The following is a 72,089-nucleotide window of genomic DNA, read 5'->3' on the forward strand; positions in this document are numbered from 1 at the left end:
ATCAAGGGAAGGTCATAAATTAGTGAAATTATCACAGCTTTTTTTGTTTGGAACAATGAGTCATTATTGCTTTGCATATCCACAAACACGACACATACTTGGATTTAATGTGATTAACTCAGCTGAGGCTCGGCATTTCTCTGCCATAAATCTCTATACTCTGCTCTCAGCGGGGGCTCCTTACCTCCAGCACTGCCAGCAAAAACCCAAATCCATGACTCCTGTTCATTTTGCTCCCCTCCTAATGAAACCAGGTAATAAGGGCGTGGCAAACGAGCTGACTGAGAGCTTGTATACAGCTCAGGACTACCAGAAACTCCAGGGGAGATGGGGCACCACTGTTCACCATGTACCTATGCCAGAGGCTGCTAATAGGCATTCTCTCCCTCTCCCTCTACTTGATTGGGACCAGATGTGTGTGTTACACTCTGGGAAATGGCTGAGATGAGAGACAGCGAGGCCGCCAGAGCCACAATAAATTCGTGGAACGGCTAATGAATAAAACAACAGCGGATTAAATGTGCCATAGCTAAAAATAATTTGATTAAGAATCTGATTCGGCGGCCAAATTGTTGGAGGCCATGCTGGAGACAGCTGTGTCTTTATTTGAGCTCTGGTGTGCGAGACCACATTTTCCCTCCTAACGAGCTTCGACGAGACTTCGATCGAGGTCTTTTTATGGGGATTTCTGGGCAAAGCTTGAGGCCTAATGAATCAGTTGTCATCACGTGTGATTGCCTGTTTAAAAAGTCCCAAACTTTCTGATTCTGTTTAGTCAGGTTCAGCCAGGGTCAATCCAAAGTCAAAACACACCCCTCTTCAGCCAATAACCTGCCTTCATCGACAAGTGTCTCCAGCTCTCTGCCATTTTCATTCATCACAGATCTCAGGGAGGCCAGCTTGATAACTTCCCCCCAGATGTGTGTAAGTGCACCGTAAGAACTAATTACAGTTAATGAAATTTACAAGAATATTTCATTCTTCATTAAAAATATTAAAAATGTCTGTGTGTATGGAGCTGGAGTCAGGATGTGGTTAGCCTAGCTTAGCATAAAGACTGCAACCAGAATGGAAAAGCTAGCTTGGCTTTCTCAAAGTGAAAAATGACATATTTTAATTTATGGTTTTAGAGAGAAGTTATGTACTGGAAATATTTAATCTGGCAATTGTACTTCAGTGCAGCATCTCCAGATACAGTGGAAACCACTTGATCACGGTTAAAGTGATATGGCGGCCCAGTCGCTGGAGGGAAATATCGGCATTGTACATTTCTGCAAACCATTCATGCAATTGTGCATTGCAAAGGTATCATATCAGCATTTCTGAAGTGATGTAATATTTGAGCTTAGTTTGTCATCGGATTGTGGAGGGGATGGTGAATAATGTGTCACTTAGGTGAGACGCCACTGTTCAAGACCACAAACAACAAAACTGGTTGATTTTCAGTGAGTCATTGCTAGGTTTCCAGATGCTTTTTAGTCACAAAATATAGGTATTTTTGGGAACCTGTTGCTGTGTTTCCCTGGGGATTGTGCCAAGAAAACCTGTTCTTTTTTACCGAGACATTGCTCTATTTCTAGTCAATATTGTTCCTCAAAAAGTGGCCATTTTACGTGATTTTTCTCCCTAGACCTGACCACAAGCTCACCACATATCCACAATATACAGGTATAACATGTCAGTAATTTGCAGTGATGCCAATATCTATTCTGGTAATTGGGTACTTTAACAATCAAAATGCATGGGACAGAACCATTCCTATACATATCCTGTTTAAATAATTAACTTGTAGTAATCAAGTAGTCCACTTACAATGTTCATTTTGGATCTTTTCATACATGAAAACACAAGTATTTTTTTAAAAAAAATTTAAACAAAGGTAACTTAACTACATGATAGGCTACTTTGCCCTGCGGTGCTTCTGACTGGCTACCTGAAGCAGATGCTGTGTGCACATTAAAACCATAATGGGAAATAAAAAGTCATTTTCTCTCAATGAAAAACACAGTGTGCCAAGATACTGCCCACATACTGCCAAGAACGTGCTGAGATGCAGCAGTGAAAATTCTTGTTTCCTTAGGCTACCATGTGTAGTCTACTCAAACAATGAGAAACAGTTATGGCTGTGAGTAATGGAGAGAGAAAATGAATGGGCATGGAGAAAGCACCTGTGGTTGACACTGCCCTCGTCATGTGGATTGATAATGCTAGGTCAGGTAAAGAAACAGCTGTACATTATTTTGAAACAGTCAGAAAATTCAGTATGTCAATTAAATGGTAATCTGCATGAGAAATAAAGAAAAAAAACCCAAAATCATTCGCTTCTAATGATCAATTTGATGTGGACAGATGTGATCACTGGTTTCCACTAGCCTACTGTTGAGCACATGTTTTGGTCTTGGTCTCTTTACAGGTAGTTCCAAACCTGACAACTGGAGTGACAGACTTCAGGGAACTCCACACAGTCACTCAGTCAAGAAATAGTAGCTTAAGGTGTCTTTAGCCTAGCTTAGCACAAACACTAGAAGTGAGGGTAGGGGGGCTGCTTGTCTTGCAAACCAGAAAGTATACCTACCAACAACTCCAAAATACCACTCAAGAATCAGCTAGGTTTCTTTATAGGTATGGAAGGATGCAAAATTCTCTAACCAACCACAGCTCTGCCAAGTGGTGGATCAGGGATGCCCTAAGCAAAATCATTTGTGACAGATAATATGATCTGATAATCTGTTTGGCTTTTTTTTTTTTTTTTTTTTTTTTTTTTAACTTAGTGACCCTGGAGTATAATTTATTTTATTATTTTGAGTAGTTATGTATATCATGTTGCCTATAATGGTCTAATGGTACCTATGGTACTTTTGCTTCTTCTTACATTTAAATAGTTCATCATTAGGACTATGATTGATGATTATAAGCTGTTTTGGTTCCCCTTTCAACACAATGCGTGTGCTTTTTTTTCCTACTGAACTTTTCCATTATCTTGTTAATTCAGAAAAGATTTCTCAAGAGAATGGGCTTTCATGGTTAGAGAACTGCTCCCCAAACCACAATTTTTCTTCAGCTACTTCTACACCTGTTATATCAACAGGTCCCCTAATCTTCATATTTCAGTGTCCCATATTTGGAGGACAGGATGTAAACAGTGATCTCTGCTGTGAAAATCAGTTGACTCATCCATTCATCATCAAAGTCATGCTACCTGACTTTGCTTCTCTGTGACAACAGTCAGAATTTGCATGACTACAAGACGCCGCTTGACATGGAATAGTTTGTTTTAAGGATTGGAAAAAGCAATTTTGATCAAGTAAGGCTGGTTCTACCTGCTTCCTGTCTTTATCCAAAGATAAGCTACACTGCTCTCTGTACAGGACAGAGACTAAATTGAAGTCCATCTTCTCATCTGACTCTCAATAAGAAACCCTTTTCCTACATTTCCTTCAAATACTTCCTTTTTTTCCACAAAAAACCCCCCACGAGAACAGAGGAACCCAAAGAGAGTTCACGTTTGCAGTTTGTTTAAGATCATGATGGATGAGGGGTCTGTGTGCCTTGGGCCGGCTCCGTATTTCCTCTTCTAGTACTTGCCTCATGTCCTTCTGTTCTCTCTGTGTCTTATCAAACTGCTTGTATTATTCACCTCAACACAAACTGACAGCCTGACTCCACTCCTGACTTTCACTCGTCGGCCCTGCTCGCTGCTGAGGCTCCAGCTGGGGCTCAGCTCCCGGGACGAGCCTGAACGTCTGGACATTACACTGTTGAAGGGCCTGTTGAAAAGTGCTGAAAGCCTGAACGCTGTCCAAAGAGCTCACCGGTGCATACAAAAGGGCCCGCACACCAAAAGCACTGCCAGGGGAAATAGAGCTGGGAGGCAGGTGAGACAGGGAGGCATTGTTTGGTCCTGGTTCTCCCCCTTACAGGTGAGACTCCTCAGAGTCTGCAGCACAGACCTCTGTTAAGATGAATCAGGGACACTCTCCAAGAACATTTAGAGGGATTGGCACGAGGTTGGCATGACATGGACTGTAAGCCAAGTCTGAAGGAAATGGTAATGGTGGTAGTGGAGCTCAGATGTTGCCATTATTCTGAAGTGTGATAGCCTTAAGCTTTGGAAGAATTAAGTGATGATATCTGTGGTTTTGTGTGTGTTTTAACCTCATCAGCACCGAGGATTGTTCAAGCTTGAATTAAAGGTTTGACTGTGATTTTAAAATTACCACTTCCTGGTAATACATCACTATTTTCCCTTTGGTTTTAAATTTAAAACTGTGTCCCTGGGATTCCCAGGATTTCTTGGCATGTTATTTTAGTGTTTAAGAATTGTTCTTGGATGTTTAGCTATATCATTCAGTCTTCTGCACTCAATGCAAGTCACACATTAAATACCCAAAACAGTTTGTCCTCTTGAATGACACATAGAAGAATTTTCTGATCTGACGCCTCTATCAGCAAGACATCATTTGTCTAGGCCTCTCAAAACTGTTACAATCAATTTTATGATGTGACTTGGTTGGGTTTAGAGAAAGATCATGGTTTGGGTTACAACAAGTACTTTGTAGGTTAGAGGACATGGCGACTTTAGCCGCATTTCCACCAAACACCATTCAGCTCCTCCTGTATGGCCTTTTCACAAACGATGCAGACTAACATCTGCATCTCACTGATTACGGGGTTTTCAGGGCTAAAAAGAACAGACTAGATTCTTTAGACCAGAGATGGGGTGTAGCGCTGCCAGAGTGCACAGGAATGATGCTCCACCACATTTAAGGTGTGTTCATTGATTCCCAATGTTGGCTCATGCATTGAGTAATGTGCAAGATAGCAATCCACCCTAAAAGTTGCTTGTAGCTGCTAGCAGTAGCTTTAAATGGCACAGTGAATTAAAAATATTTTTTTCTCAGTCTAAAGCAGCTAACTGTTACCAGTAAAGACAAAAAGGCTGCAAAACACCCTTTTACTTTGTAGTTATAGTTGACTGATGTATGTAAACTTGCCACCATATAGAACAGTGGAGTCCACTGTTGTCTGAGCAAGGGTGTCGACTACAGTGTTTTTTTGGCTCCACCTTTTAGTATCGTATCAGTGACGAGAGAATAGTTCTATTGGTCCCATCCACAACTTTTGACAGTTGAAACGCAACAATAACCGTTCTAATGTGTCACAAACTGAACTGAACTGGACTGCCTGGAGAACCTTAGTAATAACAGATGGTAATATATATATAACTCTGACCCTGAACTTTGGTGAAAATTCTTGGCAAACCTTCATCCAAACCTACTCAAATGTATTTCAAATGTATTCAAGATCCCAGTGTCTTCAAAGATACCAATATGTTAGCTAGAATTGACAATCATCTGTGACATTCTCAAGGAGAATGAAAAAAGCAGCTTAAAGGAACAAAATATCATTAAATTAAAATGGGAAAATCAAGAATCAAGACCTTAAAGACATCAAATCCTGACAAAAGGTTAGGAGGAAACAGAACCATTGAGAGGCCAAAGATAAAACAGATGACTGAATCAGAGTAGCACTTTATTTTTTAGAGAAAACAGGGAGGACAGGGAAATACTCAGTAAATTGAAAGACAGACGCTGCAGGTGAAAGGAGTGAAAGATAAAGGGAAACAGCGTGCATGATGTCAGGATGCTATTTAGCACTGCAAACTGGCTGCAGATGGTGGGACGAGAGGTCAGGGATGGAAATTAAAGACCAACTTCAGAGCAGCAGCTGAGGGGGAGAGGAGGTGCTCTGACCGGGACGAGGGTCAGCGTGGACCAAGCATACAGATTTTTTAAAACAGCAATTAGAAGTTCCTCCAGCTTCCAGCTCAGAGCCACGGCGACGGCCTGACCCCTAATCATCCTCAATTTCGTTCAGGCTCTGACTCTCTGATGCACGTCCCCTCGAATTGGCTGTTTATTTTTCACAGTGCTTCCTGTTTGATTGAGCACCACAGGCTGTGTGGCTCTTTATGGATAGTAGGGAGGGCAAAAGGTGATGCGCACACTTACTACACATGTTAAATCATCCACCACCACAAGCAGTCAATCTTCTTCTTGTATGTGGAAACTGCTGTCCTCATAATGGTAGTCAGCAGGGGTTATTAGTGACAGTATGGTTTATTTCATCCCATCAGATCAGCATTTTTATTTTGTTTCAGAGTAATTATGTATTTTTCATCAGTTTAGTCTTGCACATGGCTACAAATACTATGATACCAACGAGCTTCAGCCACTGTTGCCATGGAGAGGAAGACAGTCAGAGGCAGGCAAGAGCTATGGCAAGGGTATGTTTGTAACTCCAATTGATGCTTTACTCTGAAATGAGAACTTTGTAATTCTACATGGATGAATGAGACAGAGTGCCCACAGTATGCTCTTCCACACTGAGATTGTGGTGCTCTGAATAACAGAATATTCCAGCAGTGCTTCGAATTTCCAAACAGTGGAGTTTCTGGGTCACGATTTACAAATGCACCCTCTGTCATCACAGCTCACCCTTCGCTAACCCCTGAGCTCTTGTCACTTGCCAGCAATATCATTTTTGTTACAGTGTAGTCAGGTTACTTGTTAAGTAACTGAGCTAAACTGTAACAAAAGTTATATTGCTGGCAATTGAAAACATCATAGGCTACAAATAAAAAAATGCAAGCTGAGGTTGAATAGTTAAGTTATCATAGATGGTGATGTAGTTTGTCTGCTATGAATGGACATTAAAGACCAGTGGATTGTGTGGCAGCAACAACAGGTTTTTCTCCAAGAAGCGATAGGACACAGTGGGTTCACTGGGTGCACAAACATGAATCCCTGTAGGCTCTCTTTGTTCCTTTTGTGGCATCTTTTTTGTACATTCATTAAATGACAGAGTGCATACTTCTGACCGTCCTCGTCCTGGTGGTTGATAAATGATTTGGGCTTCAATTGGCGGTTGCCCTCTTTAGCTGTGCATCCCATAGGACAACAGGGGACTAATTGATGCAGTAATACTTAAAATGTAATGTGATCACAGCTGCATATTTATGGACTGTTTAAAAACTGTTTCAAATATGGCTCAGCCAGTCATAATTGAAGTGTGGAACTATCTGTTTTATAACTGCATGTGGGCATTTTATAATGGCAGTTTTACAATGCTAACAATGGTACAAAAAAAAGAAAAAAAGATTCCACCAGAAGACAAAAGCGGCTTCTCATTTTTAGTGGGCAGCAGCCCATTTTGTCAGCTGAAATGACAAGTGGCAGATTTATCAGCTAGCGAGCAAGCTGATTAACTTTAACTGTTTAGCTGGGTCATCAGGCAAACCCATGACTTCAGTGTCATGCTGAAAGACCAAAGATGCGGCTAAAGGTGTGTTCAGACAAAAAGATACATTATGTTTTGCCATTTGCATCTCATTTTTCACACATTTGACTGTTAAAACATTGTCATGCAATCAGAGTCACCCAAATCAGCAAATGTACCGACCAAAAAGCGTTAGCTGTAAGTGATCTAGCAGCAGAAATTTGTCTATGTCTGGGAGTGCTCCTGTCTGTGTGCTGACTGAACTCTGTATGTGTTTGTGAAATAGTAATAATAATTCATAAAGCACTGAAATAAGTGCCATTTTTTGCTCAAGTTGAAACACTTTGAATTTGTGTGGGTGCATCTTTGTATTACTTTGTGCCAGGAAAACTTATATCTAATAATGTCTTCCCATTGACTTTCTTCGCAGTTGTGCTGCCTCTAAAATTTGCCTTGTGATATGTCTGAACACACAGTAAAGCTGCATGTCCCACAAGACCTCAGTGTGGATGCTTACAAGAAAAGGATTTTAGGATGAGGACTAACCAATGTGTTTGGCAAAAGTAACTCTCTCTCTCTGTAACCACTTAAGCTGGAGTCTAAACTTCCCCAAATCCAACAGCACAGAGCTGCTAATGTTAGCCTGGATGCTAATGCTGTAGAATGCAGGACTGACTAAAACACAGTGGGTGTTCCAGTCCTTATTTAACATGTATCCCTACAAGACAACTATTGTTAGTTCTTTGTGTGTCTCTTGAAATAAGATAACATTGTAAGCGATTGGTAAGGGCTACCTTTGCAGTTCATATTGTAAAAAGAATAAAATGAACATTTCAAATGCAGTTTGAATGGTAAAAATCTGTTCAGTCACTGTGGAGATATCAGTGTCTAAACATTAAGAAAACTCTTGCCCACAAATTTGACCCAGGAAAACACGCATGGAACAGTTGACCTGGGGAAAAAATTTCTGACAAGAAAAAAACCCTTTTAATGGTCTCCTCAATCAGTCACATTAACAGGGTATTGAGGATTGAACACTTCTTATTAAAATGCACCTTTGGAGTCGTAGTTTACTTCTCTCCTTCAGTTTTTATGTCCACAGACTTTGACCTCTATCAAAGAACCAGATATTTTCTAACACAGTTGTTAAAGAATGTCCCAATTTGGACTCATTATAGTCTGTCTGTCCATCTGTCCGTCTGTCTATCCATCCATCCATCCATCCATCCATCCATCCATCCTTTACTGATGATTTAACCAGAGACACTTTGAAGACCCTAGATGCCAAAAGTAACAACTGGTATGCTTTAATTAGAGCCACAGTTTGAGCAATTAAATTGCATAACAGGTATTGAGGTTCTTGTTTGAATGCTTTACATAGGGTGCGTTTTGAAATACTCACTCCGAGTGCTGGAGCGAACTCTGGCACAAACCACAGTGTTCGTAAGTTTAGAGCGCTGTTGGAATGTATCGTTCAGTTATCCAGAACACCGCACTCTTGGAGTGGCAGAGCACACTCTGGGCACTCTGTCTGGGGAGAAGGAGCAGCGGAGTGAATGTGTGATTAACTTAACTGTTCATTAATTCATATAGAAATAGAACACTGTATTTCTTTAGAAAAACAGCCCTCTCACTGTAGTGTTGAGAATTGGATAAGATTTACGAACACATCCATGATAAATCATCCTGTGTCCCGCCCAAAAACTACTTTTTGTTTAATTATTTGTGTATGAATTAGCCGCAGATTGATGTCCACTTGTTGAGTAAAAGAAAGGAAGAACTTTCTCTGGTTCCTCGAAGACACATCTCGACACACGTGGACAACAGATCTGACAAGTTGAACTTGTGAACTGAGCACAGTCATCAGGGTAACCTCCTTCTTTCCTATCAGTTCCTCCTATTCCTACAGGGGATTTATACACTTCCCCCACCTCTAACCCTGATGTGCCTCCGCAGGTCACCTCAGTAATGAGCCATGTGGTCCCCTCTGGCGCTCACTAATCAGGGATCCAAGGCTGTCCCATCCTCGGCCCGACGCTCTGGCAACAAAACACACTCTGAACCCAAAGTGGTTGTCTCTCTGCCATCTGGCCTCCATGCCTGGCCCTGTCTCCACTCTGCCGGCGATTTATGCCCTCCTGAGGTGTTTCGCCTTTTAACTCGCACATAATTGGCCCCCAGATGCAAAAAAGATGTGGGGGCCAGTTTTTATTAGTTGCCAAGCAGAGGTCATTGTTTTTGCATTGCTCTGACTCCTCAGCACTGCCAAGGTTAAAAAGACATGCTTTATGTCTGTACCTTGACTAGCAATTACTGAAAGAAATAAGGAGTCCATACAAAGTCAGACATAACTGAAGGTAATGATGGAATATAGAGCTGAAAGAAGGCAGTGTTTGATGGTGTATGCTGTATGACAGTGGTAAAGGAAGCAATAAAAAACAAATCATATGGACTCAGAACTTCCCTACAAAAGTCCTGAAATACCTTACGTCCTGTTTCCTAGCCAGAGACCCTTCCTCCACCTCCACCTCCACCTCCACCACTAACTCACCAGATATGATATGCCTGCTGTCAATTTGTTTGAGTTAATATGCCATATTCACAAGAAAAGCACATGACATGATGGGAATAAGAAACTTTACTGCTTCCTGAGTAGCTGAAAAAGTCTGAGAAGAAGTCAGGTGACATTTTAAAGTGTAATCCCACTGAGTGATAAATGGTGGAACCTGTTCGAAGGCCATGTTAAAACTGACAATAGCACTGCATGTTTTCATGCAGTCCCCTAAATTAGTTCAATACGACCACTGCAAGAGAACAGCAGCTTTTTTCTTAAGGAGACAGAAAGAAGTCACATTAAACTCACTGAAAAAATAATAAATTGTTCACCTCTGTTATAAACCAGTAAATCGGTAAATCAGAGTGCAGTGTGTAAATTTGCATGGCAAGGCACATCTCATTAAGTGTTAAATGTGGAAAAAAAGCTATTTTAATATTCCAATTTTGCAGCCTTTGTAGAAATGTGAGGTTTTAACACTTCACTTTAAAAGGAGGAATTTGCCTGTTGAAATGATTAATTGGTTAATTCTAGTTCATTTTAAAACATGTATTACAATGACTGTCCTTTTCACAAATATGGAAAAAATTAGAGTAGCCACACTCTGAAATAGGGTGTGACTAGCCCTCCAACGTGCTGTACAACCACTTAAATTTTATGCTACTTTCACCCAAGGCAGTTTTTTAATTAACCTTTGACCCCTGTGACATAGGGGCAGTTCATAGACTGTGTATGCAGTCACTCAACAACGAGATAGTAGATGAGAAATTAGTAGCAGTTAGTTAGAAAATGAAATTAACAACCGAATAATTTGGATTATTTTTTATATCAATCAATATCTTTAGGAAATTAACAGAAGCCTAAATTTACTGCACTTAACCACTAATTTGAGGTATTTGTACTTTCTTTGAGTATTTCTATTTTGCTCAACTTTTAAATTCTTCTCCACTACATCTTAGAGGGAAATACTGTAGTTTTTACTCCACTGTATTTATCTGACTGCTTTAGTCACATTATACAGACTAAGATTTTTGCACAAAAAAAACATATGAGATGGACAAGTCCAGCTGACACGAATAGTCAATTGACAAAAAGTTAACTGGCAACTATTTTGATGGTTAAAGTAATTTTTCATTTAAAAATATTTCATGGTTCCAGCTTCACACTTGTGAGGAATTGCTGCTTTCACTTTGGATGTTGTTATAGTAGCTCTGTTACATGATTTGGTGTGATACTAGGTTGAATAATATTGAGGTTTGGACTTCTGGATGAAAACAAACATTGTGAAGGTGTCACTTTGGGTTTTCACTATTTTCACAAACCAAACAATCAGTCAATTAATTTAAGAAAATAATGTTAATCTCTACTGACATAATAAGTAGGTAATAGTTAACATGAGCTCCACCTCAACCAACTACAATAAAATACTGCTTTGACATTACTGCTTGAGTGTTAATAATATAATATGGGCCTATAATATAACAGTCACAGGGGACATTTTCCTGATACTGATACTGAGACTATATTTTTCCTGATTATACGTAGACTTATTTTTACAGTCTATGACTTAGACCTACATACTTTCACTTGAGTAACATTTTAAATGCAGGAGTTATACTTGTAATAGAGTAGTTTTACAGCGTGATATTACTCCTTTTAATGAAGTACTGGGATACTTCGGAATGCCTTCCCCACCACTGCCAGTGCAGCCGAAATTGGAACAGACATGTCAATTCATTTTAATTCAAGCAAACTTTCAAAGGGGATTTATGAAGCTGGCATGTAGCAAACCATAAATATGCCTTTTACATTATTATTTACAAAGTCATATATACGTACAAAAACGGATATAAAAAGTCTAAAACAAAATAATGTTTGGAAAACATATATCTTTGGTTATCAGAGAATCAAACTATGTATTCCCTCTTTCAATTTCACGTTAGTGTTTATTTTTTATATTCAGGCGATATCTGTAACTTCAACTCCTCGGGTCTTTCTTCGGGTCCTTGACGTGGCATCAATAAACAAAGATGGCGGTGGCGTTTATAGCTTCCTTGAGTTTCTCTGTATATTTGGAAGTTTAGAATGATTATCTCAAGTCAATAAGCAGACTATTTGCTGTGCATGATTCTTGCTGTGTTGTTTGGGGTATTTCATATGTAAAGCTGCACAATGAGCGGCTGGGCCGGTTTTTCTGACGAGGAGTTACGGAAGATGCAGCAGAAAGGTAACAATCCTTGTTGCTAATGTTAACCGGACAAGTTAGCATCTGACTCTGCTTCAGCTTCCCAAGTGGTTGACATGTTTCCAATTAACTCTACATTTAGCCTGAATTAAATTTTTGTGAAAACCGTTAGCAGTAATCATGACTACATGTATTTTCAGACTCAACATTTCCCGCAGCGGCAACCCGCGGGCGGAAATCTGGTCCAGCCAACCGGAGTCGGCAGCAGTTGCAGCGGGAGAAGGCCCTTCAGCTGGCCGCTCAGAAAAACGCAGGAGCCGGGTCTCCTTGCCTTCCACCGGAGCAACAACTCACCAAACCGCCGCCGCCGAAGGAAGAGCCTCAGCCCACAGCTCCAACAGCAGCTCCGGCTGTCAAACAGGAGGTGCAGCAGACACCTAGCGAGATGAAGCCGCCTCCAGAGGAGGAGACCCCGGCCGTCAAAGAGCTGGAGAAACAAGAGGTGGCACTGTTAGTATGTTTTTGATATTATTCTCACTGTTAAGGTTTTGTTTGCTGTTTGAAAAAGTATTTATTCTAGCTGTTCTGTTGTTTCCCCGTTCATTTTTTTACTTGCATATTCAGGCAGTGATGGAAAAAGTGTTCAGATCCTTTACCTCAGTAAAAGTATATTACCAGACAGTAAGTACCAGAAAGTACTGCATTCAATACCTTATTTAAGGAAAAGTAGTATCTTATTATCATGTACCCATCATACCTGATGTTTTTGGATTATTATTACTGCTGCATAAATGTGTTTGTTTCATTTTACTGCTGCAGATGTTTAAGGTGGTGCTCATTTGAACTCCTTTATATACTGTTCGGGAATCGAATCTACAGAAATACATTATATTCTAGAAGATCATCACATGTTTGTAGTTTGGCTGTCCTGTAAGAACCACATTTCTCTGAAAAGTTGACTTTTCATGGTGTCAGAAAAACCGTCCTGTTTTCAGCTTTGAGGATGGATTTTCCAGCTGATCCAAGAAGGTTAGAGAAAATTAGCTAAAGGTCCAGTGTGTAGGATGTAGTGGTGTCCATCGGCAGAAGTGGTATATAATAGTCATAACCATGTTTTCATTAGTTTGTGATCACCTGAAAATAAGAATCATTGTGTTTTCATTACCTAAGAAGAGCTGTTTGTATCTACATGCAAAGCGGGTCCTCTTCCATGGAGTCTGCCATGTTGTTCTACAGTAGCCCAGAACAGACAAACCAAACACTGGCTCTAGACAAAAGCCATTCACGTTGGCCACTGTAGTTCTCCTACATGCTTGGCCCATAGGAGTAGTTTAGTTTATGCTTCTTCACCAATAGATGCCACTAAATCCTACACACTGGACCTTTAAAAAGTAGGGGAATTTTCTCATCACATAAAGGAACACATCATCCTTCATCAGAAACATTCAAAATCAACACATCTGAAGATACATGGTTTTCATTGAAGAAGGAGGGGATGAAAAGTTGTATTCTGCAAATTAACTAAAGCTATCAGGCAAATGTGGTGGAGTAAAAAGGATAATATTTCCCTCTGAGACGTAGGGGAGTAGAAGTAAAAAGTTACATAAAATGGAAATCCTCAAGTAATATAAAAAGATCTTGAATTTGTACTTAAGAAAATTTACTTGGTTACATTCCACCAGTGTGTTCAGGTTTAGCTTAGTATATGACTGCAGCACTCTGCACGTTATCCCGCAAATAATGGGAGGAAGAAATAAATGTTACCGGTTATCCAGCTGGTGGTTGCATAATCTAAGATATTTTTGTGATCTCACACATGCTCATAGTCTGCCTGGCATAATACATTCAAGTCTGCTGTTTTCACAGACAGCACTGCTCGGTTCTTTGCTGGACAGTTGCGTGCCCAGGGGCAGTAGATAGTGCAGTCTGTACAAATGTTGGATTTAAATGCTGGTTCATCCATCTGTATATGTCCAAATTCTAAAATTTGGACATATATAGATAGTATTGGGATTATGCTGATGCTTGAACCTTGTGTGTGCGGTTTATGTTGAGATAAGCAAGTGTTGCGCCACCGATTTTACATTCCCACATACATACATAAACGTTACAATTTGTGTTTATACAGTGAACGTCAGGAGTTATGTAATCATTTTTAAAACTTCTAATCAAACTTTAGGTAAAGTACATATATGTTTAGGTGTTTGTTTAGCATCAGACCCAAAGCTCCTGCCAGGGTGTGGATTTAGTTTTTATAATTGTGTCTTTTTGAATTTGATGAGCATTTTTGTGTGTTTGACCACAGACGAGAAAAGACGCGTCTGGAGCAACTGCAGCAAGAGCAAAAGATAATGGAAGAGAGGAATAAGCGCAAGAAGGCTCTGCTGACAAAAACTATTGCTGAGAAGTAAGTATGTCTGTATTGATACTGTAGTAGGCAACATATTATCATGGCAGATGGGAATCATGGCAAAAGTTAAGGCCAAACTTGAGGCCAAAAGACGTAATGTACCTTTACGAGTTTGTTATTGTCCACAGGTCCAAACAGACTCAGGCAGAGGCTGTGAAGCTGAAGAGGATTCAGAAGGAGCTCCAGGCTCTAGATGACATGGTGTCCAATGATATCGGCATCCTGAGAGGCAAGATTGAGCAAGCTAGCTGGGACTACTCCGCTGCCAGGTAGGGAGTGACAGCACAAGAGCATGAGGAGTTACAAATGTTTTTATCTATTTTTTTTAATCTCAGCTCTACATGTAACACTTTTGGGGGCCCCTATACACTGTATACATGCCTCTCAATTGAGGTTTTCACCACTAGCCCCTTTTACACTGCCAGATTTTCCGCGAATGTTGGGCCGTTTTGCCGGCCACCTGTGAGCGTTTATACACACAGAGGCAGAATGGCAAGTTGATCCAAGGCGCCCAATTTTCCGCCTCGTAGTATAGTCATATTGGCGGAACCCTTTTAGTTTAAACAGACCGAGGCGGCCTTCCGCAACGGGAGGGGCTGTTGAAGACTTCTGGGAGGAGCTGTTGATGACGCCGCATGTGCGACCCACTGTCGGTGGATAAACAGGAAACAGCTGATAGCAGGAATTAGCAAGCAGCTAGTAGCAAGAGGGAAACGCAAACCTGACAGACACTGTAAAGATGAGCAACTGGGGAGACAAGGAATTGTGCACCCTCTTTGCTCTCGCAAACAAAGAGGCCATTAACCGTCAAATGACGGGGACGGTGAAGAACGGGCCGATTTACGAGAGAATCGCCGCTTGACTAGCCGCGGCTTCCCTCCCATGTCACTGTTTACGTCACACGTTGAGCCACACATTTTGTTATTTGCTCACGCCCCCCATTGCCCTGAAAAAGGCGCATTCTGTAAAAACAAAAGTAGGTAGGCGGCATTTTGCCGCACTCCCCGATTTTGTTTTTATACTGCCAATGCAGAAAGAAGACTGACTGGGCTTTCCTGCACAATTCCTATCTACACAGTCAGCTGTACGTTGTCATTGATGCATTGTACACAAACCAACTCACCAACAGTTTGCAATACTGGTGTAGAAATGCAAGCAAAAAAAAACAAAACACATTTCTGGTTGAAAGAAGAAACACACCTCCTTTAATAAGGACTTGGATATCAGCAGGTTTTTGAATATGTTCAAGTATCAGAACATCAACCTTTTCCAGAAGGTGGCTGAAGGATTGCCAGAGGGAGGCTGAGCTTGCACAGACCAACAAGTCCGCCACTGGTAGGAAACTGTGAAAAAATCCTATTTTGAAGCAAAGAAGCAAAATGACAAATGGCTCCAGCTTTTGTACTTTTCCATATTGTGACATAATAAACAACATGTTAGGTAACGTTATCAGAGTATGCACAGCTGCATGTAAACAGGAGTATTAGTGGAATATTCATTTTCATTTGCCATGTAAACAGCTTAGTAGGAATGTCTTTTTGGGAATACTGGCAAAAACTGGACTATTTTCTGCATGTGCACGCACTCATTGAGAGGATTTACTTGTACGTTTCTGACATTATCAGAATTTTGAAGCAGGCTGTTTTTGGTCTAAATGGTGGACATGTCTCACAGTGAGATCTAGGACCAGTGTCTTTGATTGACAACCAAAGATTTTACCATAATTCTCTCATAATTGTGAGCTCATGTCAGGGACAGCCCAAAACCATAGGTGCCTTAGTAGCTTTAAGCAATGAGTTAGCATCCTGCTGCATGCAACAGCACTACTGATTGAGGTAATGTTGAGTACAGTATGCTGAAATACCTCAGGCTAAAAATATGAGTAGGTCTGATCTAGGGATGTGCATGACGTGGACGTCAGTATTTGTCCAGCATATAGAGCAATGCCTTTTTTTTTCTTTTGTTTTATTGTAAAGGAAAATATTATATATATATAAACATAAATTGACCCTGTTCTATATTAAAAGTTTAAATTTGTGGACAGGATTCAGTGATGTGACTGCAACCTATGAATATCTGCCCACATCCATATAGCAAAAATGATAGATGTGAGCAGCCACAGATAACATTCAACATATTCAGCCAGACTTCCCCCAAGAGTAATGTTTGGAAGAATTTCAAGAAAATAAAGACTTTTTTTGTGAGTACTGGAGCACTCAATAATTTAATGTGAGTACTCAAATATGGAAGTAACTTAAAATGCCTATCCCTAGTTTGGTCTAAGTTTGACAATCCCTCCCATAAACTCCATTAGCAGGTCAAAGGCATCTGGTGAGACAGAAGGCAGAACAGTAATAATCTGGATTGTATCTCTATTGCACTTTTCCTCCTAATCAGAACAAAGAACTTAACAATGCAGCTCAGTGAGAGCGTAGGCTTGGCTTTTGGGAGCAGTTTAAGGCAGAGTGTATTGCTCAATGACACTTCAACATGGGGACAGATGAGTTGGGAGATTGCTGAGACATCAGTCACACTAAAACATTCGGAAAGTAAGGGGCCACTAAGCTCTCAGAATTTCATAAATCATATTTTTATTTGACACGGACAACCCAGTCAGTCTGATTTGAATAAAAAATGAAACAACACAGTTTTGCAGTAAACAGCACTTTATTGATAAGAAAATAAAAAGTGACCAGGTAATGAACTGTACATCCACTGTAAATGCTGCCCCCTGCAGCTTGTTTCCAGTATTCATGTGACATTTTTCTCCCAACACTTGTGATCCACATGTGTTCTCAAACACTTTGAACCAGTTTCAGCAGACACAGTCCTGCTCTGATGTTCTGGGAACTTCCCTTCAACATAAAGAGACTAATTAACTAAGGAGGATTACAAGTAAAACCTAGAAAAAATAGAAGGAACAAAGACTGCAAATAGTTTTATAATATATTGTGTGTATATGATTCTTCAGCAACATTGATCCAGTGAAGCTGTGTTTGACCTTGTGCCTGTAGCTGTGATTTCCCTGTGCAGCCTCTTGTGTAGCGAGAGTAGCTCCATGTCATGAACACTTCTCATTACAGATGTTTGTATAACGGGAAGAGGACCTGACCTTCACACACTCATTACACTGGATTCTGTTATGATTATGTTGATATAATCAATTGTTGAGATTTCGCTGAGGTACAACATAAAACCCCTGAGGTGAAATGTTTGACATCATCTGTTTAGTTACCACAGTGTTTCCAAACAGTGTGTGATGTTCTGTTCTTCACAATTAAAACAACGTTTCTGCATTCAGACACTATGGAAGGACTTGTGGGGGTTTGTGCCAATAAGATACCTTTTTTTGAATTCAGATACAAAACTGATACTTTTTTTGGAGAAATATAAAGATGTTTTTCTACGTAAAAACACATTTGACTTTAAACAAAAGAAGTCCAAAGCTTAAAGATATTCATCTTAAAAAAGTATATAAAACATAACACATCAGACAAAAAGTCAGATTTTAGAAGCTGTAACCAGAAAATATTTGGCATTTTTTCCCTTGATGAATACTTTAAAAGAGGAATTAATTGTCATAACTGTTGACGAATAAACTGAACAGTTATTTGTCTCATTATTTGGGCACTTAACTACCCAACTCTTTTCCTCGGTGGATTTATGCAACATTCTTTCTTTTGGTTTAGACTTAATATCAGTCAGCCATGTAATGGTCTTCATTTATACTCATGTGGTTAAGCTTTGACAAAAAGCAGGTGTAAAAAGAGGAATATTTTATATGATGGCCACTCAACATATTTGGTCATAATGGATATTCTCTACAGGCAAGAAGTGCAGACGGGAGTACTTTGATTTGTTGCAGCAAACATTCTAAATGAAATGAAATACTGGCACTGTCACAGATGAAAGCTATTCATTGGATCTAAAAGTGAAATATTCCGTGCAATGCAGAGTAAAAATGTGAAATTGTGCAGCCCTGTGATTTAGTTCACATTTGTCTCCATTTTTCCTCACATATTTTCTCAGAAAGCGTTATGATAAGGCGGAGGCGGAGTACGTGATGGCCAAGCTGGACCTGCACAAGAAGACAGAGGTGAAGGAGCAGCTGACGGAGCACCTCTGCGCCATCATCCAGCAGAACGAGCTGCGTAAAGCCCACAAGCTGGAGGAGCTGATGCAGCAGCTGCAGCTTCAGGCCACTGAGGAAGAGCTGGAGAGGCAGAAGCAGCATGAGGAGGAGCAGGAGAAGAGGAAGACAGAAAGCTGTGTGGAGAGGCAGAGAGACGGGAAACAGGGAAACGGCTCAGTGGAGAATCAGGAGGGGACAGTGCAATCAACCAAAGACTGTGGAGCCACAGAGGGAGAGGCTGTGGAGGAGAAGGGAGGTGGCGTTCAGCAAGAGCACCACCCGATGACTGAAGCACCAAAGACTGAACAAGACTGTAAAACATTAGAAAACTGTGTCCAGAGTGAAATTATGGCTTCCTGATGCTCAGAAAATAAAGATGTCAGCTGTGAAATATCAGGACATTATCACACGTCGCAGTGTAGGGATTCATATAAAACACTAATGCTAATGTTTTCCACCAATGTCTGCTTGATATGTGATGCTGTATGTTGATGCTGTATGTTGACGCTGTCATATCCAGGGCGGGGTATTAGCATCAATACTTCTTGGTACCAACCAAAATGAGCTCTAACAACCCTGTCTCCTAAATATCATGCTCTTATACTACTAAATGTTTTTGCTTAATATGTTGTGGAGCAAACATCATTGCTGGATTGCTCACTGGTTACAATTTGTCTGATGTTGTGGTACCACCCAGAGTTAGTAGGGAAGTGGTCTGAGTCAGTGGTGAACATACAAACCAAGAAACGGTTTCTGTCGCGCATGCCATTAATTATTATATATCATGGTTTGGTATGGTTGGTGATTGTTTTGGTTGTTAAATATTGGAAAAAGTAAGCACGTTCAGTGAGCTTTTGACTTTTTCAATATTTAACCCAGACCCTGCAGAGTCAAGTTTTGTCCTATTTTTCTCAGTTAGCTCCAACAATGGCCTAGCTGTCACACATTTTAAAGTTAAATTATAGAAAACATTGGTGTTGGATCGGTATTGAAGGAGAAAGGTCAAAATCAGAGTATCCCTATTTTTATCTATGCAGATATTTTCGTGACAAACGTGTTGTGATGTTAAAACATCATCATCATCTGGGCGGTTTCACATATCCTTCAAAAGCTATTTACTGTCGCAGATTAGTAGTATATGAACGTAATTTTTACAAAACGATCAAATATCTAAAGTTGGCATCAAATTTCTGGTGGGACTTAAGATCATGTGTACTAGTATGGACAATTTTAGACTGTACTTTATTTAGGCCAACTTCTTCCAGGTTGCTTGTACTTGCTTGCTTCTTTTGTAAATGAAAAAAAAAGAGACTTTGTAGAAAGGTATCAGGTGGAAAACATATTGTTTCAGTGAAACTTGAGTGTCTTATCAGCACTAGTATTGAAAACATTAAAACAACACCAGCCTTCAATACACGTGTACCTGCAGCATCTGACAGAATCATAGTCAGCTGCAGAGTATCTTGCAGCCATTATCCTCGATGGCTGGCTTTTTATGTGTGCGCTTCCAACAACAGCTCTTCTTCCAAACGTGGTTTTACATCATATGTGAATTATCTCTCTGAGCAAAGGTTATATTCAAAAGATGACTGTTTTTGATTGTTGTCGCTTTGTGGCAACAATGAAAGATGGGTCCTGTTTACTTCCTGGAAAGTCTCAGTTTCATGCAGATGGAAAGAGGCCTGAATCCATTTCTATTCCAAACATAAACCCTGCTGTCTTATGTGTTGTAGATGAACATGTTAGCTGGCGCTGGGCTCGCATTTCACAAAGCTAATTCTCGTCTTGTCAGTGCAGCTGAGGAGCAGCGGGCCTCCTGAATGGTAAGATGATATCTGTTAATGTATGTACAGATGCTTTCAGCTGCATGTGTTTCTGCAGAGTCGACTTTCTCTCGCTGCACACGATGTTGAAAATAATATATGACAATAATGTTAAACTTTATATATGTGGGCCTGACCAAAGCCTGATTGTATGTTCTGAAGCAAATGACTGATGCATATAAAAACTTATTTAAGTGGGGTAAATATTTAAAAAGGTGATATTTAGATATACACTACAGTGTGGTATTTTACTAAATAAACTCTTCAGGGAGTGTGTTTTCTGGTGCGTTTTGTCCTCATGGTTGTCATTTTAGCTTTTAGATAATGAGTTATCTGCAGAACTGAAGCTTGTGGTCCTGGAAGGAATTTACACGGGGAGCACTTTGGGACTCTAGTCGCTTTTGCAAGTCGTTTTTAAAGTGCAGTAAGTGTTTCTGTAAACCGCTTTGAGATTTTACAGCGCTCCGGTCACATCTGGCCATCTGAAGGAGAGGCCGTAAAAGCAGTTTTTTAATTAGTTGGGAGGTAGGAGCTCAGAGAGGGAGAGTGACCACCGTCCTGTCTGTTCATGCACAACCTCCAAGGTCAACGTTTGAAGTCCCCAGGAGCAGATTTCAGCTCAGATATGACCAAATTATAAAGGCATTCAAATAAAAAGGACATGATTATGTCATTTTCACAAAATCCACAGATGGAATGTCACTAAGTAGATTTACTCACGTACAAATTTGAGTTTGTAAGTGTTTTAATTTTATGCTATACTCCATACATCCTCCACTACATTTATTTGCTAACTTTAGTTACTTTAAAATTGAGACTGTTGTAAAATATGATGGCTTTATGCACTGATGCATATGCAGTAATAAATCCATATTAAGTTGTTTTAGTTTGTGATTGAGCCCTTAAAATTTTTAATTTCTTTTTTAAAAAGTGAGAAAATCTGTCAGTGTGGTCAATATATATAACAGACTATTTGAGAATGAACAAATAGCAACTTTGATACCTAACTTGAAAATTAACTTCATTTTTTCATAATTGTTGTGCAGCTGCCTGATTTATTCTGTCATTCTTATAGAACAAGTTGATTTAGATCAAAAAAGGGATTTTTTGCAGTGATCATTTCCCCTTGTCTTTAGGAGTTATTGACTGCAGCTACAGCATTAAAATGCTGTTAACATGTTTGCATCAATAATCACAATATATGCTGTAATATATTAAAATGTCCAATTAGTATTTGAGGACTTTTACTTTTGACACTTAAAGTGCATTTCTGTACTCTTAAGTAAATCTTACTTGTAATGGAGTAGATTTCACATTATGGTATTTCTGTTTTAACTTATGGATCTGAGAGCTTCTTCCACCACTGACAAAATCCCATTTAGGTTTTTCTTCCTGATATAGTATTACCAACCGATCCTCTAAATGAAATATTATGTATAAAACCCACTAAAAATACTGCAAAGTGAATTTAAGGGTGTTTATCCTCCTATACATTTCACATGCCACAGTCACTGCTTCACTTTTAAATGGGAATAATAGTAATCGTCAGGATCATTTGACAAAACTCCCCAGGGGGGGGTCCCTGAAGAGAAATGTACTCTGGATTATGACAAAGAAAAATGAGAAGATACAGGCTACGGAGATTAAGGCATCCAGGCTTCAAACTGCAGATATGGCTTCTACATTAAATACATTTCCACTGGGGAGAAGCGTGTTTCTATGCATGTGTGTGTTTGTGTGTGTGTGTGTGTGTGTGTTGGGCGCTGGGACGCACTTCAGAGAGCGGAGGGTTTATAAAGTAAAGTGTGATTTATGTGGCGCTGGCGTCCCTCGACAGGTCGAGAAAGACCCTGAAACCCGAGAAGTCCGAGAGCCAAGAGAAAAAACTAAAAAAAAAAAAAAAGAAGCCCAAATCAAGTTTTCCTGAGACTCTCAGCCATCTGGAGGAGCCGAGCTTCACCTCCATATCTGCTGAACTTTGAACCCACTGTCGGTACAACTGTGAACCGACACAATATAGAGAGTGGATACAGTCAGATCCTTATGTGAGATGTTCTGATGTGAAAATGCTGCAGGGAACACGCTCATTCTTAGCTTTTATTGAGGCCTAATTTTCATAGGCAATTAAAACATTGTGCAGATTAATTTAGCTGCTGGATAATTAACTGAATCTCTTAATTTAGAGCTTCACTTTTGAAGCCGAATTAATTCTATGTAACATAAGAAGCAACTGGTAGACTCAGAATAAATAAATCTGCAAAATAAGGAGTAAATTAGATTCTTTCAAGGGAGACATTTTAAACGAAGTTGGCGTCATGCACGCCTGGATAAATATTCGATGGAAAATAAATTCCGATCGACCAAGAACAAGTGTGGATGTTGATCCTGAGGGTTAAACAGTAATAAAAAATAAATAAAAAATAAAAAGAGTTTGACTTGTTTGGAAAATGATTCACTCTAACTTTAACTGTAAAATTGACCAAACCTTAACATGACAAATAACTGAACCCAAACCCAAAGAAATAAAACCACTAATGAAGTGATTTATTTATTCCTGTCTCGTGATGATCCCTTATACAGTATGTCTGCGGTGTTAAACGCTCTTTCTGAGCGGCTTTTAGGGGTTTGTAATAATGAGAATCAGTGCGGCTGAATTAATTTCACACGGCCACTTGCTCTGTAAACTCTCCGTGTTGTTTTAATCAGGAGCAGATTTGCTGTTTTATGTCGGAACACCACAGACCGTTTACAGTTACAGCAGTGCAGCATGATGTGAGCCGCCTGCAACAACAGACACAACAGCAGAACAAAAACCAGTCGTAAAATATAAAGAGATAGTTCAAACAAGTACATTCACTCACAATTAAATACAATTACTGCAATTACAGGCAGTGTATATTTTTGTATCTGACAGCTGGGGTTCATTTACACACAGATCGGATCAGAAAACATCGCTGTTTTCTCCAAAAAGTCAACTTTCCAGTTTCGTTTCAGCTCGATGACGAAGACGCATCTCAGACACTTTTATGTCTGTCAGCCCAGAACAACACGTGATCCTTCAAATTCATTGGATGCGCGATGACAGATGATAGACACAAGGCTTTTTTTAAGCATGAGGGGAAACCTCCTATTTAGGGGAATGTCATTATTTGATTATTTTTACTTCATATAAAGTTGAGGATTTATTGATACATTAACATGCATTCATAATTTTGCAATTAAATACCTTAACAATTTACTAAGTACATTTATGAGCAATACTTATTTTAAGTCTTTTTTTTAATGAAGAACTTTTACCCTTAGTGGACTGTGTTTTCGGTGGCCTATGTCAGAATCAGCTTAGTTTGTTCAGCCTGGGATTTTCTTCAATATATTTAAGGTAAGATAAGATGTGGTAAGGTAAGGTGCGAGATAAGATAATAGCCTGCTAAGGAGCCAAATTTAGCAGCAGCCCAACAAACAAGTTAGGTGTAGGAACAGGATACAGGTAAGTCAAACATACAAGATAAATCATTTATAAATGTTACAAAGCTAATCTACAGCCTATATTACCTTAAACCACTATGCTGCAGGTCCCTGGTGACATTCCAGATCACAGTGACATATTAGCAATGAAGGGAGCCTGTTCAGTAGCAATACTGTTAGATAAAAATCACCTATTACAGTAAAAATCCTCAATTTAATAGCCTAAAGTAAAGATAAAAAAACAGCAAAATGTACTTACTCATTAAGCAGAATGGCCCTTTCAGTGTTACAGCAGCATATTATATAACACCAAAATGGAGCTTTTATTTTAATGCATCCAGTTTGGTTGACAGGTCTGGTAGGAAAAAATGTTTAGATCTTATTCAAGCAGCAACACCACAGTGCACAAATACTACTTTACAAGTAAAAGTACTGCATTTAAAACTTAACTTAAGGAGAAGTATAATCATGATGTTATCTGTTAAAGGACTATCAATGCTGAGTGCATTTTCATGTAAGCAGCACTGTAATGCTTACAGGTGGAGTTCACTACTTATTACTATTATTGTCCAACTTTACTTACAGGTGGGTGGCTAAAACTGCAACAATTTTTTGAACTGATCACATGTTTTGTGTGTAAAATCTCCAAAGTAGCAAAAAACTGCAATAATTGGCACTTTAAAATGTGGTGAAAAATAAAGTAGCATTAAATAGAAATACTCAAGTGTAAGTACACAATTGCACTTGGCCTACAGTATTGAGTAAATGTACTCAATTACATCCCACCGCTATCTGGATTTGGAATCCCTCTCTATATAAATATTCCTACTGTCGATATATAATCCTGTATTGATGTATAAAACATATTTAGTTTGAGAGACATTAGTATAATGTGAGAAGTAAAGACGTCCTTCCTGCATGTTTAACACAACCTCAGTCTAACATGCAGATGATTTGTGCAGTTGACATTTTAAGGCTGCAGTGTTGTGAACCAGCTCCAGTCCTGAGTCCTCAGCCTCTGACAGCCTCCTCTGAAAGCTGTAATCAGCTCAGAGTGTGTGTGTGTGTGTGTGTGTGTGTGTGTGTGTGTGTGTGTGTGTGTGTGTGTGTGTGTGTGTGTGTGTGTGAGCTCTGCANTGTGTGTGTGTGTGTGTGTGTGTGTGTGTGTGTGTGTGTGTGTGTGTGTGTGTGTGTGAGTGAGCTCTGCAGCTCTGCAGCAGTCGCTATACGGTGAGAACTCCCGGCGCAGCCGCTGCAATCAGGCGGAGCGCAGAGGGAGCGTGTCTGCAACATATGGTTCCCTGCACAGGATGTAAAGAGTCAACAAGGAGGCCATTTACTCCCAATTAGGGAAATAAAACAGGACAGGGGCCAAAAGCGCTACTCCAATCAGCACCAGGGGTCACTGGACAGCGGTGGCGGCAGGGCGGCGGCTCGGGACCGTCATCATCACCATCAACCCCCCTCATCTTCATCCTCAGCCCGGGGCCAGGGCTGCACGGAGGGACTGAGCTGACACAGAACCAGCAGGGAGAGGAAGCGCATTAAGGCCGAAATTATTTTAATGCATCCAGTTTGATTGACAGGTCTGGTGGGAGAAGTTTTTAGATCCTATCAAGTGGCAAAATCACAACGTGCAAATACTTAAGCGCTAAAAGCACTGCATTTAAAACTTAACTTAAGGAGAAGTACTATGCTAACGTTATGTACAGGACTGTCACCACCTGTGCATTATCTTGTAAGCAGCAGTCTATAGGTGGAATTAATTAGTGCTGGGTCGTTAAAGCTATAACAAGATGATCATATGTTGTGTATGTAAAAATAAGTAGGCTAACTGCAGATAAATGAAGTGAAGTGAAATGTACAATTTCCCCCTGAGATGTAATGTAATGTAGAAAACAACTTAAAATGTTCTCAAGTGAACTTTATACATTCTTTCACTGCTCCACAAAATCTCTACAACTTTATAGATGTTGGAGATATTTACACAAAAACAGGTTTGTACATAAAAACATTGATATTTAATGATTCGATCTACTGTTAATGTAAAGTCTGAATCTGTAAAGTAACTATCTGGTTTTATTCTGGTGTGGACACAGTCATACTTGGTTGTATTCTTTAATTGAAACTAGAAGGCAGAGTAAAGGTCGTAGTCATCAGATATTTACCCGCCTTAATGTCAAAAACGATTCCAACACACTGTATGAAGACAGAAATGTTGTGTCTTCGGTATGAGATCACACACTCTCACCTGCCCGCTGAATTCTCCTCATTAAGATTTATGCTGGCCTCAGAGGGTCAGCAGGTTTTTTGTGGGTTCACCGTTCAGTTACCACCCACAGTCTCCTCGAGCTGGACCAGACTACAACCCAGTACAGACTCTAATTATCCCAGTTCAGGCTTTCAGTCCTGACATGGGTTAAAGTGTGGAGTTTCATGACTCTGTGATCAGACTCCACTTCAAACTCACAAAACCAATTTAGTGAAGCTCCATATTAATTTATGATCATTCATGTTTTTGGCGCGTGCAGTTAAATACTGTATCAGGGTGAAAAAGATCAGCCTTTAAGATTTATGTGTTGCACTTTTATGGAAGTGAAATCTGAGCCCAGAAGCTGCCTGTCAGGCTCGCACAGATGACTGAATCACTGATGAAACACTTGGAGCCTTTAATGAACTGCTCAGATTTTGGGATTAAATGCAGTCAGATACTTTGTGTTACAAATGAAAAGATGACAGTGAAGTGGTTGTTGTACAGAGTGCCTGCAGACACAAATTCACATGACACACAGAGACACTCAGATGGTTAAATTGAGCTCTTTTCCACATATAAACACACAGGTACAACTATACAAATATACTGTTTAATTAATTACATTTTTTTTTATTATGGGGCACACAGTAGAAACAGATCTTCATTCTTGATCTTGAGAATACAAGCTGTCCTGTCTGTGTGTGAGGCTGCTGCACACTTTTTATTTTTGTAAATGCAAAGATGGGAATGTTGCTGTTTGCTGCAGACAGGTGGAAATGCAATCTGTTTCATAATAACTGGAGTCGTGAGGAGAGAACAGAATTGGTAGAGTTGGAAGAAGTAGTGAAATCTTAGAGTGTAATGTGTATCTTATAATTGGAATATTAGTACTGACTAATTAGCATGTTGGCAACATTTTGCTATTTTTTCTGGTGGGTAATCTAATTTATAACAATGCATATTTTATCATCTGATTATGTTTTGTGTATCAAATGTTAATCTGAAAAATCACTAGAACTGAAATATAAAAAGTAGGCTATAATTTTCTTTCTGGAATATCATGGAGTAGAAGTATGAAGTAGCCTTTTATTCAGTGCAAATATGAAAGTAAAGTGCAAGTGCCTTAAAATTATAACGTAAATGTACTTTAGGAGCACAAAACACATGTGTTTTAGCTCCTTTTAAGAATGCAAAAGTTTCAACATGCTGCAGAATTTAAACAAGACTTATCTTGAAGTGTCAATTTGTTAATATATTTCATTTGAATATTCAGTTGCACAACTCAGAAAAGGTCTATTCTAGATTGATTTGAGATTAAAGATTATTTGGGAGCACTTAAAACTGAATTTGGTTCAGTACATTGAGGCAGGAGTTGTAGGCCGGATTTGAACCATCCATGTTGTGATTACATGGTATGTGTCTTAAACCACTGGGCTTCAGGACGCCCCCGCAGATGTTTCCTTGTTCATATTCAGGAACTTTCAAATTCCTCTGAGACAAATCTGTGATGCTGGACTGTATAAACAAAATGACTTTGATTTGAGGTCACTTGACAATGAAGTTTCAGTCTTCAGCAGCTGTTCAGTGTGATTGAGATGATCCTAAAATTCACAGCTAACTGAAATGACCTGTTAAAAAATGCTGTGTTTAAATTCCTCAGCTGTCATTACTGCATTAATTTTGATTCTTATGCTATTACTGATCTTTACGCCTTTTATTAAATGTTTAGTAATCTTAATGATCGTTTGTGTTTTTGTCTAGCTGTAATCTCTCTTCATGACAGTTTGGTCAACATTTAATGCTCTATAAATAAACTGACTTAACTTGATAGCGGTTACAATAAAATCTGAGTTAATGTTTAATAAATTAAATGAAGCTGTACCAAATGTTTTGATGACATTTACATCAGCTCTTTGTTATGAAGCTTACAAAGCAGCTTTTTATTCCTCCTGCTTTAATTTAGCCCAATAAAATCAACACAGAAGGACCTCCAATATTTAAAAAAAAAGCAAAAATGTATTCATCCCAATGCAGATTTCTACCGCTGAAGCCCATCTGAGTCTCTTTCACAGACTCTTCCTGCTAACGTCAGCTCTGCAGGATGGCATTTTCCTTTCAGAGATGTTTGGACGTTTCCATTCGCCACAGACAAACTGCAGCAGTCGGAGCAAACAGGCCACTTTCACATCGAGCTCTGAACAAAGAATAGGGGCCCTGGAGGAGAAGACTGGGAGTCTGAGGCATGGGGAGGCCTTTTTTTTCTTTTTTTTCTGCCCTAGCTGGCACTGGAATGGACTTGTAGGCAGGAAAAGAGAATCTGGGGGGAAAACTAATGATGAAAAAGTCTACTCTATCCCTGTGCCTTCATTAAATACATGGAAAGAACGAGAGAGGCACATCTGGATTCAATCCGCGTCCCTTTGATGGCATCAAGTGTTCTTTTCCCAGATCAGGGGGCTGGAAGCTACGGGATGTCTATGGCAGCTTGGAGCCCAGAGTCGACTCCTGCCATCTGAACACATGAACCCCCCCCACATCACCTCCACCATCCAACTCCCTTCATTCCTTCATCCTTTCACCCCCACCACCTCTCCAACTCAACTAACTTACAGTTCAGTACCAACACTGAAGTTGGAAGTTTAGAAGAACTTTACTTTCATTTCTTGAGTTGGGGAAGAAGCACTTTTTACTCCACTACATCTATGTGATGGCTGGCATTACTGCTACTTTGCTGGTTCAGAGAAAAGTTTATAAAATGCTAATATGACACAAAGTATTTCATGTCAGAAAGCAGTAGTTTCTAATAGTTTGGGCATTTTTGTAACAGGACCCCTTAAAATACAGTGATGACAACTTGTTATCTTGGTGAGTAGCTCAACCAAAGAGAAATGTTCCTCCTTCAATTTGTTTTTTTTTTTAAAGCATTTTTAAGGGCCTGAAGAGGTTTAAGTATCCAAAAAAATGTATTATTTTGAAAGTAACCCCTCAAATTTGTCTTGGGACTCTTTGAGGGGTCCAATCCCTGAGTTGAGAAGCTTGCTGTTTCTCCTTTTCTCGTCTTTCCTCAACTGATCTGGAAGCATGAAAATTCCTGCTCGGATCAAACTGGAAGAGACTGTTTGAGATAGAAATTGGGGGGAACTGCTATAATTTCAGAACTCAGTTGATGAGGTAGACAGTCCGGACTCTCATTCAGCTCTGATTGGCTGAACCTCTGGAAACTACCTAAGAATCGCACACCTGTGAGCAGTCAAGTGGCTAATTAACCAACAAGTGCAGCTGCTGCTTGATGATCAGTGTCAGCTATGTGGGATGGTTTTTATTCAGTGCACAAATGACTGGACTGTTTTTATATAAGTGCAGGAGCAGTATTTCAGTTATGTTTCTGTCCAAGGAACATAAGTCCAATATTCTGTCTCCTTTAAGCTCTAGTCTGGTCTCCACCATCTCCTCAGAAAGAGATCTGTCTCTTTAGTTGCTAAATATTTAACTATGTACACCAGCTGGTCTCCTTTTCTCTCTGCTGTTTGCTGCTGGGAAGAGGTATAGGAATAATAAGACCTTTTACTTAAATAAAACTGCTGATGCTCCAAGTGAAAGTCCTGCATTCAATTTTTGACTAAAATGCTAAGTGTTAAAGATATAGTGGGTTTTATTGGCATCTTGCAATAAAGGTCACAATTTGCAACCAGGTGAATCTTCTCCTGATTAGAATTCCTTCAGTGTTCATTGTTCAGGAGGATTTTTTTTAGCGGGAAATGAATTATCCACAGAGGTGTCTTTCTCTCCAAAACAGACCAGGTGCCTAAAAGTAAAAACATTGAATAAAGAAGTTTCCCATTACAAATATATTTGAGGAAGGGTATATTGGCCAAAATGGAATATGATATTCATAAGTATGTTTTCTTTGGTGTATGATCACTTGGGACTAAGAATCACTTTGTTTTTCGTTAGCTTAGAATGAGCCCTTGGGGACTGGGTCTTCTACCATGTTGCACCATCGTGTTTCTGCAGCGGCCCAGAACAGATAAACTATAGACATATACTGTAGACTATAGACAGGGTCTTTTGTGTTTTTACTGCTGTCTTCAAATGGGACTCGTGAGCTCAGGGTTACGACATGGGTTGCCGTGTATAGGCTACATGTTATTCTTTGCTTTCAAGTGATCAAGCTGTGAGAGTACCACTGCTAGGCAACAGTAACATGGACACAACTGTCTGGATCTAGCCGCCATCGAGGCTAACAATTTAGCAAGCTAGTGAGTGGATCACTTAATGCAGGAAATTTAATGCATTGTAAAGCAGGAAAAAGATGAGGCTGTAGGAAACATCAGCATTTTCCAATGATATAAATTTCCGAAGAAAGACCCCCAAACAACTAAAGTTACAATATGTGATCTAACCATCCACCGAAAAACAAACTAAATGGCCTCCGCCATTTATGAAAACGTCAGCAAACACATCGCAACTCATGAACTGAAAATTTCCACTTATGAGGTCATGAATATCACAAGAGGGTGTTTGTAGGTATGGACTTTTTTTGTGAGCACACTAAACACAACCTCATTTGAAGGTAGCATGTATTACCTGAAGGTCACCACAGAGAGGAGAGAGGAACGGGGTATTCAGTCACACTGCTCCTTCAAGTGAAAGTACTGACATCAAAAATGAGTTCCAAAAGTGAGAGCACTCATTATACATGAATAATATATCTATATTATATTATTGAATTTGTATTATTGATGCAACAAAGGAATACTTCACCCACAAAATGAACTTTGTATATCAATTACTCACCTCGTGTTAACCTTGAATTCCTAAAGAAAACTTTTTCTTTGCATCTGAACAGAGAATCCAAAAACAACAAATATTCTTGATGAATTGAAGTAAATGGGGACTGCATTTAACCATAGTACCATCGGTACTTGCAAACCCACGATTTTTTGCTAAAACCTTATTATTTAAAACACTTCCACATATGAGCATGCCTGGGCAAGCGCATGCATTTCACTGAGCAGAGTTCAAACACAAGTACTGCATAGGCTCAGAATTTTCTCCGTTTTTTTTCTTTTTTCACAGTGGAAGTATGCGAGAAAAACGTTTCTTTGTCATTGTAATACGTGGTAAAAATAGATATAGAAATGGTCAATCTGTAGGTGAAGTATTCCTTTGAGTAAAAGTATTTACATCAAAATAAGTATCAAAAGTCAAAATACTCATGCATGAATACCATCCTGTATATTATAAATACGATGTTTCCCTCTGAAATATAGTGGCGTAGAAGTATGACATAGCTGAAAATGGAGATACTCCAGTAAAGTACAAGTACCTCAAATGTACTTGGTTACTTTCCACCTCTGATGCAGGTAGTGTGCAGTGGGTTGATCAGAAAACAGCTGCCTGCTGCTGTTGTAAACACTGAGACTGAACCAGACAGGAAATGTGACATAAAACCGAAACCAGGAGCTAAAAGAGGCTGAAAGGCTCCACAGAGCTGCTGATAATTCTCTGTGGGTTTCCTTTCACATTACGTGTGTTGTACGTATGTTTTGAGTATTTTAACAGGTCTTGTGTCTCTCTGACTGTCCATCTGTCTGTCTGTGGAGAGATTTTGTCAATGCGATAACATTGCAATTGTGCAAGATGCAGGTGTGTAGTTGAGATGAAATGAAGGTCGAGTTTGAAGATACGTGTAGACTGAGCCAGGGGACTGGAAGTAGGGAAGGGGCTACTACCTCTGTGGGCTGACACAACTTTACCGCACTTTTTTTTTTTTTTTTTTTTTACGAAATTAGGTTTTTACATGGCTCGATGGCCCCTAAGCAGTTATTTATTCCAACTTCATTTTCTCTGTATATTTTATATCAAGGATCCAGTTGGACTTCTTTATATTTTTGTTCCCTGTTGCCCTGACAGCTCAGCCTCGTGTGGACAGATCTGTGGATAGACTGACTGGCACGGGTTATGGTTGATTTAATTGGTGGCAGACCGCAGGACAGTTAGAGTGGGTTTATCAACACACAGGCAGTGATAACACCAGTGTGTCTCCCTGCACACTCTGCTGGCTGCTGATCCACTCACACTCACACTCATTAGGGGGAGAGCTTTGCCAGCCAGGGGAACAAAAACAGGCCAAACCAGGGTGTTGATGGTGCTGATGGTGATGTTTCTGCTGAGGGAGAGGGGTGAGGGGGCAGCTCGTGGTGGTGGGGGCCTGTGAAACGTCAGACACAACATAAAGGCATTGCCACGTAATTACGGGACTCTTTCATTTTTGGAGAGAGAGAGAGGGAGAGAGAGAGAGAAAGAGAGAGAGAGAGAGAGAGAGAGAGAGAGAGAGAGAGAGAGAGAGAGAGACTATAGGGTGTATAGCCTGGAGGTGCGGCGGTAACGTCCTGCCTCCCCGCGCCTAGCTGCCGCTGAGCAAGCTTTGCGCACACACGGGGCTTTGCGCATCTGGTCGTCATCAGCAGCAGCAGCAGCAGCTCTTCCTGCTCATATGTGACTCAACTAGAGTGGGAAGAGAGCTCCTTCTTCTTCTCAGAAGACTTCACTGAAAAACGTCTTTGGGACTTTTCGCTCTCAGGCAGCAGGACACGCTGATGTTTTTCTTGTTTGTCGTTGACGCGCGCCGCTGGATGGATTGTCTGTAGGGGTTTGCTGGGGAAAAGCAGGCGAGGAGAAAACTTTGCTGAAGTTTGTTTTCTTCCTGTGCGGCTGATCTGGATGTGAACACATCCGCGCTCTGCTCGGAAGAACCGAGTCTCTCTCTCTGGCTGGTTTCTGGAGGCGCTGCTCGTGCGTCCTGCATGCACGGATCTTCTTGGCTCGCTCGTGATTCTTCTCTTTCTTCTTATTACCGCTCCGTTTTTTCCGCTGTTCCCCACTTGCGTCATGACTTCTAGCTATGCACATGTAATGGACAGGCAAGCCTCGATATCAAACCGCCTGGAGAGTCCGATCACGTCTAACCTGGACAACCTGCAAGCCAAAAAGAACTTCTCGGTCAGCCACCTGTTGGATCTGGAAGAGGCTGGGGAAATGGTCGGCACCCAGGCGGACGAGAGCGTCGGGGAGGCGGGGAGGAGTATGCTGGAGTCCCCGGGGCTGACCAGCGGGAGCGACACGACCCAACAGGAGAGTAAGTGAAAAGCAGACCGAACAAGAGCCCGAAGGCTGGGACTGAGCTCGAGATATCACAAACAACTTTTAAATCTTGCGACCGAAATATTAAAATCTCTCTCTGGTGCGTTTTAGTGCAGATGTGAAAACCACAAGTTATCAGGCTTGATCTCTGGAAAGTACAACACATTTCACACAAATGTAGTTCTAATGAGCAGCTGAAAACTAAAGTCATTTGTTTTCATTATGTTCTGGCGTGTGTCCGCGTGCAGAGCGCATGAATGGAGCTCTGCAGAAAGCGGCGCGCATGGAAGGAATCCTTTAGTGAGTTTTGGCAATGCATCATCCCTGACGGCCTCCCCCTCAAAACGGCCATTAATTTACCATTAACACTTTGATGTCAGTGAGGTATGGTGATGTTGGTGGACATGGTCAGTGAAGTAACCTTGCGAGTCAAACTCGGGGGTAATAAATCTCTCTGTTATGACCTAAATGAGGCCACATTTCTTGATCATGCAGGTTTTAATCTTTTTATTTAGGAGTAAAAACAGAGTCAAAATTAATAATTTATTTTGAAAATACTGGAGGGAGAGTCACATGGTGTCTGTGTCACCTGTGTGATAGTTTGAATATCAACATCTGTATACATTTATTACTTAATTATGATAAAAGCCAGTTTTTTTCAACCACCACTAATTCCTCCGTGTGAGCGTAAAAGTGAGGCCAATGTAAGCCGGCTTTGGAGAGCTTAGAAGCGGAAACTGCTCGCTGAGCTGCCGGAGACGACCCACCCCGAATATCAGGGCTATCATTTCCAATTGTATTGTATAGAAATGTGCCGTTGCGTGAATGTAAGTTGACTAAAACTCGGAAAACCCCGCAGAAACCCACCACTCGCCCTCTCCGGCGCACCGTTGAGAGAGTAAATAAACGCTCCCTCCTCCTCCTCCTCCTCCTCCTCCTCCTCTTCTTCTGCTCAAAGGGCCATTTGCAGCGGCTGACAGAAACGTTATAGGCTTTAATGAGTGTTATTGTTATTTTTTTAAAGGCTAAAAATCGTGTGAGAAATATGCGGGAGGAAGTGGCCGGGTCACGTCGTTAATTCACGGTTATTTTCGGCCTGTCAAACACCTTCAGAATATCGGAGCTTAATCATTTGTCATAATTACCGCGCGTGTCCTCGCGCCAACAATTAGGGAATCAAATAACAGCATCTCATCGGATCTGATGTTGTTGCGAGATGACTTTAGGAGGGATGAATCTGTTTAGAAAACAAATATTGGTTCGATGAGTAAACATTTGTTGAGTTTAAATGCCTAGCCTTTATAAGAGGAACGAGTCCATCATCACCAGATTTACGCAAGACTGAAACAGAAATATTGACACGTGTTGGGGCCTTATTATATAATTTTATTTTTCCGATTTACTGACAGAAACGTGAAAGCAACAGTTGGTTTGAACGGCTTTGGACATTTTTAATCTATTTCACAAATTGGCAGTAATATTACCCAAATACATGATGGACACATTACAAAATAAAACAACATTTCAGAATAAAACAGTAAAAAAATTAAATGGATATTTGTTTTATTATTTTAAGAACCAATAACTTATATTCTTGTGAACAAGCTTTGGCAGGAGGACTAATTGACTTTCACTGATAGCTGCTAATGAGATCAGTCTAATGACACGTGTTGGCCACACTCACAGCTGCAGGATGATGATGGTGATGATGATGGTGACGGGATTGGCTTTGATTTGCTGGCTTAAATGTCACCCTGCAGGTTTAATTAAAAGCTTTCCGAGGCCAAACCGCCGCTCAGCCTAAAAGAAACACACAGTCTCCTCTTTATTTGGATTTTATTTTTTTGTCCAACTGAAACAAAACGGAAACACTTGGAGCCGTCACACAAGAGAGAATATACTCTAATTTGAAGCTCATTAATTTAAAAAATATTTTTTGTAATTTACAAAAATGTAAATTTGCCTACTTTGTATAGGCTATTATTTTTGTCCCTATCAGACCTGCTGTGACACATTTCACTGTGCTAAATAACAAAAATAAATATTAAAACAACTCAATTAAAATATTTCATACAGAAAGAAAATCAATATTTTTATTTTGCCACGTGATGTTTTTTTGTTGCCTCTAAAAGATTAATTTATATTAAATCTTACAATCATATTTAATAAGTGACTTAATGCCATTTTCATATTTCTTTTTCATCTTACTGTCAGTACACACAGCGGTCTCATCCTTCCGCGCACAAACCTCATTGTGTTGTCGCATTTTCCTCCGGTTGTAACGTCATCAAACGGGCGGACTAATGAAGTGCGTCATGATTTTCATTTTAACCTCGAGCCTGTAAAACGGCTGTGTGTTTTTTTGGGGGAAACTATGCGCGGTCGCTGGTTAGCCATGTGCGGCTGCCATCAGCGTTTACAGCCGCACTTTACTGCGTCCGACTTCTCAAGTCATCCGCTGCACTATTTTACTCCTTTTATCCCAAAGTGTGCAGCCTGCAGCCTGCAGAGCTGAGTTATAACAAACCGAGAGGAAACAAGATGAAAGTCAGAGTCAGAGGAGAGACATTTTGGTCTCATCTGGTTAAAATATTTCCTCATAAACCAGAAATACGTTCAGAACTACATGAATGTAATAAATTTAAAAATGCAACTCGGTTTAACACATGATGGGATTTTAGCTTGTTGCAATTAACTTGAGTAATTTCTGCCATAAAGAGGGAGTTATCCTTAGGCAAGGCTATTTTCTACAGCAGATTTCATTACAGGTAAATATTCTTTAAATAAAAAAAGGATAGCGTGTTTAGAAGAATGCGTTATAATATTAATAAAATAAAATGCCAAATTAAAAACATTTACTTATCTGAGAGCTGGAGTTTTACTTTGCAGATTTATATTTTACGCTCAAAACACACACACACAAAAACATCTTGTATTTAAGTAATTAAATCTATTAATGTTCCACCCCGGGGGGGGGGGGGGGGGGGTCAGGACCCCTAGAGGGAGGCAAGATTAATGTGATAGGTAACTAAAGGATTAACAGGATCCTGAAGAAGAAGAAAAAAAATACCTTCACATAATTCTGTTTCTTTTTCAGATTTTTTTTCGTATCTGAGGTTTGCAGAAATGTACAATGCCAACATTATCTGCAGAATAGGTTGCAACCCTTTTCTAATCTCAGTGTCTGTATATATTATTTTTTTTAAGAGAGTAAAAAAAAAACTCCATCCCACACCATATCGTCTTCCCCACTAACAAACAGAAATGAGGAGAAAATGAAGCAAACTATCCAAAACAATTTGCTTTTTCCTGTTAAGGAAAGTAGTTCTACATCTTCAGCTCTCTAAAAAGCCGATCTGAGGAGAGGAAATCACTGCTAAGAGCTCACAGAGGGATGAGCATGTTTAGTTTCATGTTTCAAAGGCCAAAAAGATTGTGCAGCAGCTTCTTTAAACTTCTCAACAATATATGGGGATTAAAATCAGTACATTAGTAATGAATCACTCTAAAGTCAAATGTTGAGTGCTAGAATTTTGCTGAAGTATTTTTTCCTAATTTTTTTGTTACTGATAGTGTGACTCAGGTTTCCTCCTTGAGTGTGCTGTTAATTTGCATGATTAAGATTTACATCAGCTGTAGAAGGTGGATAAACTCTGGCTCTGCATCTGTGCTGAGATAATTTTTAAAGTTCCAGAAGAGGAACCAAGTGTGCACACATCCAGGAAAAAATACTCAGGTGCAAGACAAAAACTATTCCGCAGGGTACAGACGACGTCTGCACTCTGTCAGGCTCCAAATAAATAGTTTATCACTCTTTTTCTCTTTGCAAAGCAAATAAACGTGAAAGGTCAGAAGATGATTAAATTCACATAAGTACACACACACAATTATGTTAATTTATGCGTGACTTTTCTCCATTTTTTTTTCTGGTGAAATACTGAATATGTTCAACAGATCAGACCTGCAGAAAACACTCTGTGTTCAAACTGCGCGAAAACTAAACTGTGTTGAAAGACAAACTAATATTTGGGGTCACATGCTTTATTTTAAGGGGTCCCTCTGGTAGATAAGCAGAGGGGAGGTGTGGGGAGGGGGGCGGGGGTCTTTCATTAGTCAACAAAACAAACAGGCTCAGCGTTGACACACTGCAGCATCTGCTCTGTGACATGTCACATGAGTGTGTGAAACTGGGCAAGGTGTGTGTCTCTGTGTATTAAAGCAGTGATAGTCAATAGTAAATACTCCATTACAAGCTCTGCAGTCAGAGTGTTACTCTCGTACAGAGGAGTGTGATCACAATGTCCTGAGTTCGAGTCCGGCTGAGGACATTTGTTTCATGTCAGTTCTCTAATAAAGGCGGAACATGTACCTACACTGTGAGTGTATTCAACTGTACTTGAAAAGTCAAACTACACAGTCGAAAAGAATTGTTTTGGCTATTAAAATCTGCCATTTTGGAAATAGAATAAAATCTTGCTCCTCCATATTTTGGGGATTTCTTGTTTCCCCCAGTTCCTCCCTTTAGGATGAAACACTGTCTCCTCAGGTTGAGCAGAACTTTTTAGATTCAGATATTTTAGATGTATGAACTCCATCTGCTGAGGAAGACCATGACATGCAGTTCAAAGCAGCTTGGAAAAAGATGCAGTTTCCAAGCTCAAGACTGAACTCTTAATTTCATCTTTAGATAAAGTTTAATGTGGTCATTAAAGAATTCCTGAAACAGTTGATGTTTAGAAATATCAGATTTCAACCTGAACAAAACAAAAATAAGCTCTCTGACAGTGATGTAGGGAGGATTCAAATCTTTACTGAAGTAAAATTATCAATACCGCTGTGGAAAAATCCTGCTTTCAAAATGATAGTGAAGTTAACAAGGACTCCGCCAAGAATTACGTTCACATACATTTCATCAGCTCCAACATAACGCAGCAGAGAATACAGTTTTGTAATCGGCATATTGACAAAATACTCATACCGAACATTCTCACAATATCCCGTAAAACCCATTTCATGAATCAGATTTTGAATGAGGTTTATGGGAAATGAAAAAAATAAAACATTCATCATCATTTTGGGTCTACATGAATGCAAAATAAATTTCACATTTATTAAAGAAGGACTAGGATGTTCCTGTTTGTATCCACCGGTGACTCTGTGTAATCCAAAAAAAGAACACTTTTGTCAAACTCTAAAACAAAAAAACACAATGATAAATAAATCATTTATATTGTTGGCATTACAGAATATACCTTGAACATATGGAAGCATTTTAATACTGTTTTCAGGTTTGCATAGATATTCTGAAAATGCTATATTTTGGGGGATACAAGATTTTTACCTGACATCAGGCATTTTTAAAATTTTATGTTGAATATAAAATCTGAATCTGCAAAACAGCTCAATATTCCCACTGCCAGATAGAAAATACAAGACTTCCCTCTGAGATGTCTCTCAACACTGAAATACTGTGGTGCAGTACAGAGCAGGAGTGAGTGTACTGAGTAACCTCCCACCTCTGTGTGTGTAGCTACAGATAGTGTAGTGTGTGTGTAAGTGTGTAATTAGTCAGGAACATGGATGATCACAGTCTTTTTGTCGATGTGAAAGTGTTATTTGTGGTTTTGTTGTGGAGCCACAAGGCACTGACTCCATCCTGCAGGAGCATTTAGACCGAGCATGTACACACTCTGCAAAATGGATTATATATTTATCTTTGCCAAGAAGCACACGCGTTTGTTTGTTTGCTGGTACATGTGTCTGTTTGCTTGTTAATTAGGCTGCGGGATCGAGGAACAAGTGATTTGTTTTTGTTGCAGATCCAGGCCTTGTTTTTATGGATCTTTAGGAATCACTTCACCCAAATTACAAAAAAAAACTATTTTCTCATATAACGTCAGGTTTTGAGGTATCTGCCGCACCAAATCGTGGAGGGGGTATGCCCTCTTTAGTTACAGCTGCTATGTTATCATCATATTATCAGTGATGGAAATAGTATTCAGAACTCAGATTGTAGTAATGTAAACATCCTGTTTAACTCAAGTGCTCTGTTCAAAAATTTTCAGAGGTACAACAGTGTTATTTGTTCTCACCTGTCAAAAGTGAAAGTACTTGGCAGCAGCTGTCAGCAGGTCAGGTGACGGAGCAGGTTGGACATTAATTGCAGGGTGAGGTTCTTGATCAAGACTTGAACCTTTAATTTCCCCCGAAAGTGTGCACACATGGGCAAATCATTTCAGCTGTGTTGGACAAACGTGTCCACATTAATGCAATGTTATGCTCATTTTAAAGAACTGCCATTAATATATCAAGAGTTGTTGGTACATAAATGTATAAGCAGCATTTTAATGCTAATTTAAGGTGATCCTCAGTATCCTATTGGGTAGTTTAATTATATCATTTTTTAAAGGGAAAAAGAGCGACTACATTATTACTTTCAATTGTAACAAACAATACAACATGAGACATTAAAATTCATCATTATGGTCCTTGTTACTTGGATGAATGATCGAGGATCAGTTCTTTAAAGCTCTGTTTTTACTCCCATTTCTGATCGAGGCCTGAGGAGGCATTATCTTTTCAGAGCTGCCTGCAGCAGCAGCAGCAGCAGCAGCAGTTGTTGCATGAATGCAGGGAGCTACATTTATTATTAAAATGTAATGTGGACCGACACGGGGCTTTTGTTTTTTCATTGTACCTCCTCAGGCAAAGTGTCTACAAACTAAAAGCACCTATCCCATCAAGTGTTGTAAAGGTTACACCACCTTGTTGTTCTCCTTGTAGATGAACAGATGAACACAGAGGAGAAGAAGAAGAGGAAGCAGCGCAGGAACAGGACCACCTTCAACAGCAGCCAGCTCCAGGCTCTGGAGAGAGTGTTTGAGAGGACACACTACCCCGACGCCTTTGTCAGAGAGGACCTGGCCCGTCGGGTCAACCTCACCGAGGCCAGAGTCCAGGTATGAACAGGGACAGCATCACTGCAGCAAATAAGATTAAAAAAACTGTTAATTTCATAATGTTTCCTTCAGATCTTGAGAGTCACACATCCTCCTACTTACAAAAAAAACCCCTGATCCCCTTATATTTGAAGATTTCCTCCAGCAGCAGTGATTGAACCGACAGGTTCAAGCTTTGATCAGAGACGAAGAAGAAGCCATAACACTCACCAGATTATTAAGTATACACAGCCATGAAGTAGGAAGAGGTCTGTGGTCATTATACTGTAAACCACTTTCACTGCAGGGTCACAAAAATAAACAGATTCTTATAAACACACAGACACAGAAACTTGCTGCGTTACTTGGTACATTAGAAATGGTCCTTGAGGTTTTGGCAAACCTGTGGGACCTGTTAAGGAATCCTTGTGCGCCCTCGTGACTCAGAGCAGGATTTATGAAATGATTCATGAACAGCTTTGTTTGTATTAACAACAGAGCGGCAGAGCCAGCCTGTTATTGGGGAGAAGTTTTATAAGAAACTGGAGGACAAGCAGTCACAAAACAGGATGTCTTCACATCATCTGTTAGCTCTTAACACTAATAGATTTAGCTAATAATCCTATAGTGGCTTGAAGTTATCAGGGTCTATTAACATGTTTAGATTTTCCATTATGGGGCTTTAGAGGAACTGATAAGAACTTGTCAGCCCCGCACAAACATCATCTATCATACTTACATGATCTCTTGAATAATTGCTGATAGTTTTGAGTCTGCGAGCAGCTTGTAAACTCCCCAAAGGGACTGCATGTGATCAGAAAAGTGGATGTAATGATGTCTAATTTCCTCAGCGGTTTACAGATCAGTGATAAGCGGCAAATATGCAACACATGAGAGCTGCAGCAGAACGGGAGCTAAATATGACGCAGTAATTGGCCAAATGAGTGACATCACTCTTGTAAATGTCGTCAATTAAACAAGCTAGAATATGGATTTAATATTTGAATTGCAACTAGAGCTTTTACTGATATTCGTTAATGAGGTCGTAGGTTCTTCATCCAGACACACACACACTAAAAAAGTGTATTTACATACAGTTATGTTTAACTCACATTATGTGTTGTAATGTAGCTGATCATCGTGTCTTCCACAAGTCTAAAAAAAAAAAAGAAATGCTGCGTTAGTCTCTGTATTAAAGTCACTGACTTGAAATACTGAGAATAACCTTTAGCTCCATTTAAGGGGAACTGAGACTGAGATAAGGCTATATTTACATCTTTGACAAAGCAGTATAAATTAAAGAATGAAATATATTTTAGTCACCAGAAGTCAGTCCTTGTCTCTCCAACATTTATATTCCCTGCTTCAGTTTTGATTCATATTTTATTTAAAGTCTCAGGAGGAGAAAGTGTGTTGTCACTACTTCACCAGCTAACTATGTGCTAAAGTAGCATAAGACTGAATATGAAAGCTCGTGATGAAGGCCCATGTGCCGAAACGGGTTGGTGAAATAAAGAAGGCTCCTCCAGTTAGTCAGCTGGTGTTGAAGAGTTGGGTTTTTTCATACACACTGTTCTCAATTCCTGTACATCCTGTCCGTGTCTCTTTCAAATAAAGAAAAAATGTCCCCCAAAAACTGTTAAAAAAGGACACATTGTCACCTGCAAATCTAAATTTAGATCTACTATATTTGTGTAAGAAAATCCCTGCGCATAAAGCCCTACCATAAGCGTATTTTTCGAAGGGAACACAGGGGACACGTCCCCTTCACTATATAGAACATGTGTACCCCCCAAATAAAGACGCTGAAGTACTAGAGGACCTTTATTTTGTAAAGATATAGACATTTCCACTATTAATGAATGCAGAAAAGGTACACATTGGTGCAGAACATTTCACCAGCATGCAGGAAATTGAGTCTCTGATGCTCAGAATTTCCTGTCGGAGGAGCCCCAAACCCACCTCTATATAGATTGATTGATTGATTGATTTCGGTCATTAAAAAGCAACAGAAAATAAATATCAGCAACAAAGCACAAGTAAACAAAACAAGGACACACAAGTAAACAAAACAAGGACTCACAAGTAAACAAAACAAAACAAGATGTCCTCCCCCAGTGCTGAAACAAAACCTACGACCTTGAGATCTACCAATCAAATAGGTAGGGTGACCTAGTTGTGGCCTGACAGACAAAAACTAGGGCAAAAAAAGTCCAGCTATACTTGATGTTGCTCATGAAGCTGGGAGCTTGTGTCTCAGTATTTATATAATGAGAATGTCTGACATCTGGATTACAATCGCTGAGGACAGGACACTGTTTACAGAGATTTACTGAAACTGCAACTTCTAAACTGAAAATCAGAGAAACAAAGCAGTGATTCTGATCAGCGATGGAGACATAACGTCACCTGTGTTCCCCCTGGAAATAATGCTCTTGGTTGTATTTGATAAACTGAACTCAAGAAAAGTTCATGCACCTATTCTTTTAAATGCACACAGGCCCCATGCATTTGTTTAGTAATGATATGAATTATACACGCATGACTCAAGAAACAAGAACATCTAATGCTTTTACTGCAGATTAATGTATATCTACAATGGTTTTTTTGTACATTCTAATGGCGTGTTTTCTGAACACAACAGTGAGAGTATTAGCTCTGTGGGCAGAGTGAGAGGGAAAGAGGAAATGGTGATGTTGGAGGGAGAGAAGCAGCACATCTGTGAATAATGTGTAGCAGAGAGCAATGCAGAAATCCTTTGATAAAAGAGACTTTGGGCTCATTCCTGAGGCTGTGCGTCAGCGGACAGCGAGCCCCTGCGAGCGCCCACAGCATCTAATAATGGATTTGATTTCACAGCGAGGAACAACATTAGCACCCCCCGAGTCACATCATCATCATCTGCTTAGCAAAGGGTGGAGAGGGGGGCTAGGGGGGTGTTCTTAAAGGAGAGGGGAGGCTGATGAGGGGTAGACGGTGAATTGGAGATGAAAGCTGTGTGTGTGTGTGTGTGTGTGTGTGTGTGTGTGTGTGTGTGTGTGTGTGTGTGTGTGTTTTGAAGCTTGTGCGGATGCCTATGTGACAATTTTATGTTTTTACCTGATACAGAAGTTTAAAGTCGAGATAAAATGGGGAAAAAAGCCTTTTCAACCCTTTTAGTTCACATTCCCAGTCATACTGTGCATGATATATACCACAAAACAAACAAACAAAGATAAATCAGTTTCTTTGTATTCTTACGGCAAAATCCAATCATGTTGTCTTCCTGTAAAACAGAAGATGATGTGTATTTATGAAAGCCGGTACCAACCAATTTCAACCAATAAAATCATGACATCTACACATCAATAATCTGCAACTTCTAGCCGGACAGAGTCAAGGTAAAATTTGCTAGCCAGCAACAGCATGCTACATCATTGTGTCTTTGTTCCCTCGAACAGCAGAAAAGAGGTGGCACTTAATTGAAATGTGTAAAATGCTGTGCTATGTGTGAGTTTTGTTGTTAGGACAACAATACCTTGACAGTAACATTAGTTTGGTAACTAAGGTAATGCTACATTAACAGAGGGTAGACTGTTGTAGACAGTAGCCTAGCTAAAGAAGCGGCAGTGACATCACCAGCGCCTTTCTGAAAAGTTCAGAGATTTAACCTTAAGAACTCGTAGCGGCCACAGCTGGAGCGCTCTGGTAAAAGATGCTGGGCCCAGCACTTTTCCTCTAGGCGGCTGCATTATGCTTTCTCTCCATTGTCAACAATTAATAAAAGACACTGGTGCCCAGACAAAAAAGCCATGTGGACACAGACCGTTACAGTGGGCTACTGAAGCAACTAAGGGAACATACACATGCTGCATTTTTTGTGCCCTTAAATCCATTGTTGTCAATATAGACGCAGGGTAGGCGCGCTCAAAAGCAAGTCCATCTTCATTGTGGCACGCAAGCTTTCCCAAGCATTCCCGAGCGTTCCCAAATGCCAGTTTTAGCTGTGTCCAAAATTCCATACTAACATGCTATTTAGTAGGTACATGAAGCATATGAAGGGCTTTGTCTCTCTCTCTTTCCCTGACCTAAACTTCTATTCTATCTGTGTTACAGCATCTGGGCCTCACTGTTATGACACGCCCACTTTTCAACAATCAAATCAATTCCTCCCAAAGGTCTATCCCACCAGCCTATCCTGTTTCACTTAGAAATACATCATGGCACTGAATCTAGACACTCGTGAACTGCTATTTCATCTGGAATTTTAGTTCAGAGAAATATAAAAAAAATGAAGATTTTGAATATGGTTTTATATTTTTTATGACCTCTGTTCCTTTAATAGACTTCACATAGTGTTAAAGCATGACAGGTTACAAAGGTCTCATGTTCAGGCTGTAATAGAACCAGAAAGTGTGACACACCTCAGGCTGTTAAACCCACTGACTGATGAAGACTATGAGATGTGGTTGAAAGCTACAAAAAAATCTAGTTAATGGAGCTTTGAGTTCAGATTATTTTGTCACGCATGGTAAGAGCAGACTGAGGAACAAAGCAGCATTTAGCACTTCCCTTTGGTTTGTTAAGGGTCACACTGTTCCCCCTGCATTTAATTTGAATGCAGTAACTGCCCATCCACCACCCGGACCTCTACACTTCCATTTTCCAGCTCCCTCTACATAAAGAGCACACTTCTTACTGCTTTGGCACTGGGCATAAATTGTTTGTTGCTGATTCATCCAATGGAAACTGTTCACTCCTGATGATACTGGGCTGGTTTTCTGTGTCTGCACCACTCCACACAAATGGAAATATTCTGCTTGTCTTGTGCATTATTTTAGATGCAAGTTTAGCCAAATATTTGTTATCTTTGGAACTTTAAATGCTTCTGTAAAGAGTTTGTGATGATCGTAGCATCCACAGAGGTTAAAAACTTGACTTAAAATTGCTTATGACAATATATATCCTGTTTTTTTTCTCTTTGATTCCAGGTTTGGTTTCAGAACAGGAGAGCTAAGTTCCGCAGGAACGAGCGCGCCATGCTGGCCAGCAAAAACGCCTCGCTCCTCAAATCTTACTCGGGAGATGTGACAGCGGTGGAGCAGCCAATCGTACCGCGTCCTGCACCACGCCCGAATGACTACCTGTCCTGGGGCAGTGCTGCCCCCTACAGGTAGAGTCCACTCTGTTCTCTCATCGGACATCATCCAGTGACCTGGCATTCACCTCACAACATACACACTGCTTACACACTGCACTGCTTCTGTACTAACATTTCTGTTAACACTGCTGATCTGCAGCACAGCGTTAGACTCAGGCTACGTAAGTAAAGGCAGTAAAACCACAATGAAGAGAGTCCTACGTTCAGAAAGTGAAAATAAAAAGAGGTTCATCAGTAAAATGTATCCAAGTATCAGCAGTTACAGTAACGTTATTGTGAGGAAGTGCTGGGCGAAAACCTCCTTTCTCCAGTTTTGGGATTTTCATGCTTTTACTTGTGTTTCAGAGGGGAGAAAGGAAGGAAGGAAAGGAAATAGGAAATAAGAAAGGAATAAGGGACAGAGGAAAGAGGAAAGAAAATCGTAAAGCAACAAAGGACAATAAGAAGGAAAGGAAGATGGAAATAAGCAAAGAAAGAAAGGACAGGAAGGAAAGAGGAAAGGAAAATAGCAAAGAATGAAGGAATAATAAAAGGAATAAAGAAGGTGAGAAGTAAAGAGTTGCCAGAAAGAAGAAAATGAAGTAATAAAGAAGGTAAAGAAAAGAATAAAAAGAAAGGACTGTAGGAAATAAATAAGTAAAGAAAAACAGAAAGAAGGAAAGGAGGAAGAAAGGAAAATAGAGACAAAGAACGAGACAAGAAAGGAATCATTTTAATGTAGTGGCGTAAAAAGTCTTCCAAAATTCAGAATACTCAGGTCAAGCACTGCTGCAGTGCTCCGAACTGTATGTCAGTACTGACCTAGTCCTCTGCTTTCTGCTGCACAACATCAATTCACACAAGTGTCTCCAGATGAAAAAGCACAAGCTGATGCCACAATAACCACATGTTAACACCACCGTAACACACACACACACACACACACACACACACACACACACACACCAATCCTCCCTTCTGTTATTGTTTCATTTCCTCCTCTTCTTCTACCTGCACATACTCCTCATAGTTCCTCTGACCATCTTCATCTCCTCTGATCCACCTGGACTCAAACTGACGGGCTGCAGGTCAGCACACCGTTTACTGTCTATTGTTATAAATCTGCCGTTATTCAATATTTTTCTTATTGTCATCAGATCTCATGCGCAGACTTAAACCAACAATGTGTAAGTCCATCCCAGTTACCCACCCTGTCTCAATCTGTCAGCTTTAAGCCCATCAGTTCCTGCTGAAAATGTAAACCTGTAAAAACACAAATGTGTGTTTTTAATTTTTCAAAAAGTCTCAATAATTTCCTAAAACAGCTGCTCACTGTAGTTTTTATCAAACAAACAGGAGGAGAAGATGATTTTCTGGGGACTATTTTCAGTGGCGGATTAATCCACATTTGGTGCTCCAGCGAATATTTGCGGCAGCAGGACAGTGTTTGTGAGATTGAGTCAAATAAACTATAGTGTGTGTGTTCATGGTAATGAAGGAACATGTCACCCAGTGCAATAGTTAGGCTTACTTAATGGTACGTCAGGCTCTGATACACACACTGTTGGATTCCAGATTTGCTTTAAAGACTTTTGTATCAACTACGACGTAAGGAACATTTGCCTGTTGTCTGGTAATCTTTTGGACCCTCTGTAAAAGAGATTTGTTGCAGCCTGGTGACACAATAACTTTAAGACACGAAGCTGTGTTCACCTGTTTCTACTTTTTATTTTCAGGTACTGTTAACATCAAACACCTTCATCATGCCTTAGTTCTCATGAGCAAATATTAAATTATTGAGATCTTTCCTCAGAAAAGCAGCTGATTCCCTGTTAACCATTATACTTAAGCAAATATGAAAAAGAAGAACTTACCTTGTATTTTCCCACTGTTATATTACAATATTTTGTGGTTGCTTTGGCCAAACTTTTACAACAACAAAACTCTTAGTGCCAAACTGTCATGTTAAATTTACTGTTTAAACACAAACTGCTGTGCTGCTGACATACAAAGTGCAAAACACTAAATCACACGCTCAGTCCTCAGTGTAAATTACAGTTTACCATTCTATGCTTTCCAGCATTGTAGTATTACAGTGTTGACTTACAATTTGAATGATTATGTAAACTTAGAAGTAATTTAAATATCTAATGCTTTAATGTCTTGACAGAAAAAATACAGACAGTTACTGTTGTGTAAAGTCAGACTTGAGAGCACATTATCTATGTCTGACAGTATATTCAGTTTATAAGACGTAGACTTTCACAAGGAAGTCCATCATTCAAATTCTTTGTAAACTGTTTTGATGATGTGTGTTTAACAGCATTATTTGATAATGATAATTTTACTTCTAAAATACAATAATTGATGAATATTTAGAGCGTCGTGATGCTCTGAAGAAAAATGTGATACATGGTGCATTACCTATTTTGATACAGTTGTTTTGCTGTAATCTTGCATTCTATATGAGATGTTAGGCCGAATATAATATTCATGTTAAGCAAGAGTTGTCCAGTGTACATACTCCAAAGCTCTCATGACATATTAAACACTAGCTGCAATGGTTTTTGAATTTTTGGTCATCTCCTCAATATAAGTTTTGTAAATTAAAATTCTGTTGCAAAAGATTGAGCCAAAGTCATTATAAAATGCCGTAACACTTCAGTAAAAGATCAGAGTCCTTTCTCTATCGCTGTATAAGCTTTGTTTTGTATGCTCTCTGACTTTTCCTTCTGTCTCTCTGCTCTGCTGTGGCCTTTTGCCTCTGTCTTCCCCTGCAGCCATCTCTCTACACTACATATATAACAGTCTTATCTTGCACATATCTAACTCCAAACTAATTGTGTTGAATAAAAACACCGTTTTCCTCACCCTCAGTCCCATCGCTCCCCTCTGTCAGCATGAGCAGGGCGGGACCAGATCCTGTGACCCTCCTGACGAGGTGATAATGTGAAAACAAACCGTATTAAATCCACTGTTGACCCCTGTGACCCCTCTCTGCTACACTACACCAGATAATGAACGCTACACAGAGAGACAGAGCTCTACTGGGCAACATTTTTTGTGACTCTGGTTACATTGGTCGTGATTTACAGTAATCCTCCGTTATGAAACTCGGTGTAAAATGTCAAACCCTGCGGCCGCTGCCCAAACTCACTGAGAGCTTTTTGGCCGGACGCGGAGCAGCGAGGGAAAGCTTTTGTGAAGCAGGAATAATGCTATGTGGAACACGCTAATGTGGTGCTAACACTTCACTGTATATTATCCTAAAGCTGGTATCCAATGCCGGAGGGGGGGCCAGTGCGAGTGCCACAGAAAATGCTGCCCTCAGAGAACAAGTACGCTTTCACTTTACTACATTCAGTTCTTTTTTTGTTAAAGAAAACTCACAGAATTCTCCTTTTAAGAAGAATACTGCTGTTTTTTCACATTTTAGTACATTTACTGTTTTCAAAAGAATTTTAAAGTTGTTTTCTGAATGTATTTCTTGAATCTTATTGTGCCTTTTGAATGTTTCTGTATCAATTTTCACTTTTACTTAAATACAATGAGGTTTTTTTGTTGTTTTTAAAGGAACAGACCAGTGTTTTTGCACATTTTAACCCATTTTCAGAAGCTTTAAATGACTGAGATGAGAATGTCTTCCTTCTCTCCAACTGCCAGAAAAGCCATTGGTTTCTATACAGTAAAATCAACACATGCTGCTGCTTAAAACTGTCTTTGTTGTGTGTTCAATGTAGCACACACTTTTTCAGCACTCACAACTGAATTATCACGCAGTGATTACCGTACAGCATATTGCACTTTAAATACAGCTGATCCATAGTGTTTTGAATAAAGTAAAATAAGAACAAATACAAGAAGAAGAAAAAAAGCAATAAGTTTGAGGAAAAAATGGTCTCAGAGAAATATTGTAATTGTTCAAAGCTGGTGAGTACAAATGTGTTTTAAGTTAAATCTGCACAAAAAAGATGAAAAATACCAGCACAATGCTTTGTTGTTCTTAATACTTTTTATTTTACATGTTGACACAACTGTCATGTCTTTCCAGATGATTAAATGCAGACAGAGATATTTTTTCAGCTTTTTGTGCAGATAATTGTTACTCATCCTGCAAAGAATTTAGGAATGTGTATGTGCCTTGTCAAGATGAATCTTGAGAGCATAAATAAAGAGGAACTGAGTGAAAGTCATAAGAGACATCCATAGTCTGGGGGCAGAAATTAAAATGCCCAAAAACATTCAGTCCGATGTTCAGGAGCAGACAGGAGGACATGGCTTTAACAACAACAAAAGCAGACAAGATGATTATCAAAATAAAACACATTTTGGCCTCTTAAAATTGACTACTGGCATGAACTGAAAACAAAGGCTACATAAATTTATGACATTTTGGCTGAAAAACAAACAAACAAGTCAGTAAATCATGCACAGAGACACAACCAAGATCTGTTCTCAGAGGTAAAAAGACACACTTCAGTACTACAAGAAGAAGGAAAAGGGACAAAAAATAGACAAAAATACTGAAATTCCTAATCTTAAAAAGAAGGGAAAAAACAACAGCTAACAAAAAAAAAATCTGCCACATTTTAGGACCATTATCAGACTCCATCTGTTGATTACAGCAGTAAGAAATGCGGCTGAAAACTCTGGAAAATCTCCAGGCAGAGGACTTGAATCTGTATTTGTCATTCTGGCATTTGTTTAAATTCATGAAGTAACATTAGATTTCAATATTAAAACTCTGAGCTTGGTGCATTTTTTGAGGCTACTAATCAGACAGAGAGGGTGCTTTACAATGGCAGAGTGATCGATTTCTTATCCACCGTGATCCCAGCTCATTGCCCCCCTTTCTCACTCATGGGCAAACTTAATGAGGAACACTAAGAAAAAGACAGGGAAACAAGAACAAAAACTGTGACACCTCCCTCCATAAAAAATACTGCTGGACAAAGCTCAATCATGTTCATAAAAATGTTGTTTTTAATCCAAAGAACACAAATTATAATGTGGTGATGCTCTGGCCCTCATTAATTATAGTGTGGGAGGAGACATACACTCTCTGTGTATGAAATTTGAAGTGAATAAATTGACTGTTGGGATTACATGATAACAGACGTCTTTTTCCCAGTCGTTTGGCAGTTTAGACTTAAACAGTTCAAAGACTGAATATACAAGAGACAAATGAAGTCAGCTGGCTCACACTGTAAGGTTTTGTAAGTTACACTGTTTTAAGCTGCACAGTTAAAACTTAGCTAATCAACTATTCTTACATGTTCTGGCAAATGGTGATTTAACGTGATGTACAGTCAGGTTAATGTGTGTAAAAACACTGGTGAAGTTCCTGTGGGCATTTTTTAGTCACAAGCGTCTTAACGTCAGATTTAGATTAAATCAGATCAGTGATACCTGTTCTTTGTTCCTTTTCATATTTCCACAGCTGCGGCTCATGCTGAGCTTCAGCTTGCTGTCAGCCACAGGTGATGTAACCTTTTCCCCTCCTCTTGTCTCTCAGCGCCATGGCCACCTACCCGCCCACCTGCTCCAACACCAACACGTCCCAGGGAATGAACATGGCCAACAGCATCGCCAACCTGCGGCTCAAAGCCAAGGAGTACAGCTTGAACCAGGTGCCCACGGTCAACTGAGAGGAGGAGAGGCTGGGGGCCAGCGCAGGAGGGGAGGTGAACCTTTCTACTGCTGGACCCCTGCGGACGGACACCGTCTCTGGGTTGAGCATCATCTTACACACCCTGGATCATGAAGCCTCCTCTTCTTTCTGTAGCAGCCTCGATGGCGATACTACACATAATATGCAAATTGTTGGACACCGAGTGATGGCAGGATTTTCCCCAAGCCGCCTCTTTTTATTCTCCTGAGCATCACTGAACTCTTGTTTGTACAAAAAGACAGCTAGACTGGATGCTGTAGCCGAATATCTGCGTAGTTTTACATTTGTGATTGTGACTGAAATGGAGGGCGAGTTTTTCAAAGAGCATTTTGTTTTCATTCAGAGAACTTGTTCTCGACGGAGACTGGTGTACGGACTACGTGGAATTGCCTTTGTCCCTTTGGCTGTGGTGTTGGATAAAATGACACACCAAATTTGGGATCAACAACACTTTTTTTTCCTTTTAAAATCAACAACAAACCTACAAGGACTTCCTCTGACATTTATGCATTTTTTTTAAAGATAATTTTTCCACATTTCTTTTCCATGTTATACCACTGATGAGCAAACATTTTCAACGCATTTTGATTTTCATGTAATAGTCCAGTATAAAGGAGAGGCTAATGTATTTCTGAATCCAAAACCAGTAGATTCTCTTAATTTCCTATGATATCCTTTATTTGTAACAGAATAAAAACTTGTATATTAATAAAAATGCATTTCAAGCAATGCAATGGCACAGTGTCCAATTCAACAGATCTTATATAGGATGGAAAAAACAATTTTCCACCTTTTGGAGTAAAAGAAAAGGGTTTCTACAATGCAGACAGACTTAAATTATGCTTCAGAAACTATAAGAAATAAGTATATTTATAGCTGGAAAGCAAAATGATCTTGGACCTCGTGCATGCCCCATAAAAGAGAGATTTACAACTCGAGAACAGATTCTCCTTCACAGAAACCTCAAGCTGTTCCTGCTTTGTGTGTTTTCTTTTTTCCTGATTACCGCAACCTGAAATTTCCATCTTAAAAACAGGATATTTATGAGCAGGGAAATCCTCTCCTTAATATGGAGGGCCCCTGGGCCTCGTTTAACTCTGCGGCTGTCATACAAGGTGTTTCTTCTCCTTGGCCCCTCATAACCTTCGCCGTCAACAAACACATGTCGACACTCATCCTCGTACGGCGCACACGGGCCATAAAAGTGGGGTCGAATGAAACTGCAGCTGATGTGGTAGTGTTTCGAATTTTGGGCGAGAGGTGCCCATAGGTGCGGTCACATAAGTATGTCGTCTGTGGAAATATTTTTTTGGAGACGTTTATTATTTTCAACTCACAAATACCCAAGAAAAGTGCAACTTTTGTCACAAACTGAACTCCCTTCAAAAAGTTTTAAGTTTAATTTTGCTTTGAAAATGGCAGACATACACGTTATGAAACTTTGTCTACAACATATTTTATACTCTTATTGTTTCCTGCTCAATATGGCATAAAAGTAAACAAGTTAAATTTCAGTGATTGCAGGAAACTTTTATCTTAGGAAATTTTCAGTTTGCTATTGTTTCACCGCTGTTGCTTGCTTCCTAATGTTAAATGCTCTTCTTTGGTTCTTTCATCAGTTACTCAGTGTTTCAGCTTCCTGTCTTGTTTTAATTTCGAAGGACTCTTACTTCAGTACAGCTTTGAGATGGTGGTCCTATAATGGAATATTGCTATTTTTTTAGTTTTTTTTTATTGTCAGTTTTACTTTACAGACTCAGAATTTGCATTCAACATGACAAAATTACCTAACTGCCTTGTTGTCACTTGATCAAAGTTCTTCTGACTTTTTGTAAAGTGTTTAAGAGGGAATGAGGTCTGAGAATTTTTTCCAACTTTGGCATGTAATCCTTCATCTGATCTGAAAGCAGGAAAATCCCCATGAAAGCATGAACATTTGGGGAGCTTTTCATCATTTCTTTATCTCTGATGTGGGAGGTTCTACTGCTATGATATTTTTATTTTTTTTCTTATTTTGAATGTAGGACTTTTACTTGTAATGGAACACTTCCTCCATTTTTAATTAGGTGAAGGATTTAAGGACTTCTTCCACTTGTTTAAGTTCAGTTTAACTGAGGGTTAGTCGTAATAAAGAGGTGCTTCACTGATGTGACTGGAGGGTTTTTCCTGACTCGTATGCCACATTAAAAAAGGGATATTTCTGTTTTCTTTTCAGCCCTTTTATTTTCTGCTGTCGGTTGTTTTCCTGATCACTGATCCCTGACTGTGGTATGTCCAGTGTCAGACCCCTGTCCCCCTCTCCCCTGCCAGGCGCCCAGTCTCACCTTTCACGGCCAGGGCCTGGGCTGACCTGAAGTGATTCCAGATGTGGAGATCTTTTTTGACCCCCCCCCACCCCCCACCTTTCACCCTCCTCCTCCTCCTCTTTCTTTTCCTCCTCCCCTCTCTTCGCCCCCAGGCCCTGGCCAGCCACTCCATCAGGGCTGACAGCGTCCCCTCGGACAGCGTCTCTCTTCGCCTGAGCACATGACATACAAGGCAGCTCCCCCACCACCGCTCCTACTCCTCCTCCCTCGCCCTCACCCACCCACCCCCATCCTCAGCAACACATCTGGAGCTCATTACAGAGGAGACAGTAAGAGCGAGGGAGGGGCGGGGAGTCTGCGTGCAGAGTGTGTATGTGCAAGAGAGCGGGAAAGAGAGTGTTTCTTAACCCTTCTCCTCTAAAACATCCACCTTTTTTTCCTCTTTTATTCTCTTTGTTTCTTTTCTTCTTTACTTTTCTCTCCGCTCCTCCCTCTCTGCATGCAGTGATCTTTGTCCTGCTGTCAGTGCCACATGATCACAAATACTTTATTAATGAGTGGTTTTGGAAAAGAGCTCGGCAGAAAAAAAAGAGAAAATCTCGGAGCAGCCTGAGTGAAATACTGCACAGCTGTTAACAGTGTGTGGTTTGGGTGAACAACCAAAAGAATTTCCCGAGATGTGGAGTTTCCACGCAAAGTCAAGTTGACTGAGAGGTTGCACTGTTTGTGTGATTAAGTCACTATTATTACACACTTTTCATAAACACAGATGCAGGCTCGAATACACCCTCTGTTGGATTGTAAAGGAAACATAATTAACTTCAAACTGCCATCTCAAGGTTAATGCTGATGACCATATGTACTGTACTGCCATCGCCAACGGGTGCTTGTTTCTTTTCTTCAGGAAGTGAGAAAATCTGGCTGCTTTTTCCCATAAAAAGATGATTACATTCCGATTAATATTTTTGAAAGTATACACAGAATTTCACAATGCTTAAATTGCCTAAAAAGTCATTCAATTTTCTTAGAAAGTTTAACTCATAACTCTGGTTTATTACAATGTGGGTCTTTCGTAGTAACACTGCTGAAAAAAACATCCCAGAATCTCTCCGATGTACATTCATATGTGACATTCGTGCAGCACATGATTTCCTCCAGTGACAGTGCTTAGTGCCAGTGGAGGAGTAGTGTGTGCTTTATGTGGCCATGCAGAGAGTGAAGGTCTCTGTATGCTTCAAATGTCGTGCTTGTCTGATTTTTCTTTCCGAAACAGACAATCTGACCTCCACTTCATGTGTGGAGCTGAGAGTTAATTCATTAATGGAGAAACTGTGTGGGTGTGTGTTGTCACCATTTGTGCAATTCATAACGTTGACATTACTAGTTGTTGGAGAGGGATCAATGATGGCAGGCTTTTTGGCCCCGCACTCCAGGGTGGACATTCAGAACAGGTACAAACACTATGGGCCCTAGCTTACACCTGGTGCAAAGCAGTGCACAGTGCAGCATAACTGTCATTCTAAGTTTCAGTGTGACGTAGTTGTCATTTTCACAGCCAGCGCCCAAGTTGTGTAAGTAGCACGTATGTGCGCTCATGGGCGTGTAGGTCCTAAAATGAGGTGCGGTCGAGCACATTGCTATTTTGAGGCAGCAGAAAGCGATTGTGCCATTGACTAACAATAACCTGGTCTAAAGTCAGAATGGCACAGTATTTTCCTGCTATTTAAAGAGCGCATTATTAAGATAGTAATATGCACTGATATAGGCTTTTTTTTTTCTCACACTCTTGCTTGTTACACACACAGGGATAAACGGATGGGTTGTGGATAGCATACATCACTACCGAGGAAAAAATTAATGACATTCTCTGAAATGTGAACATAGCAGAGAGCAGAGCAGAGCTGCTGTCTGACTCCCCACTAAGAGAGATGCTGTGCATATCTACACACCAGGAGCAGCATAACTTGATTATTTCAGAAGCTAAAAGTTTAATTCCGTTTCCCCTGTCAAGTTTATAACTGCAGTTTTTAGTTTTGCTGCTTAAATGCTCCACGATATTTGCTGCATTGACATCACTGCTCTTACTCCATTACTCTCAGCAGAAAACCATTCACACATCAATTTGTCAAATCAACCATGGCTTTTAAAGGGAATGGGAGTTGACACTCTAATTGGTGGAATTTATGTTATGCCCAAAACACACCTATGATTAATTAAGGGACCATACACAACCCTTTTGCCCCTTCCACCTTACTTTGTGTGCAGACCATGTGCCATTTAGTCAAAGTGGAGTTGGACACATCTTAATTCACTTGCACCATGCACCTTAGACCATGTGCTATAGGGCTCTTTGACTTTAGACAAGGTTGGATGAAATGTACTACCAAGTAGTTTGGTTAAAGCATGCTGAACCCTTAAGAGTGGCGGATGGGCATGCAGTGAGCTGACTTTTATGCAAGAGAATGACGTTTGAGTCCTGTTGTCAACCAAAAATTGTATTTCTTTTAAAACCACAATTTGTCCTCAACCTTAACCATCAAGAAGTTGCCATATGCAGATATCATAATAATTAAATTTTAAAATCTTAGCACTGAATGTTATGTAACTGAACACCATCTCAGGTTTTGCATCATCCAATATATTAATATGGGTAGGGTTACAGGAAGTTTAGCCAACTAGGACTGGATAAGATGGATAAATAATGATTCTGGCTTGGTACAACTTGGTCTAATTTTAGAGTTTTGGCCGTCATTTTTATCCGTTATGGTAACAGTGTACTCACCAAGCTCATTTCTGAGATCTGGGAGCAATGAGATAGAAGTTTGACGGTTCGTCAGATGATCAGACAAGTTGTAACCAAGTCAACAGTTCATAAAGATTATCTAAATCCCTTTATGAGGAGGTAAAATGAAAAGCAAGTGCACCTGAAATGTTGCTAATAATCTCTCATTGCACAGGAAAACTGTGTGCACACAACTACAGTAACTATGGTAGATCAAAGTTGAAGCAGGAAATGTCTCTGTGAGTCTCATCTTCCTTTATTTCTTCAAAATAAGTTTGGCTGATCTGAAGGTTTGTTTCCAACACGCCCAATCGTCTGACTGCTTGTGTTTCTTGACATTTCAGACTTCTTTTTAGTGACATTGCCATGCTCCTAGATCTCAGCTATCACTTTGGTGAGTGCACTATGAACTGAATAATCCTTTAATGATCTGGGGTGATTGGGATGATTTGGCATCTCGAAGAAAGTCGCCCCATTTCTGCATTTCACTCCACATGACCGAACTTTTCAGATTCAAAAGTACAGGACACCAGGACGAACCCAAATGTCACATGCTCTATTTTCCCATGCTGCATGTAACGCAGTGACAAAGATAGTTCTTGTCTTGTCCTGAAAGTAACTTAATTATGGTGTGATAAAAGCTTCTGGCTCGACTTAAATGGCTGTTGTGAGCGTTCTGGTCCTGGATGAATTAGCATTTTAATTCTCTCAGCCCTGCTGAGGTCCAGCAGGGCAACAACCAAAACAACAATTATGGTGAGTGACATGACGTGAGCTCCGAGAAATCATCACTATATATAATCATCGCCAGAGTTCATATTCCCTCATGGCACATGAACTATTTTAAGTATTTGGAGGACTTTCTCGATCTCTTACAGGAAGTTCGGCCTCTTGCAGCTGAACACGTGTATGACCAGGGAAATATGCAAGAGGCCTCCAGAGCACAGAAATTTACTGACCATGGGGAATATTACATTATTCCTCCTACAGACCTTATAGTCCGTTTGGGCTTTGTTCCTTTAAAACCGCTTCTTCCATAACTGACACAAAGCAGTAAAATGCTTTAAAAGACAGATTATAAGCAGGGCCTGTTGACTGCCGACAATCGTCCATAGATGTCAGCTGATGTTGAGTGTTAGTGTAAGAGTCCAAAACCTCAAGGCTTTTTCATAACACTTTGAAGACATGAAGTGAGGGCCAGACCATCCACTCCAACGGCTCCAGCTCCACCTGTCAGTTTAAACAGGAAACAGTTTTGTCTTAAAAAATATGACCAACATCAGATTTTTGTCTCTCAGAGACAAGGGCAATAAAGCTGATGGCAGTACAGTATGTGAGGTGTCCATGTGTAACCTTTACAGGGACTCCTCAGATTATCAGCTGTCTTACTCCCTCTGCTGGACACTGGCGGTCCACACAGCTGCAGGTCAGGAGAAGCTGCTGACCAGCAGGTACAGGAATGTGTCATAAAACTGATCAAGTATTCCTTAATTTATCTAGCTGATGACAAACCAACTGTGTCAAGTAAATTGTGAATATGTATGCTTCCTTAACACATTGTTATTGAAATGAGTGACAAAAATCGGCACATTTTAGCCAGCATCGTTAAAGAACTGTCTACAAACGCATCTTGAAAGAAAAACCCATAGGACATGGAATCAAGAAAAAAATTTTGGTCTTAGGAAATACTTGAAAAATGCTGACAAAACAATCTCACTACAAGGCCCATTCAGTAGTGGTTCTGTAGCTTTTGATCACAACATACAGTCTTCCTCAGCAGAGTCTCCCAGTTGTGGCATTGACAAGTTGATTTAAAGTGAAACAAACTAACACTAACTCTCGCTGCACTGTGGAAAATAAGACTTAACAGACTCAATTACAGACAACTGACTTTGAATTGACTGAATATAACTTTAGGGTAGACATATATGCCTATATGTTCATGACAATATTTTCAGTCCCCTATAAAATTAAAAAAGAAGTGTTTTGACTGTACTTTAAGGGTTGAGTGTCATTTGAAATTTTAAATAGTAGTGCTAATTCGATCCCTGGGTTTCTCTACTAATATCAAAACAATACTGACTCTGCTTTACTTTGAAGAATATAACCATGTTTTTGTACAACTCCTTTTTTATTCCAGAGAACAAGCCAAACTTCTAAAATTTACAGACCAAAACTGGTAAAATTATGATTAATGATCAATATTGGTGCTACAGCCACATTTCAGTCGAATACACACAAACAATAACAATAAAAAGATGGAGGATTAATACAAATATTTCATACTCATTCAGAATCCTCTCAGCTAATCTTGCTGCCCTAAAATCAAGAGAAACTGGAGTTGTATAATATGCTTTTTTTCTGTGATGAAATGATGCTTGTGTGTCTGTATCTCTTTATTTCTCTCCCATGTTCCTCTGTGCTGCTGACGGAGGCAGAGAGGAGGAAACTACAAACTCCATCTGTAGTGGAGTTTTCTCTAATGGGCTCCATACTGGCCAGTTGGAGATGATTATTTGGAGAAACACGACACTGGGCTTGGATCAAATCAGCCCGAATGTGGGCACGTTACAGGTCTGGGCATGCATGTGGACGTCCGAACATGGGAAACAGAAGTGTGTGTGTGTGTGTGTGTGTGTGTGTGTGTGTGTGTGTGTGTGAGAGAGTGAAAGAGAGTATAAGAGAGGGATACAGTTTATGTGCCTTTTGATCAGTGCCTAAACTTGAGGCTATGAGGAATGTTTCTTTTTCTCCTTTGAAGGCAGTTTGAGTTTTCTGTAATAGTTTTGGTTCAGCTGGGGCCTGTGTGTGTGTCTGTGTGTGTGTGTTCAGCTTGGTATAAATGGGGGCGAGCTCTGAAATGAATATCATTGTCACATCTCGTGCCAGAGCAAATTCCCCGTCCAAAACGAGCAATTTTGGAGCCAACGCCTGCCGTTGGAAAAATCTGCCTTCAATTTTCCTCCACTGGTGGCTGTGCATGCGCTCGCCCCTCCAACTCTTTTTCTCTCATTCACACACACACTGAGCAAACCAAAGGCCGAGCGCTTTCCCTCACACACACACACTAAACTTGCAGATCTAGTTGGCCTGCAGCAAGTGGACCCCACAGTTTATTTTTTTCTCAATTATCCATTTAGTGTAAGTGGCAGGCGCCTGATGGGCTCCACGCCGAGAGGAAATGTTTGTATTGTCCTCATTTAACAATGGCGTTTAAACTAATACCTGATTAGCGAGAGTGAGTCACCACAGAGAAATAGATTTGTGAGACAGCTGGCTGTGACGCTACTCTGTTTCTTTGTTTTTCTAGTTCCAGTAATCGCCTCCCCTCACCCCATCACAACCTCTGCGGACACACACTTTTTTTTTTTTTTTTTTTACTTTAATTAGCTATCGGAGTGCTTTTTTAGAGACACAACTTCTTGGCTGGATTTTTTTGTCTGTACCAGATTGAGATCCGTACTGGAATATATTTACTGAACACATATGTGTGTGGTCAGCTTTAGAGACTCACGTAGTGGAATTAATGAGGATTTGTAATCAACATATAAAAGGAAACTAATGTTGGATGTTTGTTTGAGAATTATGTTCTTTCCCAGAGAAGTAGCCAGGATTTTGGTAATACTGAGGTCACGAGTTCCCCCTGTGGACCTTTCCCCCAAATACCAAAAGGCAAAAAGTCTGGATTTTTTTTCTTTTTCATTTGATTATATTTCCATCCAGTTTAATTTCCCAACATGAAATGCCGCTTCAAAGCCTTCTCCTCTCAAGGCTCTCACCTTTTGTTTGAAATACAAACTACCATTCAAATGTACAGTAGGAAACACTTTAATATGTAGTCTATAATAATCTGAATTATTGCTTGACTTGTTGTTCTGTTATAGAATAGACTATTGTTTCCTTTAGAGGGTTTCACAAAGAACAACAGCATAAGTCAGTAAGTTTGTTTCCCATTTCCAACCAACAGTAAGCGTTGGGTTATTATTATTTATTTATTTATTTTTTAACTGGAACAATCTCAATTTAATGCTGATGCCTCTATATCACCTACATAAGCAAACAAGACCATGAGCAAGAAGACTGGCTTTTTCCATATTGTTACAGTTTAATCATGTCCTGGGTCCATATGTGAATCAAAATCAGATGAAACAATTTATGGCATGCACACCAGAAGAGCCTCTGTTTACATTTCCCCAGGCAAAATTTGGCAGTGAGGAGTACGTTAGCCAGTTAAAAAAAAAGCAGGAGATTTTTTTCTTAAGCAAATTTTATTTTTGATGTTATATTTTGTGGTTATGGCTGACACTGGGGCAGGTTCAGCAAAAAAAAAGAAAAGAATTGGCTGAAGAACAACAAAATAAAAAGTAAAAGAGACAGTGATAGAGCACGGGCAAAAACACAAGTCAACCTTTGTCAGTCATTCAACAGATAGAGAGAATTTAGGGTTTGGAAATAATTCAAAACTGATCCTGAATTGGCCCTCCTTCTCATAGACAGGTATGTAATATCCATTTATAAAATTTATTGCAGGACGTGGTTATACATCAATGTATGAATTCATGTTGGTGGCTAAAACAAGTTAACTTTGTTTCAACATTGTCGTATTATAGCTTTCAAACTTACACAGCCATTATTAGATACATTACCTCATCACTATGCATCCTGCAAACAGCTGTTTAAAGGAACACTGTGTTAAGATTTAGTGGCATTTAGCCGTGTGGATTGCAGATTGCAACCAGCTTAAACTTCCCCTGGTTAGAATTCCGGTTAATTGTTTGGGAGGTTTTTACTGGGAGCTGATTCTCCACAGAAGTCTCTTCCTCTCTAAAACAAATGGACCAAATGGCAAAACAATGAATAAAGCAGTTTCATGTGAAGAATCAATGTCTGTCTGAAACAGTACGGCTTGTCAGGGACTGGCTGCAAGCCCAGCATCTGCTAATGTGTGCTCACCTATTTACTCTGATAATGCATGGGCAAAAGTGGGTTGCGGGTCCTTTCTTAACAGACCACAAGTGCCTTGAAAAAAAATGAAAACCAAAAAAACCAACACAACTTTATTTTGAAGTACAGTGAACTTCCGGCACAGAGCTTTTATTTCCGCACCATACTGTTTCCTGCTGTAGAGTGAGACTAATGGACAGCTATTTGACAGAGACAGCAAAGTAGCTCAATAACATGTCCAAATGCAAGTGTGATGCTGAATGTATTAAACTGTGTGGATACTAACGCGTAAGGAGAAATCTGGACCCCATGGCTGGATCAGTTGGGAACCACTGACTTAATGTGTGGTCATCTAATTTCTGATACAGACATTCAGGAGGTTTTTAGCAGGAGCTGAATTACCCGCAGAGATCTCTTCTAGAGGCTGACAATTTTTCGGGTCAGCAACTCTAGCAATTCATAAAAACATATTGGTGAAATGAACGAGTTTCGCGGCAGATAATGTGTTATTTAGAGCCTCATTGTCGGTGCCCCGATCATTCCCACTATATGGATGTACGCGGCTCTCGTGGATCTAAATATCTTCCGAAGGACTCCAAATGACACCAAACTTATCTGGGTGAGTAAACAACCGTATTTAATGCCAGAAATAAGGTCCAGGTTGTAAAAAACGGAACTTCCCCTTTAAGGGAGCGAAAAGTCAGAGTAGGGTGGATTTGAATGTAAAGCCAAACTTGTTTTTTTTCTAAACCCAACCATAAGTGTGTTTGCTGAACATGTACGTACATGCGTTTGTTGTTGAAAAAAACGTCAATTCACGGTGTTGTACCCATGTAGCAGGTTTATTTTGAAAGAGACTTGTGAAAACTGAACATTTCCTGTGAAGACGGAAGTGTATTTTGAAAACACACAATTCATGTAATAAGCTGAAGTTGACACAGCGTCCCAGAATGTCAGCAACAGATACAACCAGGGGGACCTCGGACGTCATATGTCAATGTGGAAAGAGCATGACCAAGCGTTGATATGTGACAAGGTTGGTGCGAAAATATGTTGATCCTACACACTGGATCTTTAAAAAGGAATAACAAGGCAGTGGTGTTTATGACACAAGGCAGTGGTGTTCATGAAAATACTACCACTTTTTCCACAGGGGCTGCAAAAATCAACACAAAATGAAAGTTCCTTGTAGTTACCTTCAACATATCTTCATAGGACAGTTCATATGATATCCTATGAAAATGCACACACAACAGTTTGTATGACATCCTTTGAGTTAGTGTCCTACGAATGACATTGTGTCCTTAATGTAAAGTTATTTAATTAATGTAAAGTTACTGTGGTTATAGGTTTAGGAAAAGAAACATGGTGACAATGTACCTTAAATTGACTCAAAGTTCACATGGATACGAACATGCATCTCCTTGGATAAGTCTTGGGGAAAGTCCTTTGTTTAGTGACCCATCCACCACCCCAACCTGCCTCCTTTACTCCTGTCAGCACACTGATCACATGATCACAGTCTTCCAAAATACATGGATTATGCAGAAATTACTGGCTTGTGATTATGTGGGAGAAGTACAAATTTGGGTGCATTACTCTTCGTAGGAAAACATACAATGTATGAGAACAGCCTGTTGCTTTATATATGAAAAAACATTATCAAGTCTAAATGACCAAAACAAATAAATAAATCAAAATCACAACACAAGGTCCACTTACTTTTGTCAAGGAGATGGTTTTGTCTATATCATGTAGCCCAGTATTTCAGTCATAGGATAATAAATGGCTGTATATGGGGAGAGATTATAACCACTGTCTCTGTTCAGGGATGGTCTCTGAGATTTTTCACTGAAAGAATGAACCTTCAACCTCAATAAATGCAAATGGTTTATTTAATAGATAAATTAACAGAACCACGTCAATTTCCCAGTGTAATGTAAGTTCAGGATCAGAGTGGTCTTGAACAAATCGTGTTTGCTCTTATTTGTTTAACTTAATGTAACTTACATACTTGTTTTTTACTGAAAGTAGCCATATTTAAATGTGTTGTGTCTTCAGATATTTGAATCACCTAATAACATACCCACCGTGAGTAAGTTTTAAATTATAAACTCCCTGGTTGTGAAAATCCCTAAATTTCCAGAAAAAATGACGAGGACATCACATCAGTTACACCCTCTAGTTCCCGACCTCACTATCTCGACTTCAAGAACCAGTCCTTCATGTGATCCAGACCCTGTTCACGCTGTGCTGCACAAGGAAAGCACAGATGATTCCAGTACACATACAGCATGATAAACTAAACCGTGCCTCAAGTTCAGCCAAGCAGCCATAAAAAGCTCTGACGCTGCAGTTTCCAGAATGTGTCTGTTCTGATCTGCTGTAATTACAAGTTTCCATGACAGAGAGCAACTTGGCAGAGCAGACAGTTGACTCTGAACTGAAACAATGCCATGATAATACATTATGACCGGTGACTTATCATTAAACATCATCCAAGTGTTTTTTTGTTGGATGACCTGCTTCTCAGCTCTGCAGTTTTTTGTTTTTTTTATATATCTGAGGAATTCTGTTTTTTCTTTTGACTCATCATCAGTCTGAATGGGGCTCATGAAATCTCGCTGACGCCTCACTTCCCCTGAGGAACGACTCTTCTTCATCTTTATTTTCCCCTCTCCACTCATTATGCGTGTTGTTGGACTATTGTGCTGCCGAGGATCTTTCTCTTCTCAGCCAGACAGGCAGCCTGCCCTGCACACATGTTAAATCTACAGAGACAGCAGGAATGATGGGAGTGGGAGAAAATGAGGTAGGGCTCAAGTGGAGAGAGAAAAAAAAGAGGAAAAAACACGACGCTTACCTGCTACGTAGTCCATCGGTTTATTTTAGAAAGTTGTCTAAGCTCATGGCTGATACAGTGACTCCAGTTCAAATCCTGCAAAAACCACAGTTTAATGTGTCATGGCCTGCAAAGGGTGACAACTCTATTTCTGCAACAGAGCTAGTCTACAATTACACATTTTTAACAAACAACACCATTTATGGAGTGTCTATCTGCACGTAGGTGAGAAAAGTCACACTGCAGCTATTTGGCTATTTACACCCATCCCTACAATGTGTTTTTTATAAATCCCACTGTGCGCTGTGATTGTCTTGTACTTGTCATATTAAAGAAGGGCAAAAAGGTCATGGTCAGGGCTACTACTAGATTATAACTAATTTATTGTAAATATTGTTTTCCTTTATTGTTATTATTATTTTGAATTCCAAACGCTTGCTTTGGCAATATGTACAGTGTTACCTCATGCCAATAAAGCCATTTGAATTGAATTGAATTGCTACTAGTAGCCAATCTTGTATATTCACTGAGATTGAAGTGATTAATTAACAAAACTTTCACACAGAAGACTAGGGTTTGGGCCATGTGTGGGTCAACTTATTATTTCGAGACTTACTTGACTTATTATTTACAGTTTTTAGGATGTACTGTGTACATAAACTTTAGACAGTTCATGTTAACCTCATATTTCAACGTTGCTAGGATGCCCAGGATTATACACCCAGATAGCCACATTGGCTATTTACCACAGGAAGCTTGCCTATGCTGCTGTACGTGCTGGGTCTAGCACTGGGTATGAGTGTATTTCCTGCCCTACCCAGCGTCAGATCATAAGGCTGCTCTCACTGTCAAAATACGTTGAATAGGTATGAGATCACATCAAGGAAAAAAACTCTGTCAAGAAATATTAGGTCCTGAGATCTAAAAAAAGAACTACAGAAGTAGCTAGTGGGAAAAAGGGTGCAAATATAGCAGCAACGTAACCATTATCAGCAGTTTGTTTGATTTTTAGGATCCCTATTAAGAATAATAATAACTTTATTCATCCCCAAGGGGAAATTCAATTATCTGTCAGCTCATCTATTATATGTCAAAGAATTATAAAGCCTGATGGCTGTTGGTATATAGGGTCTTCTGTATCTCTCTGTCCTGCATCGAAGAGAGAAGAGCCGTCCACCACAGTTCTTTTGGTCCATCAAGGTGTTGTGGAGTGGATGATCTGGGTTGTTCATGATGGCCTCGAACATCTTCAGTATGCATCTCTCCACCACCTCCTCCAGTGTGTCCAACCTGACTCCAATCACAGAGCCAGCTCTTTTGACTAGTTTGTCCAGCCCCCTTGCATCTTTGTGTCTGATGCTTCCTCCCCAGCAGACTGCAGCATAAAACAACACACTTGCCACCACAGACTGATAAAACATCTGCAGCATCTTACTACAGATGTTGAGAGATCTGAGCTTCCTCAGGAAAAAGAGGCGGCTCTGCCCCTTTTTGTAGAGAGCGTCTGTGTTTAGGGACCAGTCCAACTTATTATCAAGGTGTATACCTAGATACTTATAGCTTGGCACCACCTCAATGTCCACCCCACAGGTATTCACTGGCTGAAGAGGGGGCTTGGACCTGCAGAAATCTATGATCATTTCCTTGGTCTTTGCGGTGTTCAGGAGGAGACAGTTCTTGTGACTCCAGTCACTGAAGGCTTTTATCAGGTCCCTATATTCAGATTCCTGTCCATTCCTGATACACACCACAATAGCAGTGTCGTCCGAGTCTTTCTGGATGTGGCAGGACTCAGAGTTGTATTTGAAGTCTGCCGTGTACAGTGTGAACAGGAATGGAGCCAGGACAGTCCCTTGTGGAGCCCCTGTGCTGCTGATTAATGTCCCAGAAACATAGTTCCCCAACCTGATGTACTGTGGCCTTCCTGTCAGGTAATCTGTGATCCAGGAGATAAAGGAAGGATTCACTGCCATCTCTGTGAGCTTGTCTTTGAGTATATTGGGTTGGATGGTGTTGAATGCGCTTGAAAAATCAAAGAACATGATTCTCACATAAGCGTCAGGTTCTTCCAGATGAGCTAGGGCACGATGAAGCATGTAGAGGACAGCATCGTTCACTCCAGTGTGTTTTTTGTATGAGAACTGCAGGGGGTCGAGTTTGTCTTTGACCTCAAGTCTCAGTAGTCATAGAATCAGCAGCTCCAAGGTCTTCATGATGTGCAAAGTGAGGGCTACTGGTCTGAAGTCATTAAGTTCAGCTGGACATTTAATTTTTGTACCGGCACAACACAGGAAGTCTTCCACAGTGCCGGCACCCGCCCTAACTGTAGACTGAGGTTGAAGATCTTGTGGGGAGGTTGACACAGTTGGGCAGAAAAATACAGCTAATATTCCTGGGGTCCACACAGCACTCTGTTGGATATGAAATCTAATGTTTAGCCTAAAACAATTGATGCAGTGATTTAAGAAGAATCTATAGCATCCTGCTTGTTTGCACCTAGTTAAACATGTTAATAAACTCCCACAACTGTAAAAACAGCTTTAGCAATACCATTAAGGCTACATTCCATTTACCTAGTGTTATACAGGGTTTACACTGGGGGTAACCACTTGAAATAATACACACTGGAGTCATACCAAGTTCCTGTGCTAAATGCTAAATGTTTGCTACCATTATAAATGTGCTCTTTTGCTAAAAGTCAAATGCTAACAATTTAGCATGTGAACATACAGCAGTCTGGTTAAGCTTTTTTTGGAGCTATTACTTAGGCTAATGCTGCATTCATGTCACATCACAGCCCCTAAATATGAGCAACAGCAGATGCAGGAAGATACCCTAGCGTGTTATATGAAGACGTAAAAGTCCACTGACAAAGCAGTAATATTTGATGAGTTGAGATGAGATTGCGATGGTTATCTGTACTGGTGTGACTTTAAGGCTTCCCATTCTGTCAACATGGCATGAATGCAGCATCAGCTTTACTTTCTACACGTTAGCATTTTAATGCTTATTGTTACATACAAACTTTAAACTTCAGCCAGTACACTACAGTATGAACATCTGGCAGTTAGCAAGTTTGCTGTCTTGTTTCTGTTGTTTAACTTTTGCTTGAGTTAAGCTAGTAGTCCCTGTGCTTTCAGTTTTTGTCCTAAACTAAGCTAAGTATGTCCCCAACCACTTCTTTTTGTCTCGAAATACTGTAGATGTTACAGATCTTTTGTGTTGTCTCCTGATGCGGAAGCAGTCGGCGGTTCAAAATTTGTTGGTTAGGGTTAGGAAAAGATTGTGGTTGACATTAGTCAAGTTAGTCAATTCACGTAACTAATGACTCACATAACTAACAACTGGTGTGACAAAATATGTTGACTTTCAGTTTCACACAGGACATAAACATCGGCTCCTTGGTCAAAGTCCTGTGCTCGTTGGACCCATCCACCTGTCCCCCTACTTGCCCTAAGCGGACTTTTTTGCTCTCTATACTACATCTGTTGCACTGAGCGTAATAATGACATGGATGTATTTACATTAGAGATGGTTGAAAGCCCTGTGCATATCATACAGATGCTAAAGGGTGCTCCCAGCATCATTATAAAGACGACAAGGCTATTGACCAAGCAGCATATTTTGACACCCTGGGATTGAGTCCAGGCTGTTTTTTCCACTTAAGTTGATGGTTTTGGCATGGTGACTCCTGCTCTCTCCCTCCCCTCTAAACCCTGTATTCTTTGGGGACCTGGTCATACACCATCTCTCCACCAGATGCCCTCTGGGATTCCTGGCCTTTCTGGGTTAGCATGACCCAGCCTCCTAGTTCTCTTGCCCGGTCATTCGGCCACACCTGTTCCTCATTCCCTCAGTAAGCTCCCACAGTACATACACCAACCACTTCCCCCTCCTCTGCAAGATGGTCAGTGTCACTGCATTCCAGCAATTCCTGTCACTGTTCCTGCTGAAAAATAAGAATACATAAAGAGGCCACACAGATATTTTTTTAAGTGAATGTCGACATTGTTGCGAGCAGTTGAGGCTCAAATGATTTGCTTTGTTGCTTTGGAAATATTTGAGTCATAACAAGTCCTTCCAATATTGAGTGGCATTTTATTTTAAGGGGAACTTTGTGTACTCTTTAATTCGCCATCATTGAACCTTCATCGCCATCTCCATCATCAAGAGCAGCAACTTCAATCACCATCATCATTCAACAGTGAGTAACTCAACGAACAGAAAGCAAAAGTACTCATTAAAAATAAAGTTTTTGGAAATGTGGAACATATGTTTGTAATGACGGAGCCACCTGTGAGCCGGCAGGGTTGAGGTTGTGATGGATATCAGTGCCATGCTGGGGCCAGGCGTTGTGTAGCCTATCCTCCAGCAATGAAGGTTTTGATCTTTACATCAGCTCTGGCTGCAGGAATGAGCTAATATTAACAGTCAGCTGAAATGTCCTGACTGCAGCCGGCACGTCACACGCAATTATGACAAATTCAAACAAACACAGCAGGAAACTGAAGAGAGAGAGCCGAGTACTTTCTCGAGTATGTAGCGCAAATGTTCATAAACCTAATGTCACTCATCAACACATCTACACACCCACAGTCAGTGCACAATATTTGATTCATGCTAGGGAGACAGTACTCACGCAGACATAATAGCTTTAAAGTGTAGAACTGATTCAACATTATGACAACCTCATTTATATAGTCTGTAGCTGCCTGTTCATTTAATTGCAGCTACGTGATGATCCTATTTGCCAAGAAGAAATAGTTCCAACACATAACGCCCCCTGAATTCACAAGTTGTTGTTTTAACATTTATGTTTACATACAGATTAATCAAAAATACATGCTTGTGTTAATCAGTGAGCTTTTGAGGTGTTGGTGGGTGTTTCCTACTTCTTCCATTCTTTATACTATGCTAGGCTAAACACATTCTGACTCCAGCACATTATACACATACATATCATCTCTGTTATGGACTTTGTTTCTTCCTCTCCCTGTAGATATCCTTACAGTGACTACGTTCACACAAATATTTCACTATTATTCCAATGACAGTGTTCCGAGTTTGTTTGGATATTCTGAATTAGGCGTTACTCCGAATGTGGCATTTTATGATTAAGACGTGGGATATGCCAATATTATTCAGGTTTTAGGAGTACCCTTTCGACATGTATACACCGCATTTGGAATATGCGTCTCAGCTGGAGTTTTTACTGCAGTTTGTGACACACGGCCTCTTGACTGTTGATGGTCAGCTCTGTATGTGGTACACAAACCAACTAGCCAACAGTTTGCAGCTACTACTTTTAAGCATGAAAGGCTTGAATATCAACAGGTTTTTGGATATGCGCAAATATGGCAACACCGACCTTTTTTAAGAGGATGGTTGAAGGAATGATGATCTGATACAAAGGAGCATAATGGCACATTCAAATTTGTATTTACATAAAAATGTAAGATTTCATCCATTGCCATCTGTACTGATTTCATACAAGTCCTTCAAATATCCATATGAACTGGCTTCAGCGGTACAGTTGGCTGCGTTGTCTGAATCGCAATTAGCACAAGACATGCCTGTGTTGTGTCAGCATGCCGGTTGTTGTAAATCCACAAGTACTGTGAAACACTGTGTGAGTGTTGTTCACTGTCGGAAGAGTGATTGACGCTCACGTGCTAGCTTATTGGTTGAAAATGGATACTTTCACCAAAATATGAGCATGTTCAATGAATGCAGTCTTCAAGGCGTTTATACATAACATCAAAAGTTCAAAAGTCTGAAGGGCAGTATGGTCATCTGATCAGATCTTGCAGAATGCGTGAGTCTGTGTTCATGTACGTGTGTGTATACTATGATGGCTCCAGATGCAACATGCAATCTATACACACTCCACTCAGTCTGAAGAGTGACTTCCTCACTCATTCAGGGAAAACACATTGAGGCCACATGTATCCAGACTGGTCATCTCATATACACACAACTATCTGAGTAATCAAAGTCTATATACACACACAAATGTGTGCCCACATGACAAAGGGTGACAGTGGGGCAAGAATAACAGAGGCTGTAGTTCAACATTTGGCCACCAGGTGCCATAAAAGCAATTGTTGGCACAGGCTCGTTTGGAGGAAGCAGATCTGCTGTGTGGGAGAACTGAGGAAACATGAAACGAAACCTAAAAATATAAAAGAAACAAGTGGAGGAAAATATAAAATGATGTATTCTGATGTGGAGAAAAAAGATAGCAACACACAGGGATAGACTGTCTCATTGTAGGTAGGAGGGGACAGGGGGGGCAGACCATGAACAATAAAAATAATTGCTCTGGAGGTTTTCTTCGAAATGAAATGTAGTTAAGAAGCATTCAGTGGGATAAAATGGAAACAGACAACAAGTACAAGAACCTCTAAGCTGTAAGGAACTTTAGTACAGTGCAACCTCTGCATTTGTTCTCTTTAATCACTGCTCCTTTGTTTTGCTTTATGTGCATGTTCTCAAAAGCTAAATATTGTAACACTTTTTTGCTTGAGGAAACATCATTTCGGGAGGCACATCCAGAATTAGACTATGGTGAGGAAACAAGACATGTTTGCACATCAAATTTATTTGATTCAGTTATATTTCATGTGATCTTTATCATCCTGCACAATGGTCTATGATGCTATTTCAGAGACACACTGACAACTCCTGCAGCATTTGAAACCATTCATCCCCCGAAACATTCACCTTTAAACATATCTACTATCGTCTATTAAGCAATTTGTGTCGTTAAACTCACCAGGCCATGACCTCAGTGTCCTACATGATAACTTTAATGACTCCCTCTCCCCCACCTTGTGTGACGCAGTTACCTCATCATGGGGGCTTCCCATCTGTTTACATTTGGACCGTGTGTCCCCTCTGGACATGCTCTCCTGTCCCCTCTGTTAACACGTTTTATCCCGCGAACTGACCTCTCACGTGACTGTGAGCCAAAACGGGGCCTCCCCGACGCATCACGAGGCTTTTTCTTTGATGTTTGGGTACACCGCACCGCTGGGAGGAAGAGGAGGGAGGAGGGGGGGACGCGTGAAACATCCAGTCTGCCGTTTATTGGGTCGCGGAGAGGGGGCTCACCGACCAATGAGCTGAAACGGGAGCATCGGCGGTGGCGTCTCAGCAGCAGCAGCAGCAGCAGCATCTCTGACTCCTGATTGTGGTAATAACCGGGGATGCTGGCGGATGGATCTGGACTCTAATCGGGACTGGATGACGGATGGTTAATTAAAGGATACCGGTGATGTGCGTGGAGGATCCCGTCGACGTGATAAGACGAAGATGGAGTGGGGACTGCAGCTGTCACCGCCACACGCAACACTAGTCAGGAACTGAGAGGTAATTCACTGCATGCTGCAATGTAGCTGATGATAGAAGTGGTATTACATAATGTGGAGGGTGTGAGAACAGTATTGCTTTATATGTATCTATGTGAGCAATGTGTTGCTTTTATTCCAGCAGACAGTTTATAGTTGCAGCATTCACTCGCCCAGCAGGCTCACTGTGTTGGCTGTAGTTAATTTTAAACCAGGATCCAGAGTGTTGATGCTATCAGTGGGTGACAGCTGTCTGATGGAAGTGTCTGTCTGCTCTGAGCCAATAACTGTTTCCTGTTCACTATTGATGTATTGATTTCTGAGCTGTATGACACCCAGCAGGCCCAGTGTGTGTGAGGAGTTCTGCCTGTGTGTGTTTACTGTTTGTTTTGATGGATCGGCTATCTCAAGCAAGTTTCAGGTCTCTCCAAGTTGATTTTCAAACTGTAGTGAATGAATGGAGGCCGGCACATATACATTCTGAAGATGATGGAGGGAAAACACATTCACAATTTTAAAACATCGTGCTCTAGGATATATCAGCAGATAATAGGCTAAATATGGAAAACACTGGCATGGCCCTTTTACATCCACACATTAGCATCGTTCTAAGAGGTTTAAAGTATTAGAATAAAGATGTGGTTATATGCAAATCCCATTATAGTGTGTTTGTCATTCTCACTGGGGTAATAAGAGAACCGGCTCTGAATCAAAGAGCATACAAACAATTCATAGATCATCAGATGAAGACAGAGCAGGAGAAGTATGACCACAGACACAGTGGGATCTCACACTCTATACATGCTAATATGGCAATATTTGAAAACACACCTCTCAGGAAAATGGCAACCCAGTCGCCAGAAAAAATGCTGGCATTGAACATTTCTGCAA

General features: G+C 40.2%; 2 protein-coding genes across 3 annotated transcripts; both read left to right on the forward strand.

Annotated features, from left to right (window-relative positions):
- The first annotated feature begins 11,848 nt into the window (after window positions 1-11,848).
- gorab (golgin, rab6-interacting) lies at window positions 11,849-20,658 on the forward strand. The gene is made up of 5 exons (XM_050055533.1): window positions 11,849-12,059; window positions 12,218-12,527; window positions 14,323-14,424; window positions 14,556-14,696; window positions 18,457-20,658. The coding sequence occupies exons 1-5, from the start codon at window positions 12,005-12,007 to the stop codon at window positions 18,917-18,919; spliced, it is 1,071 nt and encodes a 356-aa protein (XP_049911490.1). The 5' UTR covers window positions 11,849-12,004; the 3' UTR covers window positions 18,920-20,658.
- Window positions 20,659-32,496: 11,838 nt separating this feature from the next.
- On the forward strand, window positions 32,497-53,125 carry prrx1b (paired related homeobox 1b). Of its 2 annotated transcripts, XM_050055623.1 has the most exons (5): window positions 32,497-33,242; window positions 40,031-40,206; window positions 45,156-45,337; window positions 48,577-48,642; window positions 50,820-53,125. In XM_050055623.1, exons 1-5 carry the CDS (start codon window positions 32,996-32,998, stop codon window positions 50,950-50,952), a joined length of 804 nt encoding a protein of 267 aa, XP_049911580.1. In that variant the 5' UTR covers window positions 32,497-32,995; the 3' UTR covers window positions 50,953-53,125. The 2 variants fall into 2 exon arrangements, with proteins under 2 accessions (XP_049911580.1, XP_049911581.1); XM_050055624.1 differs by lacking the exon at window positions 48,577-48,642 and having other exon boundaries at window positions 32,498-33,242.
- Window positions 53,126-72,089: the final 18,964 nt, after the last annotated feature.

The sequence above is a fragment of the Epinephelus moara genome, chromosome 10 (genome assembly GCF_006386435.1).
Source record: "Epinephelus moara isolate mb chromosome 10, YSFRI_EMoa_1.0, whole genome shotgun sequence".
Lineage (NCBI taxonomy): Eukaryota > Metazoa > Chordata > Actinopteri > Perciformes > Serranidae > Epinephelus > Epinephelus moara.

Bases quoted from the DNA above. Each gene is read 5' to 3' on its own strand.
- gorab (XM_050055533.1), top strand. From the start codon at position 12,005: ATGAGCGGCTGGGCCGGTTTTTCTGACGAGGAGTTACGGAAGATGCAG. The intron at 12,528-14,322 runs GTTAGTATGTTT...GTTTGACCACAG, and splicing joins GAGAAACAAGAGGTGGCACT to ACGAGAAAAGACGCGTCTGG. The intron at 14,697-18,456 runs GTAGGGAGTGAC...ATATTTTCTCAG, and splicing joins TGGGACTACTCCGCTGCCAG to AAAGCGTTATGATAAGGCGG.
- prrx1b (XM_050055623.1), top strand. From the start codon at position 32,996: ATGACTTCTAGCTATGCACATGTAATGGACAGGCAAGCCTCGATATCA. The intron at 40,207-45,155 runs GTATGAACAGGG...CTTTGATTCCAG, and splicing joins TCACCGAGGCCAGAGTCCAG to GTTTGGTTTCAGAACAGGAG. The intron at 45,338-48,576 runs GTAGAGTCCACT...ATTATCCTAAAG, and splicing joins GGCAGTGCTGCCCCCTACAG to CTGGTATCCAATGCCGGAGG.